The 72,089-nt window shown below is 38.7% G+C and overlaps 1 protein-coding gene and 2 pseudogenes across 2 annotated transcripts; 1 reads left to right on the plus strand and 2 right to left on the minus strand.

Moving 5' to 3' along the window:
* Positions 1–9,381: 9,381 nt before the first annotated feature.
* Positions 9,382–12,724, minus strand: LOC120363151 (prefoldin subunit 5 pseudogene; annotated as a pseudogene).
* On the plus strand, positions 12,704–47,823 carry LOC120363152 (transport and Golgi organization protein 1 homolog). Of its 2 annotated transcripts, XM_074381167.1 has the most exons (26): positions 12,704–12,875; positions 13,821–13,952; positions 17,442–17,463; positions 18,913–19,001; positions 19,257–19,334; positions 19,417–19,527; positions 21,199–21,270; positions 21,454–21,558; positions 22,227–22,349; positions 22,452–22,563; positions 23,483–23,538; positions 23,630–23,720; positions 23,894–24,032; positions 29,412–29,513; positions 30,037–30,097; positions 30,203–30,238; positions 30,314–30,381; positions 30,483–30,583; positions 32,600–32,668; positions 32,796–32,875; positions 34,515–34,665; positions 37,192–37,260; positions 37,388–37,467; positions 39,107–39,257; positions 41,803–41,871; positions 41,999–42,383. In XM_074381167.1, the coding sequence occupies exons 1-26, from the start codon at positions 12,765–12,767 to the stop codon at positions 42,118–42,120; spliced, it is 2,400 nt and encodes a 799-aa protein (XP_074237268.1). In that variant the 5' UTR covers positions 12,704–12,764; the 3' UTR covers positions 42,121–42,383. The 2 variants fall into 2 exon arrangements, with proteins under 2 accessions (XP_074237268.1, XP_074237269.1); XM_074381168.1 differs by lacking the exons at positions 32,600–32,668; positions 32,796–32,875; positions 34,515–34,665; positions 41,803–41,871; positions 41,999–42,383 and adding exons at positions 34,962–35,099; positions 37,590–37,661; positions 47,056–47,823.
* Positions 47,824–52,564: 4,741 nt separating this feature from the next.
* Positions 52,565–58,525, minus strand: LOC101047360 (axin interactor, dorsalization-associated protein-like; annotated as a pseudogene).
* Positions 58,526–72,089: the final 13,564 nt, after the last annotated feature.

A 72,089-nucleotide genomic window follows, 5' to 3' on the forward strand; every position in this document is an offset into this window, starting at 1 on the left:
CTGAGAGATGCTTTAAGCACAGTCGAAAGACAAATGGGAGCTTGACTTGGACTTGTCGAATAGAAGGGCTGGGGAGGGAGATGGGCAGGCAGCGGGCAGCATGCAGTCAGAAATAAGACATTCAGGAAGTGAAGGCATGAAGAAAAGGTTATTTGGGGAAGCCAGGGAAGCATGAGTAGTTGGTGTTTTCTTTCTTTTCTTCCTTTTTCTTGAGACAGGATTTTGTTCTGTCATCCAGGTTGGAGTGCAGTGGCGTGATCTCAGCTGACTGCAGCCTCTGCCTCCTGGGCTCAAGTGATCCTCCCGCCTCAGTCCCCTTACTGCCTGGGATCACAAGTGTGCACCACCACGCCTGGCTTTTTTTCTTTTTTTGTATTTTTAGTAGAGTTGGGGTTCCGCAATATTGCCCAGGCTGGTCTCGAAGTCTTTAGCCCATGGGAGCCGTCCACCATGGTCTCCCAAAGTGCTGGGATTACAGGCGTGAGCCACTGTTCTTGACCAGTTGGTGCTGTTAAAGTGTGGAGTTAAGATTAGCTGGGCATGGTGGTGTGCACCTGTAATCCCAGCTTACTTGGGAGGCTGAGACAGGGGAATAGCTTGAGCCCAGGAGGCAGAGGTTGCAGTCAGTGGAGATTGTGCCACCACATTCCAGCCTGGACAACAGAGCAAGACCCTGTCTCAGAAAAAATACAAATTAAAAGGTATGGAGCTAAGAGGGGGAAGGTCTATTGGAGGGACGCAGAAGTCAGAAAATTGTGTGCCATGGTGAGTGGTCAGATCATTGTTGGCAGAGATCCTTTGAAGATTTTAAGCAGGAAAGGGGTTGTTGGGTCTGTTTCTTAGAAAGAGTCACTTATGGTAGAATATTTATTTAAATCTTTCTAAGAGAGCCATGCTTGAAATGAGACGTTTAATGTCTGGAAGCTTATCTAGGCTTTTTAGGACTTAGCTCCCCCTTGTGGTACTTGCTGAAATCGGACTTTTTTTCTTGGTTAGCTAGAGGAATGAGCAAGCTCTTGAAGTTGGAGGCCAGGTTGTTCTTAGAGCTACAGAGAAAGCATGCTCCTCACCAAAGCAGTTTCCTCTAGGTCCTGTTATTTCAAGACTCAAATAGGAAAGAGGGTTTTTGTTGTTTTTCTGTCAGAATACATGGGTTTCAAGCCAGGATGATTTGCTTTCAAATCCTAAAGCCATTACTTAGAGGTTTAGGGCAAATTACTAAACTTTGAACCTCAACCTTCTCATCTGAAAAATGTAGATAATACCTACTCCAATTGTTGGTAAGAATTAAATGATTTAATAATGCTAAATGTCTGATATAGCATCTGGCATTTTATAAGATCTCATACCTCACCTAATTCTCATTTGGATGGTCAGAGGGCATGTAAAGATATTGAAAACCTGGGGATTTCAGGAGAAAGACCACCAGAATGGAAAACAAGGAGGAAACCAAACCATTTTTCAGTATTCTCCATGGTCGTGGTGGTGAAGATGTGTATTATCTATGCAATTGAGATAATGAAATTTTCAGTGATTAAGACTGCCTCGGCATTCAGAATTTGGTTTCCAGAATGAAATTATCACTTGGAAAGTTTAATAGTCCCAGTTGTGGAAGGAATTCTTTATTCATTGTATTTCTACATAGCCACAGAGCCCCCTTCTGGGCCTGGGTTGGGGGGATAGGAGTGGTGTGGGATATGATCTGTGATTAGGGGCTAACAAGGAAAGACAGACATGAATGGCAAGATAGAAGGGCACAGAGTTATAAGATGCTGACTTGAGAGGGATTGTCAAAAGAGCATTTTGATGGCTAAATGTGTACTAGAAATTGCTAGACATAAAAGATTCTAAGAGATATAAAGTGTAATTCTGACTTTTGAAAGGCTTAAAAAAAGTTTACCTAATATATGTGAAAATTGGAGAAAATGGAAGATATCTAAAGTAGTTGATGTAAAGTATCAAGTAGTTTATATATATAATTATTTGATAGGGTTGGAGAGTCCTGGGGTGCTGACTTTATTGGGAAAACTACACCAGAGATCAGACTCATAGATCAATAGTTGATTAATAGTTAGTGGAATTTTAGGGTTGGAAGAGACTTAGAAGCCTACTAGTTTAACTTCTCAGAAATTGTAGCAATTCCTTTTTTTTTTTCTGCAATGGGGTCTTACTCTGTTGCCTAGGCTGAAGTGCAGTGGTGCAGTGGTATGATCATGACTCACTGCATCCTCCACCTCCCTGAGCACAGGTTATCCTTCTACCTCAGCCTCCTGAGTAGCTGGGACTGTAGATGTGTGCTACCACTCATAGCTAATTTTAAATGTTTTTTGTTTGTTTGTTTGTTTGTTTTTGTACAGACAGGGTTTTGCCATGTTTCTCAGTCTGGTCTCAAAATCCTGGGCTCAAGTAGTTTGCCCACCTCAGCCTCCCTAAGTGTTGGGATTACAGACATGAGCCACCATGCCTGGCCAGTTATTCTTATTGATGATCAATTTCTCCCATTTTTGAATGGACGCCTGTTTGGCTTGTTTCTGGGCCCATTTGACACCCCTAGATGGTCATTGCTCCTTTCCATGCCTTCTACTGATAGTATGACAAGATGTTCCAACCACATCTTGTACATTTCCTGCCCAAATCTTAAAGGAGCTACTTCTCCAAAGAATTTTGGGTCCTTTTAATGAGAGATGCTATTTAGAGATTACATTCTAGGTACTAAGATTGCTTATTGCTTATGAGTTAGCCATGACTTCTAGGACTTTTCAGAGGACAAAGCTAGGAAGTATGTGATGGTTTTTTTATGTGAATATTCATCATAATGTCATGGTGATTACAGGTGCCCATCCTCTATAAGAAATCCCTCTATAAGAAATAGAGACATCCCTCTATAAGAAATTTTATTTCGTTATTTCTCCTACCATTAAGAAATAAGCAAATGATTTGCACACCCATTCATGATGGCTTTATAGGGTCAGCTTTACCCTCCCAACTGAAACAATTAAAAAAAACAGACAAAATAAATGAAACAATATTTTTCAAGACATTGAACATCAGGCAACAAAGGACAGTAAGTCTTGAAAGATAAGGAACATACGCCATGAGCTCTCCAGTTGTCCCAGATTACTCCCCTAAGAGAGTTCCCAGGCCATGGCACAGAAAGAGAGAACCCAAGTGGAGCCTGGTGGACACCCTGAGTTAAAGAGATGGTACTGGGAGTCCAAAGAGACCCAGGTAGCTAGAGTTCACAGGATGGAACTCTAGCAAGAAGAGAGAGCTATGCAGAGAGAGAACTCTGGGAGTCTGTGAAGGATCCCTGTGAGTATTCAGCAGAATATTGATTGGCACATGAGTGTAACAGAACTACTCACAGTCAACAGAAATCTAATTGTTCAGAGGGAATGGTTTTTGACACAGAGCTAGACATAGTGCCTGAAAAACCTAATAATTGTGGAGAGATCCAGAGTACTCAGAAGGGTCTTGCCTCTGACTAAATGCTACTAATGCCTTGCTTGACAATCTTAAGATTGAAAACCAAACTCTTTCCAAGTAATTGAATTGCATCCTACTGCAAAGCTCAACGATATGTGTTCATAAGCATGACATTCATTCAAAGGTTATCAGGCATGCAAAGAAGCAAGAAAATATAAACCAGGATGAGGAGAAAAATCAACCCATCCAAGCCAACCAAGAACTGCCAGAGATGTTAGATTTAGGCAAGGATATTAAATCAGTGACTATTTCTGTACTTTAGATGTTTAAAAATTAAGGAGAAACTGCTGGGTGCAGTGGTTCATGCCTGCAACCCCAGCACCTTGGGAGGCTGAGGAGGGCAGATCATGAGGTCATGAGTTCAAGACCAGCCTGGCCAACATGGTGAAACCCTGTCTCTATTAAAAATACAAAAATTAGCCGAGTGTGGTTGTGGGCACCTATAATCCCAGCTACATGGGAGGCTGAGACAGAAAAATAGCTTTAACCCAGGAGGCTGAGGTTGCCTTGAGCCAAGATCACACCATTGCACTCCAGCCTAAGCAACAGAGTGAGACTCTATCTCTAAATAAATAAATAAATAAATAAATAAGGAGAGACATGAAAGATTTGTTTTTTTAAAAAGACCCACATCAGATTTCTGGAGATTGAAAACTACACAGTGCCTGAGATGATAAATGCACCGGAAGGGATTCATGCCAGAGCAGCCATTGTAGATGAAGAGATGAGTGAACTCGAAGATACAGCATTAGAAACTATCCTCAATGAAACAAAATGGGAAAAGGACACCAGGAAAAATGAACACAGCATCAGTGAGCTATGGAACACTGCCAGACAGCCTAATAGATGTGTAACTGGAATCTCTGTAGCAGAGGAGAAGAAAGGTGTTTAGAAAAATATTTGAAGAAATAATGGCTGAATTTTTTCCAAAATTTATGAACTGTAAAGCCACAGATCCAAGAAACTAAGTGAAACCCACAGCACAAGAAGCATGAAGAAATCCGCTCCAAGGTCTATCATAATCAAATTGCTCAAAACAGGTGATAAAGAGCAACCTTAAAAGCAACCAGGGCCAGGCACAGTGGCTCACGCCTGTAATTCCAGCACTTTGGGAGGCTGAGGAGGGTAAATCATGAAGTCAGAAGTTCGAGGCCAGACTTCCCACCACAGTGAAACCCTATCTCTACTAAATACAAAAATTAGCCAAATGTGGTAGCTTGTGCCTGTAGTCCCAGCTACTCGGGAGGCTGAGGTGGGAGAACTGCTTGAACCTGAGAGGTGGAGGCTGCAGTGAGCCGAGACTGTGCCACTGCACTCCAGCCTGCAGAGTAAAACTCCATCTGAAAAAAAAAAAAAGACATTTTACATATATAGAGAGAAAGCATGACACAAATGACATTAGACTCCAATAATAAGGCATGAGAGCATACAATGGAGTAATAACTTTAATATACTTGAAGAGCAATATTGTTAACATGCAACATCAAACTCACCAAATATCTTTCAAAACCAAAGGTGAAATGAAGACCTTTTTCGACACCGACATACAAGAAATGAAAGAATTTACCCATATGTTTGCACCAAAAGAAATGTTAAAGGAAGTCCTGTAGGCATATGCAAAACGACAACAGATGGAAATAATGGAACTACACAAAGGAATGAAGAATGGCAGGTGATAGAACACTCCACACAAGAGCATTTACCAAAATAAACTATATTCTCAGCCACGAAACAAGTCTTAATGTATATACAGTGATTCAAGTAGTATACAGTGTGTTCTGTTCACAGTATAATTAGGTTATAAATCAATAATGAAAAGATCTGGAAAATCCCCAAATATCTGGAAACTAGATGACACACTTCTTTCTGAACATCTTATGAGTTTAAAAGGAAAAGGAGAAATTATTATTTTGAGATAAATGAAAATGAAAACAGGTGAGGTACAGTGATTCATGCCTGTCATCTTAGTATCTTGGAAGGCTGAGGCAGGAGGATCCCTTGGGCCCAGAACTTTGAGACCAGCCTGAACCACGTATTGAAAGCCTGTTTCTACAACACACACACACACACACACACACACACACACACACACACACACAGATGCACACAAAGTTGGGCATGATGGCATGTGCCTGCAGTCCCAGCTACTCAGGAGGCTGATGTGGGAGTATTGCTTGAGCCTAGAAAGTTGAGGCTGCCATGAGCAGAGATTGCACCACTGCAGTCCAGCCTGGGTGACAGAATGAGACCTTGTCTCAAGAAAATGAAAAAAAAAAAAAAGAAAGAAAGAAAATGAAAACAAATATGTCAAATATGTGCAGTATCACCAAAGCACTAGTGGGAAATGTATAGCACTACCTATATTAGAAAAAAAAAAAAAAAGGTCTCAAATAAGTGACTTTATTTTCTACCATAAGAGACTAGAAAAAGAAGAGCAAACTAATCCTCAATTAGGCAGAAGAAAAGAAATCATGAATACAAGGGCATAATTGAATGAAATAGAAAACAAAAGGAAAGGAGAGAAAATCAATGTAACCAAAACCTGGTTCTCTGGGATTAATAGCCAGAGTGAACAGGGAAAGAAGGGATACAGATACCAATGGCAGCAATCAGAAAGACATCACCACAGATTCTTCAGATGTTAGAATGATAATAAGGGAATATTATGAGTAACTTATGTCAACTAATTTGAAAGTTTAGATGAAGAAATTCTAAGACACAGACTGCAAAAGCTCTTTCAGGAAGAAACAGATAAACTTAGGACTATTAAATAAACTGCATTTGGCTAAGTGTGGTGGCTCACACCTGTAATTACAGCACTATGGGAGGCCAAGGTGGATAGATCACGAGGTCAGGAGTTTGAGACCAGCCTGACCAACATGGTGAAACCCCGTCTCTACTAAAAATACAAAAATTAGCCAGGCATGGTGGCACACACCTGTAATCCTAGCTACTCGGGAGGCTGAGGCAAGAAAATCGCTCAAACCCGGGAGGCAGAGGTTGCAGTGAGCCAAGATCATGCCACTGCACTCTATCCTGAGCGACAGAGCGAGACTCTGTCTCAAAAGGATAAATAAATACATTGGATTTATTGCTAAAAACCTTTCTACAAAGGAAGCCCCATGCCCAGATGGCTTCACTGCTGAATTGTATTAAACTTATGAGGAAAAAATAATACAAATTCTACACAAACTCTTCTATTAATCTGAAGAGCAGAAAATAACTTCCCAGATCATTTAAGAAGCCAATAATTATCAGGATATCCAAACAAGGCAAAGACAAGACAAATAAGAAGAAAACCACAGACCAGTATCTCTCATAGACATTGGTAAAAAATATTCTAAATTTTAGCCAGTCAAATCCAACAACATACAAAAAGAAAATATTCTATGACCAAATAGGGTTTAAAACAAGAATACAAAGTTTGTTTAACATTTGAAAATCAATGTAAAATTAACCGTAATGACAAACTTTAAAAAGACAATCCGTATGTTCAGTTCAATAAACACAGAAAAAACCCTTTGAAAAAAATCTAAAATTAATTACTATGTAATTTAAAAAACAATACATGTAACAACAAACTAGGAATGGAACTTAAATCACTTTTATGAAAAACTGAAAATGAGCATCATACTTTGTAGCTAATGATTGTTTTTCCCCAATATCCAGATGTAAAATGAGTGTCTACTCTCATTACATCTGTTCAACATTGTAAGGAAGCAGCAAGTGCACTAAGGCAAGAAAAAGAAATAAAATGCATCCAGATTGGGAAAGAAGTAAAACTGTCTTTTTCTTGCAGTCAACATGCATAAAATCTGGTGGGATGTAGAAAAACATCTAGATGTACTAAGTTTAGTAAGGTGGCTAGATAAAAATTTACTTCTAAAAGCAATTGTATTTATATATACTAACAATGAACAATTGGAAATTGAAGTTAAATTCCATCTACAGTAGTATCAAAAATATGAAGTACTTATGGTTAAATGTGGCAAAAAGTGTGTAAGACATATGCATTGAAAATGGTACAATATTGCTGTTAGAAATTAAAGAAGACCTAAATACATGGAGAGATATACCTTGTTTATAAGTCAGAAGACTATATTGTTAAGCTCCTCAATTTGATCACTTGCATCAACATAGCCCCAATTAAAATCTCAGAAGGATTGTTTTAAATGACAAACTAATTCTGCAATTCAAAGAACCTAGAATAACCCAAGCATCATGTAAGTTCAAGACTTATTACAAAGCTCTAGTAATTAGGACAGCAGATGAATAGCCCGTTGGAACAAAATAGAAAATCCAGAAATAGATTTATACATGTATGACAATAGACCTCTGACAAAGGTGCAAAGACAGTTAAATGGAGAAAGGAAAGTCTTTTCAACAAATGATACCAAAACTGTTAGATATTTATAAGCAAAAAATTGGGCCATACCTCACATCATATACATAAATTAACTCAAAGCAGGTTGTAGAGTTAAATTTAATACCTAAAACTATAAAACTTCTAGGAAAAATTAAGAGAAAAATTTTATCGAGATTTCTATTTTTAGGTCCTTGAGGAAAACAGAAATCCCATTTGACCCAGCAATCCCATTACTGGGTATATAACCAAAGGATTATAAATCATTCTACTATAAGGACACGTGCACACGAATGTTCATTGCAGCACTATTTACAATAGCAAAGACCTGGAACCAACCCAAATGCCCAACGATGATAGACTGGATAGGGAAAATGTGGTACATATACACCATGGAATATTACGCAGCCATCAAAAATGATGACTTCACGTCCTTTGTAGGGACATGGATGAATCTGGAAACCATCATTCTCAGCAAACTGACACAAGAGCAGAAAATCAAACACCGCATATTCTCACTCATAGGTGGGTGTTGAACAATGAGAACACATGGACACAGGGAGTGGAGCACTACACACGGGGGTCCATTGTGGGGAAAGGGGGGAGGGACAGGGGGGTGGGGAGGTGGGAAGAGATAGCATGGGGAGAAATGACAGATACAGGCGAGGGGACGGAAGGCAGCAAACCACACTGCCATGTGTGTACCTATGCAACAATCTTGCATGTTCTTCACATGTACCCCAAACCTAAAATGCAATTTTAAAAAAACTGCTATAAAACCATAATTTAAAAAGGAAAAAAAATTACTGAACTTGAATTAGGCAAAGATTTCTTACAGTTGACATCAAAAGTATGATTCACAAGGAGAAATTTGATAATTTGGACTCAATCAAAATAAAAACATATCTTCAAAATACACTTACACAAACTACACACTGGGAAAGAGTTACTGCAAAGTATGCATCTGATAAAAGATTTGTATTCAGAATACATAAAGAACTTTAAAAATTCATCTAAAAATGTAACCCAGTGAAATAATGCTTTACCAAGGAAGATATACTGATTGCAAGTAAGCACACTAAAACATGTTCAGCATAATTATCAGGGAAACGTCAATTTAAACTATAGTGAGTTACCACTACACACTTAATATAATGGCTAAAATTTTTAAAACTGATTGTACCACGTGTTGGAGAAGATATGAAGGAACGGAAAGTATCATACACTACTGGTGGTGATAGCTCTATGAAGTGGTACAGCTATCTTGGAAAACAGCTTGTCAGTTTCATAAGACAGTAAACCTATACTGGTCATATGATCTAGCCATTTGTCTCCTAAACATTTACCCAAGAGAGAGTTACCTGAGTGAAAATAAATTATACATGCATAGAAAGACTTGTAGATCAATTTTTTGACAGTTTATTTTGGTACATTTATTGGCATTAAACATAAGACCCTTCCCTTCACTGGCATCAGGAAGCCACACCCAAAGGATGTTCCTCTGCATTATTTCTGCAACAAACTCTCAGGCCTTAAGTAGCCTGAGCTGCCCCCAGGGCTGTGATCTGCTGAATCTTCTGGCTCATCATTTCCATGACAGCCTGTTTCATGACGTGCTTCTCCTGGAGAGCTGGCTGAGTTTTCTCCATCTGCGTGGTTAAGAAGTCTGTCTTCCTCTTGAAGAAGTCCTTGGCATCCTCAGCTATCTTCTCTACATGGTACACAGTTCCCACATCGATGAGCACATTTTCCACATCATGCATCTTCTCAGGAACAAACATAGAACTTGTCAGTGGGATGGGTAATTCTCTTCCCTCGTTGCTCTTATTCAGCATGTTTAGTCTTTGGCTTCTACATAGTTGGTCTGTACCACCTTGGGCTGAGCAGTGGACATGGACAAGAACTCCACTTCCTGGTCCAGCTGGTTCTTGAGCATTTCCAGCTGTGGCAGATTCATCTCCGTGATAGTCTTGGCAGTTTTATTTATAAAAGCCTAAAACTGGAAAAAAAAAAAAAAACAAGTATCCATCCATAGGTGAAAGATAAACAGATTGTGGTACACCCATGCAATGAAATACTACTCAGCAATAAAAACAAGTGAACCATTATAGATACGTGTAGCAATGAGGGTGAATCTCAAATTATATTGAATGAGAGAAGCTAGAGAAACTATAATATAATCACGCATTATTATTTACATATCCAACTTCACGAAATGCAAACTAATCTACTAGACCAGAAATTCTGCTTGGGGGGCAGGGAAGGGTGAAAAGGAGCAGGAGATTACAAAGGGAGACTTCGGGAGTTTCACTATGTTGGTCGTGTTGATGGTTTCACAGGTGTCTTCATATGCCGAAATGATCAAACTGTGCACTTTAAATACACGTAACTTACTGAATGTCATATTTTCTTCAAAGCTGTAAAGAAAAAATTCTTACTTTCTTAGATAACTGTAGGCTTATTCAACTTGAAGGTAGACCTCTACTTTACCTTTAAAAAAATGTATTCTGACACCATACCCTAGCAGTATATAAAATTATTTTCTTTTATAGCTTCACAGTATACTTCATTTTATTTAAATGTCTTTCATTGATGACCATTTTGGTTGTTTCCAGTCTTTTGTTATAAGTAATGCTCGAATAATATAGTTTTGTGCATGTATTTTTTCCAGCATTTGTTGTTAGATCCCCAGTATCTTTGAGATAGATCTTTAGAAGTGGGATTGTCGAGTCAGTAGGTAAATAAACAAATTATTTTGGAAGATGTTGCCAAATCATAGGGGTTGTATAATATTATATTAAAATCAGCAGAGAATGAGAGTGTCTGCTTCCTCCACATTCTCTCACCTACAGTGTGTGTTGTCATATATTTGGATCTTGCCAAGATAAATGAGAAATCATATTTCATTGTAAGGTTCAATTTGTATTTCTTTTATTATGAATGGGGCAGAGCACGTTTCTATATATTTTTTAAATTATTTGCATTTCTTTTTGTGGGATCTGCTTGTTTCCTCAGCCCATTTCTCTCTAGGTTTGCTGGCTGCCATCCTCTTATTTACAAAGCACTTTATATGTTAGGAATATTAATCCTTCAGTATATGTTACAAATATTTTTTCTTGGGTTATCATTGCCAACTCTGCTTATTTTGCAATTTTTGTGGATTGGGTATGGGCAAGTTTTTTTGCTTTTCTGTAATCAAATTTACAAATCTTTTCCTTTGTTGCTTCTGGATTTTGATACATAATTAGGAAGGTCTTCTCCACTCACATAATACATAGAGACATTCACACAATTTTTTCTACTACTTGTTTTCATTGTTTACATTCAGGTTTCTGATTCACTTGGAGTTTATGAATGTAAGAAAAAGATCCAATCTTATCATTTCCATGTTGTTATCTAGATATGTAATATCATTTATTAAAAACTGTTTTACCTCAGCTGACTTGCTGTATCCCAAATTTCCAGTGCAGTTGGGTCTATTTCTGGATATTTTATTCTGCCCTGTGATCTGTATACATTCTTGGACCAGTACCATTCTGTGATTATAGATCCCACTCTCCTCTCACATTGAACCCTTCATTTCTCTTCTTTCTCAGGGTTTCTTCTTGCTTGATTGTTCCTCCGAGTTGAGTTTAGGCTTTTTCTTTTCTTTTCTTTTTCTTTTTTCTTTTTTGAGATGGAGTCTTGCTGTGTTGCCAGGCTGGAGGGCAGTGGCTCGATCTCAGCTCACTGCAACCTCCGCCTCTTGGGTTCAAGTGATTCTCCTGCCTCAGACTCCCGATTAGCTGGGACTACAGGCATGTGCCACCATGCCAAGCTAATTTTTGTATTTTTAGTAGAGATGGGGTTTCACCACATTAGTCAGGATGGTCTCCATCTCTTGACCTCGTTATCTGCCCACCTCAGCCTCCCAAAATGCTGGAATTACAGGCATGAACCACTGTGCTTGGCCAAAGATAGACCTTTAAAGGTCTAAGAATGGTATCTTTATTTACAGCTATCATGTTTCCCCCACATATCAAATACCTCCAGTTTCTTCAACTTTTGGAATGTGATTTCCATACTATTCATTATCCTTGTCCTTTTCCGCAAGCCATATAACTTTAAGATGTGGCCAGGCACTTGTAGTCCCAGCTTCTCAGATGGCTTGAGCTCCAGAGTTCGAGTCCAGCCTGGGCAACATAGGGAGACTCCCTCCTCTTCCCCACAGCCATCATCTAAACTAAAAAGTGGGACCCATAACTGAACACCTGTGCATGGGGGGAGGTGACATGATGACATGACTCCTGGGCAAGGCTTTTTAATAGAGCATCATGTCAGCAAGAATGTAAGAGAGTGTGTGCAATGGAGGCCTGGAGGTGGAACAGTAAGCAGAGGACTGAGTGGGCAGGGCAGAAAGACCACTCAGGGCAATGGCACCACATCTGGGTGGTGGTCCTTACACACTGTGACAGGAAGGGCCAGCTCCCGCTGGCACAAGAGGCCTGCCTTTCTCCATTTACTCAGCTGCCACCCAGAATCCTCTGGGTAGCTCCCTGGTTCCCTCGCTCCGGGCTTTTTAAATTGCCGGTTCCTGGCGGAAGCTCCACTCACCCCCACCTCTCTTTACCTGGATTCTTTCACTCCAGCTCTATCTGCCCTTTCACCCCCGCTCCCTCGACAGTTGGTTCCGTCCACTCTAGCCCCACCCCCACGGGCTGGCTCCTTAGGTGCGGTGATGTGTGCCAGAGGGCAGTGGCTGATGACGTGTTTTATAGGAGGCCTCAAGTGAAAGTGGCCGCAGCTGTGGAAGGCGGAGTTCAATCCCAGTGGCCGCCCCCTGAACTGGGGCCTTTCCGAAGGAGGAAGCTCTGAAACACAGGGACCCAGTGCCATTCCGCAGGGAAGTGTCGCTTGTGTTCAGCTGTTCTACACAATGGACTCAGTACCTGCTACTGTATCTTCTCTCCCCGATACCCTGGGGGACTGGGAACTTCTGGGACCCCTGTCGGTGCTCTACACAGCCTTCATAGCCAAGCTGCTGGAGGTGACGGTCCCCATTCCCAGGGAGGGACCCCACCTTTGGCAGGCAGGTGGACGAATTCTAAGCAGAGTGGGTGCACTGATTGTCTATGCAAAGGAGAAATGGAGTGTCAGATTCAAGGAAGGCAAGACGTTTTATGCTGTTTAGGGAGTCAGGTGGAAGTGTGTTTGAGGTTTTGTCACTTTCTTTTTTAATTGAGTACTTAACAAAATGACAGCACTTTGTGTTCTGGGGTACAGTCATGATCTAAACACAGTCTACAGGTCTTTTCACTATAGCCCGCGGCTCTGTTGGGGGATGAGACCAGTATGATAGTGTACTTGTAGAGGACCGTGAAAACATCATAGAGCAGACAGGTGTTTAATGTACTGTCTTCAAGGAAACATTTAGAATTAAGGCACTAAATTCAAAGCAGTTTATGTAGATCAGTTATCAGAAGCTATCATAATTTACTCAGCATTTGTTTGTTTATGTAAGAGTTGATTTAAGATTGTAAATCTAAGAGGAATAGCACATTCTTTATGGTATTCATTATCATAATATTGGTTGTATTTTTAGCCATAAAAAGTTGATCACTTGTATATCTAAAGTTGTCTTATGTGTTTTCTTAAGCAACAAAAACCAACTTATTCAAGAGAAAAGTATGTTCCAGAGAGATTCTAGCCATGTTTTAGATAACATATTGTATCAGGTCCTGTTGCAAACTAGAAATACATGCTCAACCTAAAGACATTTAGACTCATAATACTTCGAAACACTACAAGCCAAACAATGAGTATAAAACTCCCAGTGTCCTATTTTTCTTGAAACAGTGAGAGCTATGTAAAATTTTTGAGGGGATAGGTATCTGACAAGAGTTGTTTTAGAATTTCTATGGATGAGTCTTTGTGACTGCTTTATGTTAAGTTTCTTTAAGGTTTCTCATTATTTCTAACATGCCCTTTTCAGCTAGTTTCTACATTGCCTGATGATGTTCAGCCTGGGCCTGATTTTTATGGACTGCCATGGAAACCTGTACTTATCACTGCCTTCTTGGGAATTGCTTCAGTTGCTGTTTTCTTCTGGAGAACTATCCTTGTTGTGAGTAAATTAATGTATACTATATCTCATAAATTCAAGTATGCTTTTATAATCATAGCCCTTTTGTTTCTATTTTAGTTACTAACATGAACAGAAATTAACACTTTTAATTCAAGCTAACCCTGTAAAATAATTTGGTGTATTTTTTGTCTTGGTAAGTTATCATTTTTTTTTTTAAGACAAGAGTCTTGCTCTGTTCTCCAGGCAGCTCTTGGCTCACTGCAACCTCCGTCTCCCGGGTTCAAGCAATTCTCTGCCTCAGCCTCCTGAGTAGGTGGGATTATTGGCACCCACCACCATTCCTAGCTAATTTTTTTTTTCATATTTTTAGTAGAGATGGGATTTCACCATCTTGGCCAAGCTGGCCTTGAACTCCTGACCTTGTGATCCACCCGCCTTGGCCTCCCAAAGTGCTGAGATGACAGACATGAGCCACTATGCTCAGCCCTTGTGTTGATAAATTCTTAAGTAAACAAGATGACATGTATAATCTCAACAGGAAAATTTCAATTTATATGTCCCTTATATCAAAATTTAAATAATAAGAATTAGTTGGATCTTTATCTCAACTCAAAAAGGAAAGAAAAAACAAGAATTAGATAAGTCATATGTACACTGTTGGTAAAATTGGGAATTTTTAGAACCATCCTGAAAAGTAGTTTCATGATGTGTGTCAGAAGTCTTAAAAATGGTTATCTCCCTTTATATTGTATTAATATCATGCCTAGTAATCTATCCAAAAGAAATAACTAGTCAGCTGGGCATGGTGGCTCACACCTGTAATCTTAGCACTTTGGGAGTCCAAGGCAGGCAGATCACTGAGGCCATGATTTTGAGACCAGCCTGGCCAACATGATGAAACATCATCTCTACTAAAAATTAAAGAATTAGCTGGGTGTCATGGTGCACGCCTGTAATTCCAGCTACTTGAGAGGCTGAGGCAGAGACTCCCTTGAACCTGGGAGGCAGAGGCTGCAGTGAGGCCAGATGCACTACTGCACTCCAGCCCAGGCCACAGAGTGAGATTCTATCTCAAAAAAAAAAAAAAAAGAAAGAAAGAAAAGAAATAACCAGTTATACATTAAATATTTTTCGTGGCTGGGCCTGGTAGCTCACACCTGTAATCCTAGCATTTTGGGAGGCCGAGGTGGGTGGATCACAAGAGGCTAAGGGTTTGAGACCAGCCTGGGCAACAAGATGAAACCCCATCTCTATTAAAAATACAAAAGTTAGCTGGGTGTGGTGGCAGAATCTTGTAATCCCAGCTACTCTGGAGGCTGAGGCAGGAGAATCACTTTAACTGGGGAGGCAGATCATGCCACTGCACTCCAGCCTGGACAACAGAGTGAGAATCTATATCAAAAAAAAAAAAGTTTTAAATATCTTACATAAGAGCATTCAATGGAACAGAATTTATTAGAGTGAAACTTTGCACAACCTACCGTGATTCACAGTAGGAAAATTGTTAAATTATTTTATGTTCATATAATGGGATATTAGTCTGCTTTATATAATTCAAAAACAGGAGCACAACAAATACTCACAATTTAACATGAAGTAGAAAAAAAGTAGAAACTAAGCCTTTAACGTGTAGATAAACTGTATATCGTAAATATACACACAGAAAATAAATGCTGCAAGGAAATACAACAAAATGATAAAAATTCTTTAGATGAGGTAAGTTTTCAGTTTTTAAAAGATGTGTGTTTTCGATTTGATTATGTACCATTTTACTCTAAGTATTTTTTTATTTGGAAATACAGATTATATCATGTGCAAAGACACACCATTAATTTTTAAAAATCTTTTAGTCTTCTGTGCAGAATTTGTCATTCAGACTTAAACATATGTACTTATAAGTGTATATACTCATACTTGTACATACTTATGATTATACTGTATTGCATTTAGCTTAAGATATTTGGGAGAATATGTTATTTAACATAATTGGGAGAAGATTATTTTGTATAAATGAGCTTTGTAGATATGAAAAACTTTTGATTGAAATTTAACAGTTAAAATGGCCAAAATTATTGAATGCAAATCTTTCTAAAACTAAGTATTCTTTTTCTGATTTTATAATTATATCATATATATCATCGTTAATAATTTTTCTCTGCTTTCAGAGTTGATTGTAAAATCGCTTATAAAGAAGAGTCTTTTTTCCTGTGAGGCTTTCTCGAACCTCATGGGTGTTTTTCTCAGATAAAAAGGCAGAATTAAAGGGTAAATGGAAAGGGAAAAGGTGAAAACATTTTACATTTCCCATTCTTGTTTCTCCTATTTGTTAATAAATAAACTAACACCTTTTTTTGTTTTTCAGAAAGTTATATAGGCTCTCTGTCCTAACTGCTGTTCCTCAGCCTCAGCATTTGAGTTTTGGAAACTTGGTCTCTGCTTGCCTGTTAGTTTGGGTGAAATGGAGCACAGGAAGTTTACTCTCATTAGCAAGGCCATTAGAGAGATAGTAATTTCTTTCCATGTTGGAAATTTCTGAATGCATATTCCTATAATAATAGTATTTTAAGTGAGATTTAGATACTGTAATTATTATGTATACAGTATATTAATTACTATATATAACAGTATATTATACAGTGTATTATGTAAACAGTATATTAATTTAGTGAGATGATTATGAGTGATTTGTGAACTGGTGTTAGTATCTCATCACTATTTATAACATTTGAAGGGATAAATATGTTCTGGGCTGCAAAGAAATTTAGTAATATTCTCTTTTAAAAATTAGTTACTGCTTGGCTTTTATTGACCTATAATTTAGTGCTGTCTTTGGGGGATGATTTGAGTTTTGTCCTTTCAGGAAGATGATAGTTGTCATTTCTCTTGTTGCTTGTGCATTTTCCTCAAGCAATCTTCCCTTTCCTGTCAGGTTCATGAGCACTGTTTTTAGTGGTCTAAGAAAGTCAACCTTAGTGTTAATAGAATTGTTTCTATGTTCAGCCAGTAGTCAACTTTGAATAGGATTTCTGAGATATTTTCTGGAAAGCAAAGGAGATTTATCTTAGTACAAAGATTATACCTTTAATTTTGTTTCCTCAGAGTCTTTTTGAGTGGTCGATGTTTTTAGATTTCATTCTGGCTCTTTGAAGTTGCCAAATAAGTGACTTTGAGTAAATAAAATATTAATATATTTTTTATAAAAAATATTAGCCATTTCTGTTATTCAAGTTAAGTGCTCATTTCATAAGACTGGTGTTCATTTAGATATGTAAACATATATATATCTTAGTGCTTTATCTGTCAGACTGCAACATATAACTACTGGTTAAATTTGAAATGCTTTTTAACCTTTTTAGTATTTTTAATCTTGTGGATTTATTATGCTAAAGCAAACTGTTATTAAATTACCATTTGGTTATAATTCCAACTGTTGTTGGAATTATATACACCTATTATATAGTTAGGAACTATATATACCTATTAATGAAATGTTTGACATACAATTTAACTTTTATTTCTCTTTTCTAGGTAAAGAGTAGAGTATATCAAGGTAAATCTTTAGGCTTGTTTTTTATTTGTGCTATTCCCTCTCTACTGGTGTTTGATATGGCTTTTATATGTAAGTAGTTTTAGTGGCTTTTGATGTCTGACTGACTTACAGCTTCTGAAAACTTTCCTATTCCCAGGTTGCTAGCTTGGATGATAGAATAAATGGTGATGCTACCAACTGATACAGGAGATGACGAGGAACAAATTGTGGGAGTAGGGAGAAGATTAGTTTCATTGGGGGCTGATTTACCTTAAACATTGATGTGCTAGTTTATTACATGTGACCAGTTTTTCTGTGCTAATGATTTAGTACATTAAATATTTATTTAAGTAGATAATTTCAGGACTAGAAATACAAATCAGCATGCTTGCATTTTCTGTTTCTCTTTGCAAATGACATATTTGAAGTGATACCATTTTCTGAGAATAAAAAGTGCTTCATGCAGGGAGTAATATTGACCTATAACGTTTTACTGGGTTTTCCATCTTGGAAATAAATTTAAATTAGACTCTCATTGAAATAAAGGTTCTTATTATATTTTTCTTAAGTTGTAACAATATTTTTACATTCTTATTCTTATTAGCAGATCGCTTTTTGTATTAATCTGTTCTAACACTGCTGTAAAGAAATACTCAAGGCCATGTATGATGGCTCATGCCTGTAATCCCAACACTTTGGGAGGCCAAGGCAGGAGGATTGCTTGAGCTCAGGATTTTGAGACCAGCCTGGGCAATATGGAGAAACCCCATCTCTATTAAAAAAAATAGAAAAATTGGCTGGGTGTGGTGGAACACACCTGTGGTCTCAGGTGCTTGGGAGGCTGAGACAGGCGAATTGCTTGAGCTCGGGAGGTGGAGTTTGCAGTGAGCTGAGATTGTGCCACTGAACTCCAGCCTGGGCAACAGACTGAGACCCTATCTCAAAAAAAGAAATATCTAAGACTAGGTAATTTATGAGAAAGAGGTTTAATTAGCTCATAATTCTGCAGGCTATACAGGAAGCATAGTGGCATCTGCTTCTGGGGAGGCCTCAGGGAGCTTTTACCCATAGTAGGAGGCAAAGCAAGAGCAGGTCAACTTACATGGCAGAAGCAGGAGCAAGAGAGAGTGAGTGGGGAGATGCTGCACACTTTTAAACAACCAGACTCCACAAGAACTCAGTCACTGTCACAAGAACAGAACCACAGGGATGGTGATAAACCACTCATGAGAAATCACCCCTATGATCCAATCACCTCCCACCAGGCCCCACCTCCAACATTGGGGACTATAATTTGACTTGAGATTGGTGGAGACAGAATCCAAACCATATCACATTTCAAAACCATAATAGTTATGTTAAGAAGTTCTTTTTTCTCATAATGCCAGATAACATTTCTTTCTGCTGATACATTGGGTAATTCAGTTTCATTTAGTGATCATAATAACCTTATATATTTTCTTTTTTCAGTTACTGAACAGCAGATTTCTGAGAAGTTGAAGATTATTATGAAAGAAAATACAGAACTTGTACAGAAATTGTCAAATTATGAACAGAAGGTATAATTATTCTTTGTTTGTTTTTTTTTTCCCCATGGTCCCAGCTTGAATTATTTTCACCTGTCTTATAGTTCAGTTACTATGGTATTTTAAAATCGTATTTATTATTCCATTATTTTCTACAAACAATCCAGAGCTTAAGCAATCATGTGTGTAAAGTACTGGTTTCTTCTGTAAGAGGTCAGTCACTTCAAAGTAAGTTCCAATAGCACAATACTTGGTATTTCTGGATTCTGAATGCTTTATATTTTGTAGATTGAGGAATCAAAGAAACATATTCAAGAAACCAGGAAACAAAATATGATTCTCTCTGATAAAGCCATTAAATTTAAGGTAAAAACTTCTTTTGGGGATTACATTTGAAAACAAAAGTAAAAATTAATGAATATAACTAATCTTAATATCTTTTTTGTAGGATAAAATCAAGACACTTGAAAAAAATAATGAAATTCTGGGCGACATAGCTAAAAATCTTCGTGTTACATTAGAATCTGAGAGAGAACAGAATGTCAAGAATCAGGATTTGGTAAGAGTTTTGCTGCTAAGAGTTACTAATAATTTGGTTTTTGAACTCTGTAGATGGATTTGAACTTTTTATTTTCCATAGTGTTCTGTGAAGTAAGAGTGCGAGTCAGGGTAGTTGAACCTACTTTTGTCCTTTTTTTGTGGGATTTTAAGTACTTACACAAGAAGTTACTCTTACAGGCCTAGGAAGTATTTTGGTTCTCAACCTTAGGTACTTGTTGTATTGCTTGGCTCTGCCCTCCAAAACATGTGGAGCAACTAAGAAACCACAACCTAGTTGAACAGTCCTTGTGTTTTGTTTTGTTTTGTTTTGCAAAGTTTTTTTTTTCACTATAAGCATTTTACTTTATTAATAGAATAGTTTCAGAAGGACATAAATATTGCAAAGATAGTAAAGAGGGTTCCCATAAATCCCACATTCTATTAATCTTGATGACCTGACTGAGCTTAGTATTGCCAGGTTTCTTCACTGTAAAATTCCTTTTTTCTTTTTTTAACCTTTTGCATTATTACTCTTTGGAAGGAAGTTAGCAACACAGCCCACAGTTAAAAAGTGAAGGATTATGCTCCATCCACTTGAGGAGCCAGGATATCCATAAATTATTTGGAATTTTTGTATATGCATGATCTGTCTATTCTCACTCTAATTCTACCATTTTTAATTCGGGCAAGAGAATTTTTAAAGTACCTTAGGGATTTTTTTGAAAAAAAGACCACATTGATTTGAACTGGTTAACTTGAAAGTTTTTTCAGTTTCTTTTCTTTCATCTTTTAGTCTCACCATGTACCACATTTTATTCTAACAAGGAAAGTTGTGTATGCCATGAAATATTTATGCCTTTGTTTATTTTCTTTTTTTATTTTTTATTTTTATTTATTTATTTATTTATTTTTTATTGCATTTTAGGTTTTGGGGTACATGTGAAGAACATGCAAGATTGTTGCATAGGTACACACATGGCAGTATGATTTTCTGACTTCCTCCCCTTCACCTATATCTGGCATTGCTCCTCATGCTATCTCTCCCCACCTCCTCACCCCCATCCCTTCCCCTCAACAGGCCCCAATGTGTAGTGCTCCCCTCCCTGTGTCCATGTGTTCTCATTGTTCAACACCCGCCTATGAGTGAGAACATGCGGTATTTGATTTTCTGCTCTTGTGTCAGTTTGCTGAGAATGATGGTTTCCAGGTTCATCCATGTCCCTACAAACGACATGAACTCATCGTTTTTGATGGCTGCATAATATTCCATGTTGTATATGTACCATATTTTCCCTGTCCAGTCTATCATTGATGGGCATTTGGGTTGGTTCCAGGTATTTGCTATTGTAAACAGTGCTGCAATGAACGTTCGTGTGCATGTGTCCTTATTGTAGAACGATTTATAATTCTTTGGATATATACCCAGTAATGGGATTGCTGGGTCAAATGGAATTTCTATTTTTAGGTCCTTAAGGAATCACCACACTGTCTTCCACAATGGTTAAACTAATTTACTTTACCTCTTTAAGTTCTTGATTTTTCCCTAGGGCAAAACTGAAAAACCTGCTTTTGCCTGAAACACAGGATGGCTCTGGGATTTACTTCGTTGATGTTTCCTCTTTTTAGTGTATATCCCGGTGTTTATACTGAAATCCTAATATGCATTTTGTGTTCTGTTTTTACATGGAAGATATCAGAAAACAAGAAATCTATAGAGAAGTTAAAAGATGTTATTTCCATGAATGCTTCAGAATTTTCAGAGGTAAAGCTGACTATAATTCCTGCAGGATATTAAAACTATATCATCGTTTTATTGAGGAGCAAAAAATGTGACATGTGCTAAATTGTGCAAAAAATGAAAACTATATGATGTTGGGTTGGGAAAATAACTTTTTTTTTTGGTTTTATTTGGAATTAATTCACTAATAGAAGTGTTTTGCATTAGGTTCAAATTGCACTTAACGAAGCTAAGCTTAGTGAAGAGAAAGTGAAGTGTGAATGCCATCGGGTTCAAGAAGAAAATGCTAGGCTTCAGAAGAAAAAAGAGCAGGTAAAGAAAAGTACATGTCCTGGGTCATGTAAAATAGAGAATCCAGTATCATATCACATGAATACCTTTTTTCAGATCTATGTTTAAGGTAATGTACATGCAGGATTCTGTTCTTAGATATGCAAAGTTTATAATTCCAAAATTGAGTATAGGTATGCACTTTCTGTCTGTTGTGGATTTTCTGTTCTGTACAATTTATTTTGCCCATCATAGTGTTTAGTCTTGTTTTGTCAAACACCAATTACTATTAACTTGAGTAGCCTTAAGTGGGTAATAGATTGAATTTTTAGACCTAATAATTAGATATTTTATCACCCTCCTTTTTAGTAGTTACTGCTTCACTAGCCAAGGGAAGGTTACATGATCAGGAGTCTAGACTTGAGAGATAGTAGGATGAGCCCTTCAGTTCCTTCTGGAAGTGAATTATTTGAATTGGCTATAATTTTCTGGAGGATGCAATAAACGAGATCAATTTCCTTGTCAGCTCTGAAGTTCTCACTACAGCTCTGAGGATTGGGGTCACTCTCTCCTCCCACTTAACCAAGGCCTTAGCCCATAGTGACAGGCTAAGGAGAGGCATGGCTCCTTACCTCCCTGTCTCATTCACTTGGTCTTGTACCCAGTGCAAAAGCCCTAACCTGTGGGAATTATATGTTTTAACTTTTCAGTTGCAGCAGGAAATTGAAGACTGGAGTAAATTACATGCCGAGCTCAGTGAGCAACTCAAATCATTTGAAAAGTCTCAGAAAGATTTGGAAGTAGCTCTTACTCACAAGGATAACAATATTATTGTAAGTACATTCTCACAAGTACAAGCTTAATTCTTGTGAATTATCATGAAATCTGTTGAACTAAAATGGAAAGACTTTAATGCCCTTTTACATCTTTTTTAGGCTTTGACTAATTGCATTATGCAGTTGAATCGATTAGAGTGTGAATCTGAATCTGAGGGTCAAAATAAAGGAGGAAATGATTCAGATGAATTAACAAATGGAGAAGTGGCAGGTAAGATCAGTCTCAAGGAGGACGGATCCCTTTTCCCTTCCTATCTTTAAGTACACTAATGCTACTTTTCAGCTGGTTGGATTTCCTCTTAAGCTTTAGAGTTGCTAACACCTATCACTGGATTTGTGTATATGTCTGTTTGCATTGGGCAGAGGTGGATTGCTAGGGTGTGGCATAGCAATGAGCATGCAAGGAACACTGACTTTGTGGTTACATCTCCTTGAGACTAGAAGGGTGCACGGGAGCTGCACTGGTCATGTCTTACACCTCTAAATATTGAACATATACAGTAGTAGAAACTGTATTTCTCAACTGAATGGAGATAACATTTTAAAACTCGTCATCTCAGGAGCTGTTTGCTTTTAAGACCCACCACTGGTTTTAAGAGTACTAAGGTGATTGGAGGCATAAACTAAGGCCATGAGAGAAAACCACAACTGGTTTTAAGAGTACTGAAGTGGTTGGATCCAGAAACTAAGGTCATGAGAGTGGAAGCTATAGGGTAGCAGTGTTTACTGATGAGGTAAGTGTTTCTAGATGTTGTCTCTCTAGTTGGATATTGCTTACGTAGTGTTTTAAACCACACCTGACAGCAGATTCTGGAGGAGAATAGGAGGGAATATTTCTAAATGAGACACTTACTAAGCCCAGGTGGAGACAGATCTGAGATAGAAGACAGAGCTTTATCTCACGTTTCTTCTTGCTCAAGAATGGCATGTATAGCATGTTTATTGTGCAAATGGGAATTCACTTTTTGGATCTAGGTTTGCAGTTCTCTTAAAAGTCAGTTTAATCCTGTTCTATTTTTGTTTGTTCTTTAAATGTTTGAACATGATAATTGTTTAGTTTTGCATAAATCAAGAAAATACAGATTTAAAATGCAAGGAAAGAAAAAACAATGAGAGTTTTTGTTTTTTAGGTGACCGAAATGAGAAGATGAAAAATCAAATTAAGCAGATGATGGATGTCTCTCAGGTATAATCATTTTTTAGAGTCCCATAAGCGCCTGTGAATGCCTTTACTGTGTCTCACTTATATGAATACTTCTCTCTTCTGTAATTTTTAGACACAGACTGCAATATCGGTAGTTGAAGAGGATCTAAAACATTTACAACTTAAGCTAAGAGCCTCCATGTCCACTAAATGTAACCTGGAAGGTAGGTTGCATGAGAAGAAATTGCTGTGTACTGGAAAGATGCAAAATTGCATTAGATAGATAAAGAGTGGTTTCCTGCTTTCATGCTTCTCATTCCTCTCAGCACCAATCCCCCAACCAAGTTCTCAAGTTCTTGTGCACACACATAGAGCTCAAGTGTTTTGCCCTTTACAGACAGGTCAAAGAAATTGGAAGATGACCGCAACTCACTGCTATCTGCCAAAGATGGGCTGGAAGATGGGTGCAGAACCCTGAGGCAGAAAGGGGAGATTCTGAATGAACTGTATCAGCAGAAGGAGATGGCTTTGCAAAAGTAAGATTTTCATCATTTACTGTTCACTGTCATGTGACTAAATAAAGGAGTACTAATATAGACAATGTTATCTTTTTTTAGGATTTCTTATACTTTTTTCCATCTCTAATTATTTATTACACATTTGTCTTTCTTCCTATCTGCTTTGTTTCTCATAACCTGCGTTTTTCTTTCCTTTCTAACCAGTTGCCAGAAACTGTTGCCTGTAACTCATGTAAGAGGGAGCAGTTGACTGGTCCTGACAGTTACTGCTGTGGAAGTGCTTCTCTTTTGAAGATCTGTCCATGCCTTTTCTGTGGCTCCACCACTTATTTCACTTTCCTTTCTTTGTGGTCAGTTATGTAATTTCCTTTAAAAAGTCTGAGTGATTTGTATGACAAATATAAAGTTTTTATTTTAGTAGAATAAAAACTTCAAAAAAGGAAATTTTACTTATTAAAGATACATAAAGTTTTGGACTTCACAGAGTCAAATATTCAGACTAAATGTAATTGTGGCAAAGATGAGGAGTTTTGAATATAGAACTATTTGTTGTATATATTTAGATACTAACCTTCTGAAATACACATCTCAAATTTTGAGCTAGGTATCTTTTGAAAACTATATTTTTATAATTCATTTCAAGTTTTTTTCTCCACAAAAACATCTGAATTCCCTAAAAATAGATTGTCTGTGGCAGTTACTATTTGTGTTTGCTCTTATATTTTACTCTATGGTGTATATGGCAGTATGTGAGAAGACCTCGTTTGCTAAGCAAATTTAACCTTCTAAAATGCTTAGGCTGCTACTGCCGTATGCCATTAAACATTAAAACTATACCATTAACTTTTTCTCTAATTCTTTGCTCACCAAGTAGCTAGTTTAGATTTTCCAGATTTTGCTCAGACCAGGTCTAAATGCCTGTCTTGCTTCAGAGAGACATTCCTCATTTCATTACTTTTTAAAAAAGAGTACGAATCTGCCTCCAGTAGTAATGTGAATTACTTAAATGGCAACTGTTTTTCTTCATGATCCAGTTAATCCATTTATGTGCCACAACATTCATTCAGTCTCCATGTGTGTTTTGTACTCTGCCGTCCACCCCTAAAGTCACTGTGTGTGTTCAGGCCCTTGTCATCTTTTATGCCAGTCCCCTAGCTAATCACCTATCTATCTTCAGTCTTTCTTATACATCTGCTTCCAAATTCTGATTGTCTCTATAGGTGCTAGAGTGAACTTTCGAAAATACAAGTCATTATGTGCTTGAAATCTATCAAGTATGCTCCATTCCCTTGAGGGTCAATTCCATACTCCTTAACAGGTACAGAGGCCACTTTCCCCTCAGCTAGCCCTGAGCTGCCTCTCCAGGTACACTTCCTGTGGTTTCTTCTGATGCTTTTTGAACTGTAGATACTCAGCAATTCCTCCATGCCACTCTAAACTTCTTTGTCTTTATGTATGCTGTTTTATCTGCAGTAAAAATGTCCTTTATTGTTTCTGCCTGGCAGACACTTACCTACTCACATGTTCCTGCTCCTAAAAATCTTTTCTGGAGTGAGTAGCATAAATAAATAGGTAGCTACACAGGCTGAGCACTCATTTGCTTCTTAAATGTAATTCCTAAAATATATTTGAGTTTAAATCTACATATTGGTATCTGCTCTTTATTTGATGGCTTGTTCTATGTTCCTTTTTCCTTTTTTTGAATTGTTAGAGTATTTTAAATTCTTCTGCTCTTCTCTATTTAAGCTTGATAGTTACAAGTTGTTCTACTTGTCTTGTTGTAATTACCTTAAAGGCCACAGTATGTATCCTGGACTTATTACAAAGTCTGACATAAAGGAGTTACCTCTTTCTTCATAGAGGAGTTACCTTTCTTTTCTTTCTTTTTCTCTTTTTTGAAACAGAATCTCTCTCTGTCTGCAGGCTGGAGTGCAGTGGCACAATCTCGGCTTACTGCAACTTCTGCCTCCTGGGTTCAAGCGATTCTCCTGCCACAAGTAGCTGGGACTACAGGTGCCCACCACCATGTCTGGCTAATTTTTGTATTTTTAGTAGAGATGTGTTTTGTTTCAGAGGCAGGGTTTCACCATGTTGGCCTGGATGGCCTGAATCTCTTGACATCATGATCCACCCACCTCAGCTTCCCAAAGTGCTGGGACTACAGGCGTAAACCACCACACCAGGCACCAGGCCGAGGAGTTACCTCTTTCTGGGCTTTAACTTCCTCCTGACTTAAATGTCATGTGGTAATGTACTGTAATGCTCTCTATAGCTCAAACTCCACAAAATGTTGTGTGTTTTACAGTGCTATCCTGCTGATACTGAATTTACATACATATTTATAGTTACTGTCATACTTTATTCTCCTACGTCTTCAGTCTTCCATTTGTGATCGCTGTCATTCTATTTGAAGAATATACCTTAATTCAGGTTCAGTGAGTTTATTTTTGTATGAAAATGTCTTTATTTTGACTCTATTTTAAAGGGATCTTTTTTTTTATTATTATTATTTTACTTTTTTATTTATTTTTTGAGACAGAGTTTCGCTCTTGTTGCCCAGGCTGGAGTGCAACAGTGCAATCTCTGCTCATTGCAACCTCCGCCTCCCAATTTCAAGTGATTTTCCTGCCTCAGCCTCCTGAGTAGCTGTGATTACAGACATGCACCACCATGCCCAGCCAATTTTTTTGTTTTTTTGTTTGTTTTTTGTTTTGTTTTGTTTTGTTTTGTTTTGTTTTGTTTTGTTTTGTTTTGTTTTTAGTGGAGATGGGGTTTCTCCATGTTCGTCAGACTGGTCTTGAACTCCTGACCTCAGGTGATCCACCTGCCTCAGGCTCCCAAAGTGCTGGCATTACAGGTGTGAGCCACCACTCCCACCCTTAAAAGGATATTTCTACTGGTTATGGAATTTTGATAGTTGTTTAATACCAGCACTTTAAAGATAACCAATTATCTTCTGGTTTTAAAGTTTCTTTGATGAATCTATTATCATTCTTATTTTCTCTTTTTCAAATACATCATGCCCTCCCTAGCTGCCTTTAGTCATTTTTCTTTTTGGTTTTTCAGCTATTGGGAGATGCCTCATGTAGGGTTTTGTCGTCACCCCTACAACCCTACCCTCCTGCTTTTTCTTTTGCATTTATGCTGCTTGAGGTTATAAACATTTCTTGAATTTGAGGCCTCTTTTTTCATGTATTAATTCCATTTCATTCTCTCTTGTCCTGAGAATCCAATTAAACATACTAAGATCCCTCATCCTTGCCCAGTGCTCTTACCCTTTCCCAGTGCTCCTACATCCTGAATTTGCTTCATTCTGGATGTTTTCTTCTGACGTATCTTCCAGTGTGCTAAAATCCAACCTCAGTTATCTAATCTGCTGTAATCATTAATTGAGTTCTTTTTGGTTTCACTTACTATTTTTTACTTTTACACTTTCTGATCCTCTGCTGAAATTCATAATCATGACTTTTACTTCCTTCAATATGTAAGGCACAATTGTTTTAAAATCTATGTGGTAATCCTATCATGCGGATCCCTTATGAGTCTGTTTCTCTTGTCTTTTAGATTGCAATCACATTGTCTTGTCTTATGAAATGCCTGGTTGGTTCTGATAAAGTGCTGAACATTGTTTATGAAAATTTGTAGGGGGAATTTGAGGTCCCGGATAATGTTATCATCCTACAGAAAAGATTTGAGATTACCTCTAGAAGGTGGTCATCAATTTATTCCAATTAGCTATTAAGTTCATTGAAAAATGGCTTAGTCTGTTTAAAGGACTTTATATTGCCTGTTCAGTACTCCAAGTGTGCAGCTCTTCTCTGGGCTCAACCCAAAGCCTAGGGCTTTTTCTCAGGGGTCTTCTCATTGTCAGCTCTGAACTCACCTCTTGTTTCTCTGAACCCAGGGATCTGTTGAAAGTTTTTCTCAACCTTCGTATATGTCTGGTTTATCTTTAATGTGTGGATGAACCTGGGGGACAATGGCTTAAAATGCAGATTACTTATAATGCTGTGGTTTTTCTTACTGGATTTTCTGCACTGCCTTATTAGCTTTCTGAGGCCTTCAAGCACCTTCTTTATATTTTTGTCCATATGTTCTTATTTTCAGTGTTGGGAATCTTTCTTTAAGACTTGCTTTTTACACATCCCCTCCTAAGCCGGAGTCAGAGAGGGCTTGTTCTATTCTTATACGTACCTTTTATACATTCAACTGTGAGCTCTTTCAGTGCAGAGGTAGTACTTACCATACCCAAACCTTTATCTTAGCCTCTTATAAGGTAACTAGTATGTTATAACCACTCACAAAATATTTGCTGAAATAGTAAATGAGCAGTTATAAAAGAATACGTACACTTTTTTCTCTTTGGTGTTAATAACCTTTTTTACTATAGTTCCTCTATTTTTGTTTCCAATTTATAGAAAAGTTTCAAGTATCTTTTGTATCAGAACTATTAGTAAAGAAGTACAAGGGTAACTACAAGCAACACTTTTAATCCATTAAATGTTGCTGCCTTTACAATCTGTGTTACACTATGTTGACATCTTGAGCTTGAAATTTATCAGATTAAAACCAATTTTCAGGACATAGCACCCTGATTACAGGACAGTTTGGATTCTTTTTCTGTTCAACAGACATTGGCAATACTCAGATTTGTCTCTCTGCTTAATCATGATTCCTTTGAAATATGTAAGGGAGCTCCATATCTGAAGTGTGAAAATGTTCTGTGGTTAACCGTACAGTTAGAAGGCATTTTCTAAAAAGCCCTTTCATTGGCTGTCTTTATCATGGTACCAGTCTTGGATTGAGAAACAGCCCATAAGAAAATTAATTAGTGGTTTTTCCATGGTTAAAAATAAGATATTCCATGGTGGGGAGGTGGGAAGAGATAGCATGGGGGGAAATGACAGATACAGGTGAGGGGAAGGAAGGCAGCAAACCATGCTGCCATGTGTGTACCTATGCAACAAACTTGCATGTTCTTCACATGTACCCCAAAACCTAAAATGCAATAAAAAAATAAGATAAGTAATTATCCCCTGCTTTATCCTAATAAGCTTAACTGTGTTCGGTTGATCAGTCCTGGCTTTCCACACTAAAGAAAAGTGAGCATTCATCATTTCAACATAACAGTCTTTCCCATGGGACACATAGTGTTATTTTAATTACATTTACTTACTAGTGAGGAAAGAATTATGAGACATTAGAAAATACAGGTGATGTATCAACAGGCCACAGTTGGATTTTTATCCTAAAGGACAATTTGAATTCCATCCTATGAATTTGTATAGTCTGTGCATTTTTAAGAATAGGATAGGAAGTGACATTTTAATAGAGCATTCAGACAGAATGCCAGGGGGAAAAGAGAAATACTTTCACTGACAACCAGTTTTATCTTAGGAAATTAAGTCAAGAAGAGTATGAGCGACAGGAAAGAGAGCAGAAGCTATCAGCTGCCAATGAAAAGGCAGTTTCGGCTGCAGAGGAAGTAAAAACTTACAAGTAAGTTCACCCTCTAAAGACGATGTCACTGGCTAATAAAATTGTTTTTTATTTTATTTTTTTTTTTTAGCACAAAAGCATAAATAAATGGTTAGAGGACATGAATACATAAATTCATACAAAAGAAAAACTAAATATTAAGTTAACAAATGGAAAAATATTAACAACTACTCAGTGCTGGCAAAACTATAAGGGAACTTGGTTCATGCAAACAGTTCTTGGGGTAGGGGCAGCGAGGGGTCAGTTTGTTGCATGATGTATCAAAAGCCATTAAAGTGAGTTTGCCATTTGATAGACCCAGTAGTCCTAACTTTGGGAAATTTTTTAATGATATAGTTAAAGGATGAAAAAAGGAAAAAAGGGTTTATAGTGGAAGATAACAGGGATATTTGAGAAACATATTTAGGAACAGTTAAAGTAGCTCTATTAGGGTACAGTTGTTAGGGTAAGAGTTAACAAAGTCATATTGTTTGGGTTTTTATTTCGTTGTGCTTTAACTCATAAAGTCAAGTGTAATTCTTAGGTGGAGAATAGAAGAAATGGAGGATCAATTACAGAAAACAGACTGGTTATTTAAAAACCAGGTAATGATTCTAGTCTTCTATTTAGTGCCCCAAATTCTTTGATAATTAATGCAGGCCATTATAATGAATCTGTAAGCATATTTTGTGATGTATTATCTTTTTCAGATCATTACCCATGAGAAGAAAGCTCATGAAAACTGGGTAAGATTTCTTTTTTCTTTCCTTTATTTGGTGCATAGTCTCCTAGAACTTAATTTTAATATATTTCTTCAATAGCTCAAAGCTCGTGCTGCAGAAAGAGCTATAGCTGAAGAGAAAATGGAAGCTACCAGCTTGAGACACAAGTACGTGATTTTGATGTCTATGTTTTCAGTGTTACCTCTTAAAAATTTTGTTTCTGTTCCATATTTAAGCCTTTCTTAAATACTCTTTCTCTACATTGAAGATTATTGGAATTATCGCAAAAGATGACATTGCTTCAAAAAGAACCTGTGATTGTAAAACAAATGCCGAGAAGACGAAATACAAAAAACCATCCCCAGAGAGGTAAGGGAGCACCTTGTAAAGGGGAACAATCTATTTTTGGTGTAAAATATACATAAACGACTTTTGTTTCTGTGTCTCATGGCTATGATACCCCAAAAATAATCGCAAGAAATTAAGAAAAAAAGGCTGTCTTAAAATGATAATAAGACACTGTCATCTTTAGGTCCTGTGAGCCAAAATGGCTCCTTTGGCCCATCCCCTGTGAGTGCTGGAGAATGCTCATCTCCACTGACAGTAGAGCCACCTGTGAGACTGCTCTCACACAGGTTTGATTTGCGCAGGTCCGTTTATATGCAGAGGTTTTCCAAAAAATACCTTGGGAAAATTTTTGGAACTTTGCAAGAATTTGAAAGAACTTGCAGATGAAACACACAGCCTAGAAATATTTTTTAAAAAATTTAGGTCTGTAATGAATGCATACAATATATGTAGATACTAGTCTATTTTATCGTATACTATTGTAAAATATTCAAAAATCTATTTTTAAAAGTTTATCAAAACTTGCACACACAAACACAGATATACATGACACCATTCACAATTGGAAGAAAGTAAACACAGGTAAAGACACAGTGTTAAATCATGAATGCAAAAAGGTGGCTCTAGTACACTCTGGACTACTACAGTAATTTCATAGCCACCTCCTGCTGCTGTGGCAGTGAGCTCAGGTGTGGCAAGTATCCGCCTTAAACACCACGTGAGGTTAATCTCCAGGTAAACATAATCTCTCACAGTTCTTGTGTATTTCTTATGTTTAGTGCAAGAACATAAACCTTGAATAACACCATGTGACCCATATAAAATGCCACTTGTGATTCTGGAAGTATTCTCAAGAAGCAATGTCATGATATTACTAGAAAAGTTGAACTGCTTTGATATATGCCATAGATTGGAGTGTGCAGCAGCAGTTATCTGTCATTTCTGTCAGACGATTCATCTTGTAAACAGATCCTGCACACTTATAGTATACACAAATACCATACAGTATTGTACATACATTTCCTCTTAGGATTTCAGTAACATTTCCTTTAGCTTACTCTATAAAGGTAAGTATATAGCTTACAACATATATACAAATAGATAGATAGATAGATAGATAGATAGATAGATAGATAGATACACACACATAATATGTGTTAATCAACTACTTATGTTATTGGTAAGGCTTCTGGTCAATAGTAGGCTGTTTATTAGTAGGTTGGCTTTGGTGAGTGAAAAGTTACTCGTGGGTTTTTGACTGAACAGGGGATCAGCATACCTAATCCCTGCATTGTTCAAGAATCAACTGTATTTGCCTTAGTAACTTTATAGTTTATGAGGCATACATGGTTCCCCTTCTCATTACTATGGTATGAAATGCTGTTGAGTCTATTTCGAATCCTAAATATGTCTGTAATAGTAAGATATGGAAGTCAGCTTACATATACAGCAAACAAAAATCACAATGTAGAACACTGTATATAGAAGTCTGTAGCTTGAAGTGTAGATTAGAGTCACTAATGTGCAGAGATTATTGTTCTTTCAGTGCAAGGCACTTCTTTTTGTTTGTTTGTTTGAGATGGACTTTCGCTCTTGTTACCCAGGCTGGAGTGCAATGGTGCAATCCCAGCTCACCACAACCTCTGCCTTCTGGGATCAGGCAATTCTCCGGCCTCAGTCTCCTGAGTAGCTGGGATTACAGGCACGTGCCGTCATGCCCAGCTAATTTTTTATATTGTTAGTAGAGTTGGGGTTTCTCCATGTTGACCAGGATGGTCTCGATCTCTTGACCTCGTGATCCACCCGCCTCGGCCTCCCAAAGTGCTGGGATTACAGGCATGAGCCACCGTGCCCGGCCCGGCATTTCTCATTTTAATTCTCTAAGTCTGTGAATAAATTATAAATGATTTGCCTTCATGAGTATCAGGAGACCCGTTTTTAATGTTGCTTTCCAGATAGACTTGAACCCTAACCCGTCTACAATTTGTTATTTCTTCTGCAAAATACATACACGGGCTCTGTTCTTTCTTTCCCAAGGATCTGTGGACGGGCCTCTGTCTCATCCTCAATGGTCAGCTGAGGAATCTGGGAAACCCTCTCCTTCTGGTAAGGGAGCAAGAGTGTTTAAAGAGTCTAAAGCCATGCAGGAAGCGGGGAGAGGATTTTTGTTTTAGCCTCCTCATAGAGTACACAAGTCAGAATAAGCCTATGTCAGTTATCTGGCCTTTAACAGATGCAGGATCTGGTCCAGCTGCCATGATGAACAACGGCTCAAGAGGCTCTTCCCCTACCAGGGCGATGGATGAAGGCAAGGTAAATGTACCCATTTTGAATAGTCATTTCAAGAACCTGTAGCTTTTCCTGCAACTCTCTCTTTGCTTCATCTCCTATTTGTGTGTTCTATCTGTACTGTCCCATATATTTTTCTAAAAAAGCAAACTGTTCTCCAAGAGCCTGAAGTCCCCTCAGTTCTCAGCATTGCATCTTCAGCTGAGCATCCGGTAGCAGTAAGTCCTTAGAAGTGTGGACTGAACTGGGCTATAAATTGCCTGGCGATATTGATCTTACTTTTGTCCTTGACTTGGGAGTGCTGCTGAAATCTGACTGATTTGTTGGCCTTTTCTCCTCTCTCCTGATTGCTTCGACATTCATCCTGTGTAGAGCATTTGCTGTAACTGTAATTAACTTAAACAAAGTGAATCGTCCCCACTCTTCGGTATTTCAGTGTTTAATGCTCTTTTGCAGAGTAAATTCATTGTAAGTTGTATAATTCATTATTATGCCTCCGTTTGGAAATGTACTATTTAAGAATGTCTCCAATTGTATAGTAGGCAAAACGTACTTTGAATGATCTGAAATTACAGATTGATAACAGAAGAATGTTTGTTGGAAGTACTGAACAGTGGAAGACTGTAATTACCCGTTGAGCCATTTCTCAGCGGTGTCGTTAAACAGTGTTCACACAAGTGTATTCTCTTGTAACTTGTTTAGCTGTCAAGGCTGGCAAGTCCTGTGATGATACCGCACCATGCTTCTCTGTATTGAAATCAGAGTACATTTATTTTTACGACTGAGAGTTTCCAAACCACTTTCCCATAGGAAATGATTAGTCCGTGTCTCACAGTAGACAGTATTACTAGTGAATGAAGGTAAATAGAGTGTGCCTGCGTAATTTGTGTATATAACATTGTTTCTCTTGGAACATACTTTGGAGTTCCAGCACATGACTCGAGGAATACACATGTCTTGAGAAATGTTTTTATCCAGGGGCAACTTGGATAAGACCCAAGACCCATTTGAAGTAGAAGACCTCAAAGAGAGTAGTGACTCCTTTGTTAGAGAGTAGAAGTAGAGGTGGAAAGAACATGACCTTGGAGTCCAACCCGGCCTTGAATTCCAGCCCAGCTTCTTACATGCTGTGTGACTGTCAGCAAATTATCTAATACTCTCTGTGCCTGTGTTCCTGCATATTTGGAACAAGATGGTCCTATTAGAGATTTAGAGATAGGAAAATTCGAGTTGCCATATGTAAGGCCTGTTGAAGGTACTCTGAATAATTGCTATTACATGGCAGAGAATGGATTTTTCATTCCCTTTCATTCTCTGCATTCTAAATATGGAAATTATCCTGATGGGAGGGATGTGCAGAGGGAGTGACTGCCTTAGAAATAGTGTTAGTCAGGAAGGACTTCCCTTTATAACCTCTGCTTTCCCTTCCATGTGCAGATATAAGCAATAAGACGATTATAGCAAAAATGTTCACTCCTGTGACATACTCTTAACCTCTCTAAGCTGTGAGTGGGAACAAATGAGGGCAGTAGTTGCTGCACTAATTCTGCTCTTTGGACAAGTGCCTGACATCTGCTTCATTGGGTTTTAGTTTTGACTGGTGTTGGTACTTTTGTCTGTCATACCAGAGTATTTCAAAGCTTCAATTGCTTCTACTCTGCAGGGTCATACGACTCCAAGAGGGCCCCCTCCTTTCCCAGGAGTCCCTCTGATGAGCACCCCCATGGGAGGCCCTGTACCACCACCCATTCCATATGGACCACCACCTCAGCTCTGTGGACCTTTCGGGCCTCGGCCAATTCCTCCGCCCTTTGGTAAGATGATCTGAACACCGGTGATTAACTTGTAAAGCGTAGTCATCTTCTCTCTCTGTCCCTTGCTAAAACAACTGCAGTTGCAGGGCTTTGCCATGCAGCGAGGAAGCTGACTGAGTACCTTGTAACTTCTTCCCAAGTTTCTTAAAACACAAAGGGTGCTGCATAATGTCCTGTGATTAGATGGGCAATAATCGTCTCTAATAGAAGAAGGAAAGGAGCTAATTCTAGAAAGCCGGGAATATTCAGCACATGTTTTTTTGAACATCTCTGGCCGTGTACTAGGTCATCTTTAGGTCCCCTGAGCCAGAATGGCTCTTTTGGCCCATCCCCTGTGAGTGGTGGAGAATGCTCCCGTCCATTGACCGTGGAGCCACCTGTGAGACCACTCTCTGCTACTCTCAGTCAAAGAGATATGCCTAGAAGTGAATTGGGTGAGCATTCACATGTTTCCTTGCAATACTGTTTGTTGTGGCTTTTTCCCTTTTATTTGAGGATTCTGATGCAGACAACAATTTAGAATTTGGGTCTGTCCAGTATAGAAAAGGAAATGTCTTAATTTGTCTTGGTGGATAAGTATTCAACTGCAAGGTTTGTTTTAGAACAGAAAGAATTTATTATTTCCCTTGAGGTCCTTTTATTGTTTCTTTTCATTGATTTTACTAGGAATTGTAAGCCTTTATCTTTTAATTAAAGTTCTGTGGGATTCCTCTTCCAAATGCAGCTGACCATTGAACAACACAGGTTTGATTTGCGCAGGCCCGTTTATACGCAGAGGTTGTTCAAAAAATACCTTGGGAAAATTTTTGGAACTGCGAGAATTTGAAAGAACTTACAGATGAAACACGCAGCTTAGAAATATATAAAAAAAAAAATTACGTCTGTCATGAATGAATACAATATTTGTAGATACTAGTCTATTTTATCATATACTATTGTAAAATATTCAAAAATCTATTTTTAAAAGTTTTTCAAAACTTGCACACACAAACACAGATATACATGACACCATTCACCATTAGGGAGAAAGGAAACACAGGTAAAGACACAGTGTTAAATCATGAATGCAAAAAGGTGGCTGTAGTACACTCTGGACTACTACAGTAATTTCATAGCCACCTCCTGTTGCTATGGCAGTGAGCTCAGGCGTGGCGAGTATCCGCTTTAAACACCGCGTGAGGTTAATCTCCATGTAAACATAATCTCTCACAGTTCTTGTGTATTTCTTATGTTTAGTGCAAGAACATAAACCTTGAATAACACCATGTGACCCATATAAAATGCCACTTGTGATGCTGGAAGTATTCTCAAGAAGCAATGTCATGATATTACTAGAAAAGTTGAACTGCTTTGATATATGCCATAGATTGGAGTGTGCAGCAGCAGTTATCTGTCATTTCTGTCAGACGATTCATCTTGTAAACAGATCCTGCACACTTACAGTATACACAAATACCATACAGTTTTGTACATACATTTCCTCTTAGGATTTCAGTAACATTTCCTTTAGCTTACTCTATTAAGGTAAGTATTCAGCTTACAACATATATACAAATAGATAGATAGATAGATAGGTAGATAGATAGATAGATAGATAGGTAGATAGATAGATAGATAGATAGATAGATACACACACATAATATGTGTTAATCAACTACTTATGTTATTGGTAAGGCTTCTGGTCAATAGTAGGCTGTTTATTAGTAGGTTGGCTTTGGTGAGTGAAAAGTTACACGTGGGTTTTTGACTGCACAGTGGATCAGCACACCTAATCCCTGCATTGTTCAAGAATCAACTGTATTTGCCTTAGTAACTTTATAGTTTATGAGGCATACATGGTTCCCCTTCTCATTACTATAGTATGAAATGCTGTTGAGTCTATTTCGAATCCTAAATATGTCTATAATAGTAAGATATGGAAGTCAGCTTACATATACAGCAAACAAAAATCACAATGTAGAACACTGTATATAGAAGTCTGTAGCTTGAGGTGTAGATTAGAGTCATTAATGTGCAGAGATTATTGTTCTTTCAGTGCAAGGCACTTCTTTTTGTTTGTTTGTTTGAGGTGGACTTTCACTCTTGTTACCCAGGCTGGAGTGCAATGGTGCAATCTCAGCTCACCACAACCTCTGCCTTCTGGGATCAGGCAATTCTCCGGCCTCAGTCTCCTGAGTAGCCGGGATTACAGGCACGTGCCGTCATGCCCAGCTGATTTTTTGTACTGTTAGTAGAGTCGGGGTTTCACCATGTTGACCAGGATGGTCTCGATCTCTTGACCTCGTGATCCACCCGCCTCGGCCTCCCAAAGTGCTGGGATTACAGGCATGAGCCACCGTGCCCGGCCCGGCATTTCTCATTTTAATTCTCTAAGTCTGTGAATAAATTATGAATGATTTGCCTTCATGAGTATCAGGAGACCCGTTTTTAATGTTGCTTTCCAGATAGACTTGAACCCTAACCCATCTACAATTTGTTATTTCTTCTGCAAAATACATACACGGGCTCTGTTCTTTCTTTCCCAAGGATCTGTGGACGGGCCTCTGTCTCATCCTCAATGGTCAGCTGAGGAATCTGGGAAACCCTCTCCTTCTGGTAAGGGAGCAAGAGTGTTTAAAGAGTCTAAAGCCATGCAGGAAGCGGGGAGAGGATTTTTGTTTTAGCCTCCTCATAGAGTACACAAGTCAGAATAAGCCTATGTCAGTTATCTGGCCTTTAACAGATGCAGGATCTGGTCCAGCTGCCATGATGAACAATGGCTCAAGAGGCTCTTCCCCTACCAGGGCGATGGATGAAGGCAAGGTAAATGTACCCATTTTGAATAGTCATTTCAAGAACCTGTAGCTTTTCCTGCAACTCTCTCTTTGCTTCATCTCCTATTTGTGTGTTCTATCTGTACTGTCCCATATATTTTTCTAAAAAAGCAAACTGTTCTCCAAGAGCCTGAAGTCCCCTCAGTTCTCAGCATTGCATCTTCAGCTGAGCATCCGGTAGCAGTAAGTCCTTAGAAGTGTGGACTGAACTGGGCTATAAATTGCCTGGCGATATTGATCTTACTTTTGTCCTTGACTTGGGAGTGCTGCTGAAATCTGACTGATTTGTTGGCCTTTTCTCCTCTCTCCTGATTGCTTCGACATTCATCCTGTGTAGAGCATTTGCTGTAACTGTAATTAACTTAAACAAAGTGAATCGTCCCCACTCTTCGGTATTTCAGTGTTTAATGCTCTTTTGCAGAGTAAATTCATTGTAAGTTGTATAATTCATTATTATGCCTCCGTTTGGAAATGTACTATTTAAGAATGTCTCCAATTGTATAGTAGGCAAAACGTACTTTGAATGATCTGAAATTACAGATTGATAACAGAAGAATGTTTGTTGGAAGTACTGAACAGTGGAAGACTGTAATTACCCGTTGAGCCATTTCTCAGCGGTGTCGTTAAACAGTGTTCACACAAGTGTATTCTCTTGTAACTTGTTTAGCTGTCAAGGCTGGCAAGTCCTGTGATGATACCGCACCATGCTTCTCTGTATTGAAATCAGAGTACATTTATTTTTACGACTGAGAGTTTCCAAACCACTTTCCCATAGGAAATGATTAGTCCGTGTCTCACAGTAGACAGTATTACTAGTGAATGAAGGTAAATAGAGTGTGCCTGCGTAATTTGTGTATATAACATTGTTTCTCTTGGAACATACTTTGGAGTTCCAGCACATGACTCGAGGAATACACATGTCTTGAGAAATGTTTTTATCCAGGGGCAACTTGGATAAGACCCAAGACCCATTTGAAGTAGAAGACCTCAAAGAGAGTAGTGACTCCTTTGTTAGAGAGTAGAAGTAGAGGTGGAAAGAACATGACCTTGGAGTCCAACCCGGCCTTGAATTCCAGCCCAGCTTCTTACATGCTGTGTGACTGTCAGCAAATTATCTAATACTCTCTGTGCCTGTGTTCCTGCATATTTGGAACAAGATGGTCCTATTAGAGATTTAGAGATAGGAAAATTCGAGTTGCAATATGTAAGGCCTGTTGAAGGTACTCTGAATAATTGCTATTACATGGCAGAGAATGGATTTTTCATTCCCTTTCATTCTCTGCATTCTAAATATGGAAATTATCCTGATGGGAGGGATGTGCAGAGGGAGTGACTGCCTTAGAAATAGTGTTAGTCAGGAAGGACTTCCCTTTATAACCTCTGCTTTCCCTTCCATGTGCAGATATAAGCAATAAGACGATTATAGCAAAAATGTTCACTCCTGTGACATACTCTTAACCTCTCTAAGCTGTGAGTGGGAACAAATGAGGGCAGTAGTTGCTGCACTAATTCTGCTCTTTGGACAAGTGCCTGACATCTGCTTCATTGGGTTTTAGTTTTGACTGGTGTTGGTACTTTTGTCTGTCATACCAGAGTATTTCAAAGCTTCAATTGCTTCTACTCTGCAGGGTCATACGACTCCAAGAGGGCCCCCTCCTTTCCCAGGAGTCCCTCTGATGAGCACCCCCATGGGAGGCCCTGTACCACCACCCATTCCATATGGACCACCACCTCAGCTCTGTGGACCTTTCGGGCCTCGGCCAATTCCTCCGCCCTTTGGTAAGATGATCTGAACACCGGTGATTAACTTGTAAAGCGTAGTCATCTTCTCTCTCTGTCCCTTGCTAAAACAACTGCAGTTGCAGGGCTTTGCCATGCAGCGAGGAAGCTGACTGAGTACCTTGTAACTTCTCCCCAAGTTTCTTAAAACACAAAGGGTGCTGCATAATGTCCTGTGATTAGATGGGCAATAATCGTCTCTAATAGAAGAAGGAAAGGAGCTAATTCTAGAAAGCCGGGAATATTCAGCACATGTTTTTTTGAACATCTCTGGCCGTGTACTAGGTCATCTTTAGGTCCCCTGAGCCAGAATGGCTCTTTTGGCCCATCCCCTGTGAGTGGTGGAGAATGCTCCCATCCATTGACCGTGGAGCCACCTGTGAGACCACTCTCTGCTACTCTCAGTCAAAGAGATATGCCTAGAAGTGAATTGGGTGAGCATTCACATGTTTCCTTGCAATACTGTTTGTTGTGGCTTTTTCCCTTTTATTTGAGGATTCTGATGCAGACAACAATTTAGAATTTGGGTCTGTCCAGTATAGAAAAGGAAATGTCTTAATTTGTCTTGGTGGATAAGTATTCAACTGCAAGGTTTGTTTTAGAACAGAAAGAATTTATTATTTCCCTTGAGGTCCTTTTATTGTTTCTTTTCATTGATTTTACTAGGAATTGTAAGCCTTTATCTTTTAATTAAAGTTCTGTGGGATTCCTCTTCCAAATGCAGCTGACCATTGAACAACACAGGTTTGATTTGCGCAGGCCCGTTTATACGCAGAGGTTGTTCAAAAAATACCTTGGGAAAATTTTTGGAACTGCGAGAATTTGAAAGAACTTACAGATGAAACACGCAGCTTAGAAATATATAAAAAAAAAATTACGTCCGTCATGAATGAATACAATATATGTAGATACTAGTCTATTTTATCATATACTATTGTAAAATATTCAAAAATCTATTTTTAAAAGTTTATCAAAACTTGCACACACAAACACAGATATACATGACACCATTCACCATTAGGGAGAAAGGAAACACAGGTAAAGACACAGTGTTAAATCATGAATGCAAAAAGGTGGCTGTAGTACACTCTGGACTACTACAGTAATTTCATAGCCACCTCCTGTTGCTATGGCAGTGAGCTCAGGCGTGGCGAGTATCCGCTTTAAACACCGCGTGAGGTTAATCTCCATGTAAACATAATCTCTCACAGTTCTTGTGTATTTCTTATGTTTAGTGCAAGAACATAAACCTTGAATAACACCATGTGACCCATATAAAATGCCACTTGTGATGCTGGAAGTATTCTCAAGAAGCAATGTCATGATATTACTAGAAAAGTTGAACTGCTTTGATATATGCCATAGATTGGAGTGTGCAGCAGCAGTTATCTGTCATTTCTGTCAGACGATTCATCTTGTAAACAGATCCTGCACACTTACAGTATACACAAATACCATACAGTTTTGTACATACATTTCCTCTTAGGATTTCAGTAACATTTCCTTTAGCTTACTCTATTAAGGTAAGTATTCAGCTTACAACATATATACAAATAGATAGATAGATAGATAGGTAGATAGATAGATAGATAGATAGGTAGATAGATAGATAGATAGATAGATAGATAGATAGATAGATAGATAGATACACACACATAATATGTGTTAATCAACTACTTATGTTATTGGTAAGGCTTCTGGTCAATAGTAGGCTGTTTATTAGTAGGTTGGCTTTGGTGAGTGAAAAGTTACACGTGGGTTTTTGACTGCACAGTGGATCAGCACACCTAATCCCTGCATTGTTCAAGAATCAACTGTATTTGCCTTAGTAACTTTATAGTTTATGAGGCATACATGGTTCCCCTTCTCATTACTATAGTATGAAATGCTGTTGAGTCTATTTCGAATCCTAAATATGTCTGTAATAGTAAGATATGGAAGTCAGCTTACATATACAGCAAACAAAAATCACAATGTAGAACACTGTATATAGAAGTCTGTAGCTTGAGGTGTAGATTAGAGTCATTAATGTGCAGAGATTATTGTTCTTTCAGTGCAAGGCACTTCTTTTTGTTTGTTTGTTTGAGGTGGACTTTCACTCTTGTTACCCAGGCTGGAGTGCAATGGTGCAATCTCAGCTCACCACAACCTCTGCCTTCTGGGATCAGGCAATTCTCCGGCCTCAGTCTCCTGAGTAGCCGGGATTACAGGCACGTGCCGTCATGCCCAGCTGATTTTTTGTACTGTTAGTAGAGTCGGGGTTTCACCATGTTGACCAGGATGGTCTCGATCTCTTGACCTCGTGATCCACCCGCCTCGGCCTCCCAAAGTGCTGGGATTACAGGCATGAGCCACCGTGCCCGGCCCGGCATTTCTCATTTTAATTCTCTAAGTCTGTGAATAAATTATGAATGATTTGCCTTCATGAGTATCAGGAGACCCGTTTTTAATGTTGCTTTCCAGATAGACTTGAACCCTAACCCGTCTGCAATTTGTTATTTCTTCTGCAAAATACATACACGGGCTCTGTTCTTTCTTTCCCAAGGATCTGTGGACGGGCCTCTGTCTCATCCTCAATGGTCAGCTGAGGAATCTGGGAAACCCTCTCCTTCTGGTAAGGGAGCAAGAGTGTTTAAAGAGTCTAAAGCCATGCAGGAAGCGGGGAGAGGATTTTTGTTTTAGCCTCCTCATAGAGTACACAAGTCAGAATAAGCCTATGTCAGTTATCTGGCCTTTAACAGATGCAGGATCTGGTCCAGCTGCCATGATGAACAACGGCTCAAGAGGCTCTTCCCCTACCAGGGCGATGGATGAAGGCAAGGTAAATGTACCCATTTTGAATAGTCATTTCAAGAACCTGTAGCTTTTCCTGCAACTCTCTCTTTGCTTCATCTCCTATTTGTGTGTTCTATCTGTACTGTCCCATATATTTTTCTAAAAAAGCAAACTGTTCTCCAAGAGCCTGAAGTCCCCTCAGTTCTCAGCATTGCATCTTCAGCTGAGCATCCGGTAGCAGTAAGTCCTTAGAAGTGTGGACTGAACTGGGCTATAAATTGCCTGGCGATATTGATCTTACTTTTGTCCTTGACTTGGGAGTGCTGCTGAAATCTGACTGATTTGTTGGCCTTTTCTCCTCTCTCCTGATTGCTTCGACATTCATCCTGTGTAGAGCATTTGCTGTAAATGTAATTAACTTAAACAAAGTGAATCGTCCCCACTCTTCGGTATTTCAGTGTTTAATGCTCTTTTGCAGAGTAAATTCATTGTAAATTGTATAATTCATTATTATGCCTCCGTTTGGAAATGTACTATTTAAGAATGTCTCCAATTGTATAGTAGGCCAAACGTATTTTGAATGATCTGAAATTACAGATTGATAACAGAAGAATGTTTGTTGGAAGTACTGAACAGTGGAAGACTGTAATTACCCGTTGAGCCATTTCTCAGCGGTGTCGTTAAACAGTGTTCACACAAGTGTATTCTCTTGTAACTTGTTTAGCTGTCAAGGCTGGCAAGTCCTGTGATGATACCGCACCATGCTTCTCTGTATTGAAATCAGAGTACATTTATTTTTACGACTGAGAGTTTCCAAACCACTTTCCCATAGGAAATGATTAGTCCGTGTCTCACAGTAGACAGTATTACTAGTGAATGAAGGTAAATAGAGTGTGCCTGCGTAATTTGTGTATATAACATTGTTTCTCTTGGAACATACTTTGGAGTTCCAGCACATGACTCGAGGAATACACATGTCTTGAGAAATGTTTTTATCCAGGGGCAACTTGGATAAGACCCAAGACCCATTTGAAGTAGAAGACCTCAAAGAGAGTAGTGACTCCTATGTTAGAGAGTAGAAGTAGAGGTGGAAAGAACATGACCTTGGAGTCCAACCCGGCCTTGAATTCCAGCCCAGCTTCTTACATGCTGTGTGACTGTCAGCAAATTATCTAATACTCTCTGTGCCTGTGTTCGTGCATATTTCGAACAAGATTGTCCTATTAGAGATTTAGAGATAGGAGAATTCGAGTTGCCATATGAAAGGCCTGTTGAAGGTACTCTGAATAATTGCTATTACATGGCAGAGAATGGATTTTTCATTCCCTTTCATTCTCTGCATTCTAAATATGGAAATTATCCTGATGGGAGGGATGTGCAGAGGGAGTGACTGCCTTAGAAATAGTGTTAGTCAGGAAGGACTTCCCTTTATAACCTCTGCTTTCCCTTCCATGTGCAGATATAAGCAATAAGACGATTATAGCAAAAATGTTCACTCCTGTGACATACTCTTAACCTCTCTAAGCTGTGAGTGGGAACAAATGAGGGCAGTAGTTGCTGCACTAATTCTGCTCTTTGGACAAGTGCCTGACATCTGCTTCATTGGGTTTTAGTTTTGACTGGTGTTGGTACTTTTGTCTGTCATACCAGAGTATTTCAAAACTTCAATTGCTTTTACTCTGCAGGGTCATTCGACTCCAAGAGGGCCCCCTCCTTTCCCAGGAGTCCCTCTGATGAGCACCCCCATGGGAGGCCCTGTACCACCACCCATTCCATATGGACCACCACCTCAGCTCTGTGGACCTTTCGCGCCTCGGCCAATTCCTCCACCCTTTGGTAAGATGATCTGACCACCGGTGATTGACTTGTAAAGCGTAGTCATCTTCTCTCTCTGTCCCTTGCTAAAACAACTGCAATTGCAGGGCTTTGCCATGCAGCGAGGAAGCTGACTGAGTACCTTGTAACTTCTTCCCAAGTTTCTTAAAACACAAAGGGTGCTGCATAATGTCCTGTGATTAGATGGGCAATAATCGTCTCTAATAGAAGAAAGAAAGGAGCTATTTCTAGAAAGCCAGGAATATTCAGCACATGTTTTTTTGAACATCTCTGGCTGTGTACTAGGTCATCTTTAGGTCCTCTGAGCCAGAATGGCTCTTTTGGCCCATCCATTGTGAGTGGTGGAGAATGCTCCCATCCATTGACCGTGGAGCCACCTGTGAGACCACTCTCTGCTACTCTCAGTCAAAGAGATATGCCTAGAAGTGAATTGGGTGAGCATTCACATGTTTCCTTGCAATACTGTTTATTGTGGCTTTTTCCCTTTTATTTGAGGATTCTGACGCAGACAACAATTTAGAATTTGGGTCTGTCCAGTATAGAAAAGAAAATGTCTTAATTTGTCTTGGTGGATAAGTATTCAACTGCAAGGTTTGTTTTAGAACAGAGAGAATTTATTATTTCCCTTGAGGTCCTTTTATTGTTTCTTTTCATTGATTTTACTATGAATTGTAAGCCTTTATCTTTTAATTAAAGTTCTGTGGGATTCCTCTTCCAAATACAGCTGACCATTGAACAACACAGGTTTGATTTGTGCAGGCCAGTTTATACGCAGAGGTTGTTCAAAAAATACCTTGGGAAAATTTTTGGAACTTTGCAAGAATTTGAAAGAACTTACAGATGAAACACGCAGCTTAGAAATATTAAATAAAATAAATTACGTCTGTCATGAATACAATATATGTAGATACTAGTCTATTTTATCGTATACTATTGTAAAATATTCAAAAATCTATTTTTAATAGTTTATCAAAACTTGCACACACAAACACAGATATACATGACACCATTCACCATTGGGAGAAAGGAAACACAGGTAAAGACACAGTGTTAAATCATGAATGCAAAAAGGTGGCTGTAGTACACTCTGGACTACTACAGTAATTTCATAGCCACCTCCTGTTGCTATGGCAGTGAGCTCAGGCGTGGCGAGTATCCGCTTTAAACACCGCGTGAGGTTAATCTCCATGTAAACATAATCTCTCACAGTTCTTGTGTATTTCTTATGTTTAGTGCAAGAACATAAACCTTGAATAACACCATGTGATCCATATAAAATGCCACTTGTGATGCTGGAAGTATTCTCAAGAAGCAATGTCATGATATTACTGGAAAAGTTGAACTGCTTTGATATATGCCATAGATTGGAGTGTGCAGCAGCAGTTATCTGTCATTTCTGTCAGACGATTCATCTTGTAAACAGATCCTGCACACTTACAGTATACACAAATACCATACAGTTTTGTACATACATTTCCTCTTAGGATTTCAGTAACATTTCCTTTAGCTTACTCTATTAAGGTAAGTATTCAGCTTACAACATATATTCAAATAGATAGATAGATAGATAGATAGATAGATAGATAGATAGACACACATAATATGTGTTAATCAACTGCTTATGTTATTGGTAAGGCTTCTGGTCAATAGTAGGCTGTTTATTAGTAGGTTGGCTTTGGTGAGTCAAAAGTTACACATGGTTTTTGACTGCACGGGCGATCAGCACACCTAATCCCTGCATTGTTCAAGAATCAACTGTATTTGCCTTAGCAACTTTATAGTTTATGAGGCGTACATGGTTCCCCTTCTCATTACTATAGTATGAAATGCTGTTGAGTCTATTTTGAATCCTAAATACGTCTGTAATAGTAAGATATGAAAGTCAGCTTACATATACACCAAACAAAAATCACAATGTAGAACACTGTATATAGACGTCTGTAGCTTGAAGTGTAGATTAAAGTCATTAATGTGCAGAGATTATTGTTCTTTCAGTGCAAGGTATTTCTTTTTGTTTGTTTGTTTGAGAGGGACTTTCACTCTTGTTACCCAGGTTGGAGTGCAATGGCATGATCTCAGCTAATCCCAACATCTGCCTTCTAGGTTCAGTCAATTCTCTGGCCTCAGTCTCCTGAGTAGCTGGGATTACAGGCACATGCCATCATGCCCAGCTATGTTTTTGTATTGTTAGTAGTGTTGGGGTTTCACCATGTTTTCCAGGATGGTCTTGATCTCTTGACCTCGTGATCCACCCGCCTTGGCCTCCCAATGTGCTGGGTTTCCAGGTATCAGCCAGGAGTATCCAGCACATTTTGTTTTTGAAGATATCTTGCTTTGTACTAGGTTTTGCAACGGATAGAAAGGTAGATAAAACACATCCCCTATTTAAGATGTTCTGTATTGCACAGATATACACAATCCGCAACATAAAGCTTCTAATCACTCATAACAGAAGCATAAGCAGTGGGTCACAGAATATTAGACAGGGAAGTATCAAACCCTCAACCCTCATCTTCGGGAGTACAAAGGAAGGATATATCAAAGAGAAGGTAGAATTTAACTGCTATCTAATGAATGCTGCTGATTTAATTAGATGAAGGTGTAACACCTTTTCCAGCTGGGCTAGCACCTTGATTTTTATGGCATATATTAATCACATGTTGGGGTACTACGTAACTTTTTAATATACAGTAGTAAACAATGGAATTTATCAAAATATTTGTTGTAATGAAGCCAGATTTAATCTGTCTTCTTGTTATGGTATATAGTACTTCCAAGTAGAAATCTATCTCAAGATAAAGATGACAGGCCAGGCTCAGTGGCTCATGCCTGTAATTCCAGCACTTTGGAAGGCTGAGGCAGGTGGACCCCTTGAGCCTAGGAGTTTGAGACTAGCCTGGGCAACATGGTGAAACTCTGTCTTTTCAAAAAATACAAAAATTAGCTGGGTGTGGTTGTTTGCACCTGCCGTCCCAGCTACTCGAAGTCTGAGCGGGGAGGATCGATTGAGCCCAGGAGATTGAGGCTGCAGTGAGCCATGATCACTTCACTCCACTCCAGCCTGGCTGACAGGGAAGACCCTGCCTCTGAAAAAAGAAAAGGATGACAGGTTATATTAACATACCTGGCATCATCTTAATTTAGCTCTGTTCCTAGGAATTTACTCGACATAATTTTTGTTTTCCAGGCCCTGGTTCTCGTCCACCACTACGCTTAAGAGAATTTGCACCAGGAAAATGGGAGCTGCCACTCCACCCTCGGGAATTTTTACCAGGACATGCACCATTTGGACCTTTAGGTCCTCTTGGTCCAAGAGAGTACTTTATTCCTGGTACCCAGTTGCCACCCCCAATCCATGTTCCCCAGGATTACCCACCACCACCTGCCACAAGAGGCTTACTGTTGCCATGCTCTAGAGATGAGCCTCCTCTGGCTTCTCAGAGCACTAGTCAGGACTGTTCAGTGGCTTTAAAGTAGAGCCTATAACTATGACCTCTGATGTTTGATTGGAGAAAAAATGGACTGTACATTATTCATTACAGTAAAGGATTTCATTGGCTTCCAAATCCAAGTTTATTTTGAAAGATCTGTTGTTAGAACTAAGCTGCCTTGGCAGTATGCATTTTTGAGCCAAACAATTCAGAAATGTCATTTCTTCCCTAAGTAAAAATCACCTTTTAAGCTATAGCGTTTTTACTACTTTGAAATGTGCAATAAAGAATACTTGTGTTTTAGCTAACGTAGCATTGTAATTGCTAAATGATTTAGAATGTCATGAAAAATATGAACATTTCCTGTGTAAATGCTTTAAAAACATGTATTTCCATCATCCTGTTTTTAGTGTACACCAGCTGAATACAGAGCAATGGTGTTTATAAGCATTTTTGTTTTTCTTAAAAAACTATCTGGTCCCAAAGACTGTTAAGCTAAAAATGTTTACTAAAAGGTCACTAAAATTTCTCTCCCCTCTTGCTGAAGTTCTTTGTAGTAATAGTTCATAAAAAGTTGTTTATTAATATTTCCCAAGTGTCTGTTGATTCATTGGACTGTTAGGAAGCTTGTGCCATTTGGAGAACATGTAAACTCAATCTCCCGGAATTTAAGATGGTGGCTGCCTGCACACTTCTGGCTGCTCCCCTCAGTCACCTGTGAACCCTACAAGTGATGTCTTTTTATTTCAAAAAAGTTAGTGGGTTCCCAGTTGTGTAGCATTCACATGCTTGCTTTATGACACTCATTGTCTATTTGAGAATGGTTTTCAGAGAGTGAGTTTACATTAGTAGCAAGAGTTGTTTGACCTGATGTTCTATTGCTTTTCCATTCCTGTAGAAAGGGTGCACAACAGAAAAGTGAAAACGATGTGTCATAAAAGTACTGAAATCTCTTTTAAATGTTCAAATGTATGGTCTCTTATCTTTCCCATACCTTGCCACTGATTTTCAAGGAATATGATAAAAAATTGGAAAAGTATAACGCCATGAGAAAGAATGATGTAGGGCTGTGAGGTTTACAACATGCCCTAGGTCTGCACCAAGGGTTGAAATTAATTCTTTTTTTGGGGGGAAAGGGGGATGACAGATTCCAAAATTAGTATTTAAACATTGGTGCTTTCATTTAAAAATCATTACCTATCTGGAATTGCACCATACTTAAAAGTCTTATCCATTACTACACAGTGTCTTTAAAACAATGTTTCTTTAAAAACTATGTTTCTAAGAACTCTTCAGACATTTTAATTACAATAATAATGGCACTCCTTTTGAGGAGTTTAAGATTTAGATTAAAATTCTAAAAGGCTGATACTTTCCTTAATTGCTACTCTATGTTCTTCCATTTTTTAAAGCCCTATGATGTAATAATTTTGAAACTCGGTATATGACTTATCACTGTTTTGATATTTAATCTATTAATACCTTGTATAAAGGAGCAAAAGCTTTGACATGAAACAAAATTTTCTCTTTATACTAAACGACTGAAGATACTTTAGAAATATAAGGACCTGTGAAAGAAGGCAACCCTTTCACAGTTCATAAGGAATATATGAATTCTTTGGGAAAAGAGAATTCAGTCTGTATTTCTTCTCATTTAATATCAAGAATAGAAATTAAGAGGAAAACTCCATAGAGGGCATAGGCTACTTTTAACCATGTAAAATAAGATTAAGTCACAAATACAGCTTTTGAGTTTACCTGTCAATCTCTTTAGAACACAAAACAATGCTGAAGTTAATAGTTTCTAATTATTATTATTTTTTTTTTTTTTTTTTTTTTTTTTTTTTCTCTTCTTTTTTTTTTATTGCATTTTAGGTTTTGGGGTACATGTGATGAACATGCAAGATTGTTGCATAGGTACACACATGGCAGTGTGCTTTGCTGCCTTCCGTCCCCTCACCTGTATCTGTCATTTCTCCCCATGCTATCTCTTCCCACCTCCCCACCCCCCCGCCCCTCCCCCATTTCCCCCCAACAGACCCCAGTGTGTAGTGCTCCCCTCCCTGTGTCCATGTGTTCTCATTGTTCAACACCCGCCTATGAGCGAGAATATACGGTGTTTGATTTTCTGCTCTTGTGTCAGTTTGCTGAGAATGATGGTTTCCAGGTTCATCCATGTCCCTATAAAGGACGTGAACTCATCGTTTTTGATGGCTGCATAATATTCCATGGTGTATATGTACCACATTTTCCCTATCCAGTCTATCATCGTTGGGCATTTGGGTTGGTTCCAGGTCTTTGCTATTGTAAACAGTGCTGCAATGAACATTCGTGTGCACGTGTCCTTGTAGTAGAATGATTTATAATCCTTTGGATATATACCCAGTAATGGGATTGCTGGGTCAAATGGGATTTCTATTTTTAGGTCCTTGAGGAATCGCCACACTGTCTTCCACAATGGTTGAATTAATTTACATTCCCACCAACAGTGTAAAAGTGTTCCTATTTCTCCACATCCTCTCCAGCATCTGTTGTTTCCCGATTTTCTAATTATTATTATTACTTTTTTTGTAGACAAAGTTTCGCTCTTGTTGCTCAGGCTGGAGTGCAATGGCACGATCTCGCTCAGCTCGACCTCCGCATCCCAGGTTTAAGTGATTCCCCTGCCTCAGCCCCATGAGTTGCTGGGATTACAGGCATACACCACCATGCCTGGCTAATGATTTTTGTATTTTTAGTAGAAATGGGGTTTCTCCATGTTGGTCAGGCTGGTCTCAAACTCCCAACCTCAGGTGATCTGCCCACCTTGGCCTCCCAAAGTGCTGGGATTACAGGCGTGAGCCATCGAGCCTGGCCAGTTTCTAATTTTAAATGTCATTTAAATGTAGATTATGCCATCTAGGAAGGTAAGTAGGGAAGGTAAATTAAATCCATTTTTAAAATTCAAAATTAGAGCATTTTTCCCCTCTCAAGCCTTTTTTGGTGATTTCTCTATATCTGATATCATTGAGGAATTGGTAAACTGTAAAGATTCCAGTGTAGCTTATCTGAGAAGCTGTGAACTGGTCCATAATTGCTTCCTCTCACATCCATCTGATTGCAGCATTTCTACAGCAAAGCCCTAGCAGGGTGCCAATATGCAGATAGTACAGGGAGTATCATCCCTCAGTCAAATAACTTCTCCATCTCTAAAGTTTCATCTCTTTCAGAAGTCATCGCCAACTAATTGTGTCTGGATTTAGTTGCTAAAATTGACTTATTTATGAAGCAGCAATACTCAGCCTAAAAACATTTCTACTATAGTTGTAGTTATATCATCAGTGGCTGATTTTTTTCTTTGGAAAGTAAATTTAAATAATTTGTGGGATATGTTATATTCTGTGTCAACTTCAAGACAATCCCTCATTTTTTTTTTTGTTACATTCAGGGCTGAATTAAAGTTAAGCTAATCACACAGTGTTAAATTTAAGCTTCTTTAATGTTGATGAAAGGTATTGGTAGTTCATATAAACCATACTTACGTGAAGGATAGCAGATGCTTCATAGAAATTATCACTTTGATATACATATCTTATGGTTTATGAGAAAAGAGACAAAATAATACATCGTTTTTGCTACATTTTAATGAGTTTCTTTAAGGGATTGTTTTGTAGGTCTTGTCAGCAACATCAGACTAAAGGTACTGAGTACTCCACAGGGTACAGAGTGCTTCCAAGCACCTCAGAAACATTGCCTAACACGGAGAAAATGTGCTTCTTGCTCCTTGAAGAGCTTACAGTCTAGGGATTTGACAACTCACAGTCTTAAGATCTGAGTGAACAAAGTAAGGCAAATTCTTCATCCCCTAGATCTGTTGTGGACTGAATCATTTTAGGATTTGGAATTAATCCAATCAAGATGAGAGACAAGATGAAATTTGGCCGAGAATTTTTTCAGGCTCACATAGTTTTTATTAACATCCATCTAGTAAACGGAATGGACCTAACAGACAACTGAAAGTACAGACTAGATCTCTTGAAGTGCAAGGGCTAAAGCAACTTAATTGTGGTTACTTATTTTAAAAAGCAAACATACTGAATGGTATGACTAGGGTGATTACACTAGTTTAAAAATAGGCCAGGTACTGACACTCATTCCCCTCATGCATTGCTCATTTACAATAGTGAATATTAAAATATGTGGGCTTTACATCTAACCCACAGAAAGCCCACCACAAATCTTAATGTTCTATGTATCAAATATCCACCTCATGTGTACTACAAAAGTTTTCTTTATGCCCCATTAAGTCAAAAGTAAATAGTCAAATTATAGTAAGCTAATGACCTGCATATTTTCATATGAATGAATGTCAGTATATCTAAATAGGAAATAAATGACGATCCTATCTACCTATATATAAAAAATAGAATATCTTTCCAGATTTTGCATACTCCTCACTATAAGAGGGTTTTAAGGTTTAACAATCAGTTGTCAGAAAAACAGCAGTTACGCCTGCAGTATCTCGTTAGCATCTGACTCAATTATATTTAGATTACATTATTTAGAAGATGTTGTAAGCCCATCTAAAAATTTGTAATTCTTTTGAGATGGTTCCAATGTTAACCCTAGAATCATCGTCAGAAAGAGTAATAATGTGATGTAGAAGAGCGGCTAATCAACATGACTAAAAATATGCTCACTTTCAGAAAAACAATCTGGTCATCTGGTAAAAATCACAGGTACAACCTAGGGAACACTCCCTTATGGGATACTGATCTGGCCAAGGGACACTTTCTAAGCAGGAAAAACTATCAGATCAGGGTGAATTTAGGCCACTTCAGAGGAGAAGCCTATAAATATCCAGACAGACCTTCTTAGGCAGCAGAACTGGTCCAATACCTCTCAAAGCAGTATGACACTATCTTACCCACATCAACCCAAAGCTTGAAGTTAAGTCAAAAGAGCATATTGGAGCAAAAGTGAACAGATGCGTAAACTCTAGCACATTCTTATTGCTGTATTAAGTCTGAAGGTGAGCACATCCCACAACAGTATTGTTCCAGGAAGCAGGGTAGGAGTAGTGGTGAATTAGAAAATAGACTATTAATTGCACAATTAATAGAAAAGTAAAAACATGTTTCAAAATTTACAATAGACCTGTATACAAAGGAATCTTATACATCAGTGATGTGCTGAACTTTGATTCTGTGGTATAGGTTTGCAAAGGACTCCCTCCGGCCTACCAGTCTAGGTGCGGCTTGCTTCCTGCCTGTTGAAGGGTGAATATGCTACACAGAGGTATGATGGTTTCTACTGAGTGGTAAAATTCACAGAAGTTCCAGGTTCATCATGTCAGGATCATTTCCTTGTGCAAAGTTTGATGTAGATGAAGATAAAGTGGTTTCTTGGTCAATAATTGCAATTTCTTTCTTTTAAAGTCAGTGGGTTTCTTGATCTATAATTACAACAGAAAGACCATTGTTTAAAATACTAAATTATTCCAGGGTTAAATACTGGATATGGGATATTAAGAAGAAAGATAAACGAGTCACCATCAAATTAGTACTAAGTCTATATGCACATCACTTACAGTTCTATTACAATTGGCCCAGGTTTAATTTCATCCATCTCCATGAAAGCAAAACACTTGGTGCTGGTAAACCATTTTTTAGGATTGCAGTGTTTGAATTCAAGGAAGATAGCTGCACCTAAGGAATTAAAACAAGCCACATAAACCACTGGTGTGTCAATTCATTTCCTTTGGTCACCAGAAGCATATGAACAGCTACGGCTGGCATAATTTAAGAAAGCAACTTGTGCAAGTCTCAATGATTTGACAATAACAATATGGTTGTTACCCCAAACTCTTCTGTATCTGAGTAGAGTGACATGTCTCCTTATCATCCAATTCTACAAACTATAGCAAAACTTCTTTAGCTAGACTGCTTCAAGTGTGTATAACAGTTATGTACGCAGGTAGAATCACAAGCTGCTATAAAACATGAAATACCAAAGAAGAACAAAGATACTTCAACACTCATAGAAACTCCTCAGGTAGAAAATGCATTTAAAAGAGTTCCTAAAAAAATTAAGCTTGAATCATTTCCCTTAACCCAAAGCAAAAACTCAAAACTTCAAACTTGGGGGTATTTTGGAATTCAAACAACATAAATCACATGCTGATTCAGCTGTAAAATGTTACCTCTTAATAACTTTTTCAGTACTCAAAGCACTGTTCTGATGTTTCTCCTGGAATTGCATGTTTGTGTTAAGACAGTGCCGTGGAAGACAAAGGTTCAAAGAGCTAATCTATTTATTCTGTCCCTCTTCTCCAATGAACAAGTGATAATGAGAATTCAGACAGTTCTGGCCAGCTGTGGTGGCTCATGCCTGTAACCCCAGCACTTTGGGATGCCAAGGTGGGCAGATCACTTGAGCCCAGGAGTTTGAAACTAGCCTGGGCAACATGGTAAGACCCCAACCTCTACAATTTTTTTTTTTTAATAGCCGGGCTTGGTGGTGTGTGTCTGTAGTCCCAGCTACTTGGGAGGATAACCTGAGCCTGCAGAGATTAAGGCTGCAATAAGCCATGATTGTGCCACTGTGCCCCAGCCTGTGTGACAGAGTGAGACACTGTCTCAAAAAAAAAAAGAAAAGAAAAAAAAAGAAATTTAGACAGTTCTATGTCCCCAAAATCCAACACATAAACTCTTCCCCCAATTCTGCAGAAAAAAGCTAAAAAGAGAGAAATAAGTTGCTCATCAATGTGGCCAAGAAAAATGAATTTCTAAAGAAGGCATGGAAAGTCAAGGAAGGAAATCAGTCTCACTCTTTACTGACTACTTCTAATTACTGCCTTAACCAGAGGAGGGCAGGAGCTTGGCTTTCAAAGACAGCACACGTTCAATACTTTCACTGATGACAAAACTCACAAGTCACTAGAAGTTTAGCAATGTTCAGAAATGTATGTGCAGCACTGACACTTGAGTCCAAACGGAGCATGTCACATGACAAGGAGGGAAAGCAAAACCAATCGCTCAGGAGACACTGGGATGTGGGTGAGGGAGAGATGGACATATTCAGCCATCCACTCCCAACATGCTCGAAAGGATTACAATAGTTAGGTTACTGGTAAACTCTCTTCCCTAGGTGTGTGACCTTGTCATTTCTACAAATGGTAGCTTCTCTTCTCCCTTCCACAAGAATCACAGAGGCATTTTGTCATTAGAAAACCTCAGAGATTTTTAAGATAGCAGAGTCTTTTCAGCTCGGAAACCCATCTCCTCATCATGGTTGTGTCTTGAGTTCTGAATAAATGTGAAGATAGAGTCACGTTTGAAAACAATGCTAAAGTTCAAATATGTTACCATCGTTTTGAGGAAGTTAAATGATTAATCTGCATCACCTGTAGATAGTATATTTACTGTGTCCTTCATCATGCTATTTATAAGAAAGAACAAAATATGAAATAAGAATGTCCTGGGAAGATTATGTTAAAATGTTTATAAGCATGAAAGTATGCTCATTAACAATAATATCAGTTAAAACTACAGCAACTGTAAACAGTAAGTTTGAAGCTAGAGAAAATTGAATGGAGTCAAATTCTGAATCTAGTTCTACTTTTATTATCTGGTGAGTCAAGCCATTAAGAAAGAATGCAGTGTAATAAAACAGAAAAGTTGGCCCATGAAATATTTCACCTTCTCCCCTCCACATCACAAACATTTCTTAAGGCAATGGAGTTAAAGAAATGAAACAAATCAATAGTTTTGTTCAGAAGACATACTCATAACTGAAATTTCTTCAGCAATATTTAATAAGCACTCCTACATTCACAGTCTGCTAACACAGCCACTCTGGAACTTTGGTGTATGTCAGAATCACTTAGAGGGTATCCTAAAACAGAGTGCTAGGCTGGTCCTCACGGTTTTGGATTCAGGCAGTCTGGGGTTGGCACCTAACAAGGTTCCAGGTGCTGCTGCTGCTCTCCCAGGGGTCATATTCTGAGGACCACCATTGTAACAGAAGCACTGAAAGGTCTTTTAGTGGAGAAAGAGAGGAGGCAGCAGAACCAGACTTGAGAAGTGAAATATCAAATATTTCAGAAGCTGAGGCAGTCACTTCAAAAGGCACTTACATGTCCTACAGAGCCTGAAAATTTCAGAAACTGCAGCTGAATCCTCAGGTGATAAAGGGATTCTGAAGCCACCTCTTCAGAGAACACTGAAATTCTCATTGGGCAAAAAGCATGGGGAAGTATTTAATCCTAAGAACTGCACTTGGAAATGTAATCTCACTATTTCAGAAATTTGTGTCCTTTCCTCTTTCCTAACAATTAACTGCAAGTCAAGTTATCATTCTACCAAATACTCGAAATACTCAACACTTAATCATCAGAGAGCCTTAGGGAGCTGCTGCTTCTCCGAGATCTTTAGTGTCTGAAAAACTTTGTTTTCTTGGTAAAGACAATAAAATTCTATTATTAAAGATTGTTTTACTACATAACAGTGTTACTAGACACGTAGATAACCCAATTCCTAATTCCCACATTTAAAAAATATGTATATTTTATTGAAATCAGTAAATACTATGTGACATTTGCTTTTGCCAGATACTAACTATGCTAGGTCCAACATACGTACAAACACAAATAAGATGAGAATTCCGTCCATAAAGAAGCCAATTGTTAGTTAAGATTACAAACCTTTGGATAATTTTTCAACATGATTCTGGAGCTCAATGTCCACATTAAAGTGAACATATGTATCTTCTTTTCTTGAAGCCACAGGAGTATCTTGCACAGGAGTTAAGTCTATGCCATTCAGATCTAAAGAGAAAATAAGTTTCTCTTTAGGAACATTCAAATATGCAGACTTAAAAACTGCAAACTAGGTAGGGTGCGGTGGCTCATGCCTGTAATCACAGCACTTTGGGAGGCCAAGGTGGGTGAATCACTTGAGGTCAGGAGTTCAAGACCAGCCTGACCAACGTAGTGAAACCCTGTCTCTGTAAAAATGCAAAAAAATTAGCCAGGCATAGTGGCATGCATGCCTGTAATCCCAGCTACTTGGGAGGCTGAGGCAGGAGAATAGCTTGAATTCTGGGGGGCAGAGGTTGCAGTGAGCCAAGATCTTGCCATTGCACTCCAGCCTGGGCAACAAGAGCAAAACTTCGTCTCAAAAAAAAAAACCAAAAAACAAAAAACCCTGCAAACTACAGAGGGTATATTTTATAAGGATGCCGGGAGAAAGCGGAGAGGAAATTCTTAGGCTAACAGAAATACCCATTTGGCATGAGCAGGTACCTGAAGAGTTGCTGGTGACCACAGAGGCACTGGAGGGACTGAGTGAGGGATGGGTCACTTTGCAGTGGGAAGGAGGAAGCCTGTCTCAATCAGGTACAAAAGAAAGCTTGTAGAACATAAAATTTGACCGTTATAGGGAAGACATTTATAGGGATGATAACTTTTTGTTTTACTTAGGAAATAGGCCACTATAGTTTTGTCTGCAATCAAAACTGAAAATGTAAAATATATGCTTCAATGGAACCACTACCCCTAATTTCCAAACGATCAAGTGCATGGTTTGGAAAGGTTTATATCTAACATTATCAGAATCCCCCTGCTGTATTCAAGTCAAAGGACCAAAAACGGACATGAGAATTGCCAATGAAACCCTTTCATTAATGAATACATTTTTACATATTATCTAAATTCTCATTATGTTTGTTATGACATAACCCGTTTTATACCAACTAGACAAAACACTAAGTTATCGTGTATGGCTTTAATTTCCTGGATCCAGGAATCTTCCAGTTTAATCAAATTCAACATGGACTCATTTAATGACCACTCAAGTGTTTATGTGTTATTCAACAGATGTGTCTTAGAGACCTTAAAACAATATAGTACATTTGATTGTTTCAGTTCTTAAAAGGTATTTACAAAAATATATTTTAGCTCAACATATATGCAAAGGTAACTTAACAGCTACTACACTATCATTAAATATCTTTGTTTTACAGTGTACATTCCCGAATGAGATAAGCAGTTCTGTAAAACTATAATGTAGAATATATATACTTTTCCATAGACCATATATTTGATAACTGATAACATCAGAAGTAAAAGTTTCACAGCATTAGTGAATAATAATCCCTCTCTGTGGCTCAGTTCCTTTTGATTTTAATTGGTACTAATGAATTTTTGAATCTGGATTTGTTTCTATAACTGACAAAAGTTCTCATTTGATTTCAGCCCCTATCTGTTTCTTTACTGGTCTCAAATTACAGATTAAAGTAAACCACTTGGATTACCAGTGCAGATATTTCTGGATAGAAGTATGACAACTTCATTCTTAATTTTCCATTAATTATTTTTAAAAGACTGTTAAGTACCTTATAAATAAAGCATGAATGGCAACAATGAAAGAATTTAACCAATGTGGTTTCTCTCTGAAAGAGTGAAAAGGTTGTTTTTAAGACACAATGAACTGCCACACTGGATAGGAAAAAAAAAATCCTAAGAATAATCATGCTTCCTAACCATAGTGACATAGTGAATGATAAGAAGCACTTCACTTGTTGAATGCTCCACAGGATTACACTCAGAGAATGAATGCTATGGATCTGTTCTAGCTCCCTGTCTTCACTGATGAGTTATTTAAGGCCTGATTCTCATCCACCTCTGTAGGACTCTCCGATGTAGAACTCTCTCTTGAACAGGAAGGAGAGGGCCTAATGCAGGAGGAAAGGGATAACAGAACACTGGGCTTTGCAAACAAACCTACACACCTTTGGAAGGTGAGAAACATTCTGTTAACCCGTGCCCTAAAGGATGAGTCTGCTTTTGAAGATGATGTGTGTGTCTCATCAAAACCCTAGACAGAATCTTAAGAATAAAAAGATACACACAAAGAAAAACTCAAAAGCAAAACTGAATGTAAATTATAAATAAGAAAATAAGTAAATCTCTCAGAAGTATTCAGTGAAAATGTGATGATCTCTTCCAGGGACTTTGCTTCATCACAGAATGAACTAAAATGAGTTGTCACACACATAAGACTCCCTGCCCCACCACCAAAACAACAGTCCCAAATGAGCGTTATAAAATTCACCAGAGAAAAAAAAAATAAAGAGTTACTTACCTTTTACACTAACCGTAATATAGGGATCGATGCACTGCCCAGCATCTTTCAAACCAATTTTCTCAATTCTGTTAGTGAGTAATGTCATTCCTGGTTCCGATGGCAACCTTGGTAATAAAGTACTTGGCAACAGAGAAAAAGCAATAAAAGCTCCATGTCATTTCAGAGTAAACATTTTAATAAGCAAAGAGAAGATACAGTGTTGCTCATAACTGACTTAGCAACTAGCCAGGCATTATCTTGGTTCCCACACTCCCAAACACTTGGCATTACTCTTTTTAAATATTTACTAACACACAAGTGAAATCTACACTTCCATGTCTCACAGTCACCATTAAACCAGAAATTATTCAAGCTTGTCAGAAATTCAAGTCACTCTAGGAAGCCCAATTATAAATTGCCACATAATTAATAACTCATATACATATGCATATACTTTTTATATACTCATTTATATAATATACTTTGCATCTCAATATGAAGTGGTGAACAAAGAAAGAAACTTTTAAAATATTTGCTATATTATCATAACGTTTGAGAAATATAACACCAGAGTTGATCAACAAATCCTTTAGTTACTTTGTTTTTTGACATAGGGTCTCACTCTGTTACCAAAGCTGGGTTGCAGTGGCATAATCACAGCTCACTGCAGCCTCAACCTCCCAGGTTCAAGCAGTCCTCCCACCTCAGCTTCCAGAGTAGCTGACATTACAGGCATTTGCCACTAGTTACTATTGATGGAGAAAATAATTCACTACTCAATAATTGTGTATTTAATTGAATAATTGTCCAGTCTAATTTCCCATTCTTTTCCTTATCAACATTGAGGCAAAAAAAAGAAAAAAAAATTTCACCTGTTGGAATTGTAGTGAAATTCAGATCAATTTTAGAAAGAATCACATCTTTAGAAATTGCTTCTTCCGATTCACCAACATTTTAAAGATTTCTTAATTTTCTCAATAGATTTTATTGTTTTCTTCACAAAAGTCTTATACTTATTTGTTGGGTTTATTATAAGGTACTTGATATTTTCTGATACTATCATAGACGTTATAATATTTCATTGACAGGTTTGTCGAAGATCAGATGGTTGTGGGTATGTTGTATTTCCTCTGAGGCCTCTGTTCTGTTCCATTGGTCTATATCTCTGTTTTGGTACCAGTACCATGCTGTTTTGATTACCAACAAAAACGATGAGTTCACGTCCTTTGTAGGGACATGGATGAACCTGGAAACCATCATTCTCAGCAAACTGACACAAGAGCAGAAAATCAAATACCGTATATTCTCGCTCATAGGCGGGTGTTGAACAATGAGAACACATGGACACAGGGAGGGGAGCACTACACACTGGGGTCCGTTGGGGGGAAATGGGGGAGGGTGGGCGTGGGGAGGTAGGAAGAGATAGCATGGGGAGAAATGACAGATACAGGTGAGGGGACGGAAGGCAGCAAAGCACACTGCCATGTGTGTACCTATGCAACAATCTTGCATATTCATCACATGTACCCCAAAACCTAAAATGCAATAAAAAAATAAAAATAAAAATAATAATAATAATAATAATAATATTTCATTGAGCACTTATTGCTTTGAGAGATAGGATTAATTTTTTAATAATATCTCTGCTGGGGAAAAAGTGATTTTTATGTACAGATTTTGTACTCAGGAACCCTACTCTCTTGTTAATACTAATGTCTTATCTGCAAGTTTTTCTGCATGTTCTGAATACATATCCATAACATCTGCAAATAAAGAGACACATCCCCCCCCCACTAATTTTTAGATTTTATTTCTCCTTCTTATACTACAACACTGGCTAGAATTTCGAAAGCACTGTTGAGGAAAGGAGATAATAGTAGGCACCCTTGTTTTGTCCCTGATCTGAAAAGGTAAGTTTTCCACTCTGGGTGACAATGATGTGTCAATGTAGGTTCATCAATTTGTGTCAAATGGACCATTCTGGTGTGGATGTTGCCAGTAAGGGAGGCTGTGCTTGTGTGGAGCAGAGGGTACATGGAAAAATATCTGTACATTCCTCTCAGTTTTGCTGTGAACACAAAACTGCTATAAGAAATAAAGTTTTTATTTAAGAAAAAAAAAAAAAAGCAAATTACACTGAAAACAAGGCCAGGATGTCTGCTCTTGCCATTCATTCAAGCTAGTGCTGAAAGTTCTACCCAGTCCAAGTAGACAAGGAAAGGAAATAGAAAGAAGGTGGAAAAGGAAGAAACAAAAGGAAGAAATAGCGGCACCACTATCAAAAACCAACTGGCCATAAATATGAGGATTCATTTCTGTACTCTAAATTACATTCCGTTGATCAACAAGTCTAGTCTTCTGCCACTACCATTCTCTTTGTTAGCCTAGCTCTGTTGTAAGTTTTAAAACTGGAAAAGGGGATGCTGGGAAAATGGCCACCTAAGAACAGCTCAGGACTTCAGCTCCCAGTGAAAGTGCAGAGGGTGAGTGAACGCCGCATCTCCAGACGAATTTTTATTGCCCACAGCCCAGGAGATACCCAGGCAGAGGGGTCGCCAGCGTCGCAGTCCCAGCCAATGCGGCTGTTCTGGCCCCTGCGGGGCTGATTCCGCCCGCGCGGCTGCTGTGACCACGCCCTGTCGCGGCAGTTCTTTGTACAAAAGCCACTGGTCTGGGAGCCCTCTTAGCTGGCTATCGGAGCCCTGAGATGGCAGAGTTGCCCATTCATCTGAAATAGCGAGCCAGGCCAGGAGATTCCTAGGCAAAAAATCCGCCAGGAGCCGGCTCCGCAGTTCGAGCCGACTCAGTGAGTCACAGCACTGGAGATCCCAGCGCCTTTTCAACAAGCGACTGGAACGTGGTGTCCTTCAACTTAAAAGAAAAGACTCTGAGTCAGGGAGCCAGGTGATCAGGCTCAGTTGGTCCCACCCCTCCACCCCCAACAACAACGAAAACAAAAACACTAATTGGAAACCCTCTGGGTTGAGCCCTTCAAACCAAGCACAGCTGAACCCGGGACAGTCCAGCTCGGTGGGGGAGGGGTTTCCGCCATTACTGAGACTCTCCACCGCTAGGGAGGCAGGCCGCCCTCACGGAGGCAACCCACCATTGCCGAGGCAACCTGCCACAACAGAGAGAGACCGCCATAACAGAGGCGGGGCCACCGTTGCCAAGACAGTTCTAACTATGCCCATATAAACAGGACTGCAGGGAAGAGCACAGGGCAGCTGGGCGGAGCCCACAGCAGCTCAGCAAAGCCTCTGCGGGCAAGCAGTGGCTAGGTGTGCTGCTAGCTGGGCAGGTCAGACCTGAAAGAAAAATCAGAAAAGGCAGTAGCTCAATGGAAACTCATAAAGCCCCAACTCCCTGGGACAGAGCACCTGGGAACAAAAAGTGCTTTATGAGTTCAGCTGCAGCAGACCTAAACATACCTGCCCAGCATCTCTGAATGAACAACGGAGCTCACAGCTCAGGACTTAAGCCCCAATAAAAGATAGACTGTCTCCACAAGTAGCTCCCTGACCCCCATAGTTCCAAAGACTTGCCTCATAAAGGAGAGAACGGACTGACAGTAGGCGAGCATCCTTCTGGGACAAAGATAGGGGAAAACGAAACTGGCAGCAACCCTTACTGTTCTGCAGCTGCTGCAGGTGATCCCCAGGCAAGCAGAGCCTGGAGAGGACCTCAGCAGTCCTACAGCAGAGGGGCCAGACTGTTAGAAGGAAAGCTTAAAAAAAAAAAAAAAGAGTAACTTCAGCATCCACGAACTAGAAGCTCACTCAGAGACCCAATCTGAAAGACAGTAACTACAAAGACAACAGGTGGATAAACCCACAAAAATGGGAAGAAACCAGCGCAAAAAGGATGAAAACTCCCGAAGCCAGAACACCTCTCCTCCTAAAAGGGATCACAACTCCTCACCAGCAAGGGAACCAGACCAGATGGAGAAGGAGTGTGATGAAATGACAGAATCAGACTTCAGAAGGTGGGTAGTAAGAAACTACAGTGAGCTAAAAGAACTTGTTCTAACCCAACGCAAAGAAACTAGGAACATTGAAAAAAGATTGGATGAAATGCTAACGAGAATGGATAGCATAGAGAGGAATATAAGTGAATTGATGGAGCTGAAAAACGCAACACGAGAACTTTGTGAAGCATGCACAAGCTTCAACAGCCGAATTGATCAAGCAGAAGAAAGGATATCAGAGGTCAAAGATAAACTCAATGAAATAAAAAGAGAAGGCAAGAATAGAAAAAAAGCACAAAAAGGAATGAACAAAATCTTCAAGAAATGTGGGACTATGTGAAAAGACCTAATCTACGTTTGATAGGGGTACCTGAATGTGATGAAAAGAATGAATCCAAGCTGGAAAATACTCTTCAGGATATTATCCAGGAAAACTTCCCCAACCTAGCAAGGCAGACCAATATTCAAATACAGGAAATACAGAGAACACCACAAAGATATTCCTCAAGAAGAGCAACCCCAAGGCACATAATCGTCAGATTCACCAGCGTTGAAATGATAGAGAAAATGCTAAGGGCAGCCAGAGAGAAAGGTCGGGTTACCCACAAAGAGAAGCCCATTAGACTCACAGCAGATCTCTCAGCAGAAACCCTACAACCCAGAATAGATTGGGGGCCAATATTCAACATCCTTAAAGAAAAGAACTTTCAACCCAGAATCTCCTATCCAGCCAAACTAAGCTTCATAAGTGAAGGAAAAATAAAATCCTTTGTGAACAAGCAAGCACTCAGAGATTTCATCACCACCAAACCTGCTCTACAAGAACTCCTGAAAGAGGCTCTACACATATAAAGGAACAACCAGTACCAGCCAGTCCAAAAACACACCAAATGGTAAAAGAGCATCAATGCAATCAAGGAGCTCCATCAACTAAACAACAAAACAGCCAGGTAGCATCAAAATGACAGTATCAAATTCACACATAACAATGCTATCCCTAAATGTCAATGGACTAAATGCCCCAATCAAAAGACACAGACTGGCAAATTGGATAAGAAGCCAAAACCCATCAGTGTGCTGTATCCAGGAAACCCATCTTACATGCAAGGATACACAAAGGCTCAAAATAAAGGGATGGAGGAAGATCTACCAAGCAAATGGAGAGCAAAAAAAAAGCAGGAGTTGCAATTTTCATCTCTGATAAAATAGACTTTAAAGCAACAAAGATCAAAAGAGACAAAGAAGGACATTACATAATGGTAAAAGGATCACTGCAACAAGAAGAGCTAATGATCCTAAATTTATACGCACCCAATACAGGAGCACCCAGATACATAAGGCAAGTTCTTAATGACTTACAAAGAGACTTAGACTCCCACACAATAATAGTGGGAGACTTTAACACTCCATTGTCAATATTAGACAGATCAACCAGACAGAAAATCAACAAGGATATCCAGGACCTGAAATCAGACCTGGAACAAGCAAACCTAATAGACATTTACAGAACTCTCCACCCCACATCCACAGAATATACATTCTTCTCAGCACCGCTCTAAAATTGGAACCTGGAACAAGCAAACCTAATAGACATTTACAGAACTCTCCACCCCACATCCACAGAATATACATTCTTCTCAGCACCTACTCTAAAATTGACCACATAATTGGCAATAAATCACTCCTCAGCAAATGCAAAAGAACGGAAATCATAACAGTCTCTCAGACCACAGTGCAATCGAGTTAGAACTCAGAATGCAGAAACTAACTCAGAACCGCACAGCTTCATGGAAACTGAACAACTTGCTCTTGAATGTTGACTGGATAAACAATGAAATGAAGGCAGAAATAAAGATGTTCTTCGAAACCAATGAGAACGAAGACACAACATACCAGAATCTCTGGGACACATTGAAAGCAGTCTCTAGAGGAAAATATATAGCAATGAGTGCACACATGAGAAGAAAAGAGAGGTCTAAAATTGACACCCTATCATCAAAATTGAAAGAGCTAGAGGAGCAAGATCAAAAAAACTCAAAACCTCACAGAAGACAGGAAATAACTAAGATCAGAGCAGAACTGAAGGAAATAGAGACACAAAAAACTTCAAAAAATCAATAAATCCAGGAGCTGGTTTTTCGAAAAGATCAACAAAATAGGCAGACCACTAGCCAGATTAATAAAAAAGAAAAGAGAGAATAACCAAACTGATGCAATAAAAAACGATAAAGGGGATATCACCACAGATTCCACAGAAATCCAAACCATCATCAGAGATTATTACAAACAACTCTATGCACATAAACAAGTAAACCTGGAAGAAATAGATAAATTCCTGGACACCTGCATCCTCCAAAGCCTAAACCTGGAAGAAGCCGAAACTCTGAATAGACCAATAACAAGGTCTGAAGTCGAGGCAGCAATTAAGAGCCTACCACCCAAAAAAAGCCCAGGTCCAGATGGGTTCACAGCTGAATTCTACCAGACATACAAAGAGGAGCTGATACCATTCCTTCTGAAACTATTCCAGACAATCCAAAAAGAGGGAATCTTTCCCAAATCATTTTATGAGACAAACATCATCCTGATGCCAAAACCCGGCAGAGACTCAACAAAAAAAGAAAATTTCAGGCCAATATCCATGATGAACATAGATGCAAAAATCTTCAATAAAATACTGGCAAACCAATTGCAGCAGCATATCAAACAGCTCAACCGCCATGATCAAGTAGGATTCATCCCGGGGATGCAAGGCTGGTTCAACATACGCAAGTCCATAAACGTAATTCACCACATAAACAGAACCAAAGACAAAAACCACATGATTATCTCAATTGATGCAGAGAAGGCCTTTGACAAAATTCAACAGCCCTTTATGCTAAAAACCCTCAATAAACTAGGTATTGATGGAACGTCTCTCAAAACAATAAAAGCTATTTACGACAAACCAACAGCCAATATCATACTGAATGGGCAAACACTGGAAGCATTCCCTTTGAAATCTGGCACTAGACAAGGATGCCCTCTCTCACCACTCCTATTCAATATAGTACTGGAAGTTCTAGCCAGAGCAATCAGGCAAGAAAAAGAAATAAAGGGTATTCAAATTGGAAAGGAGGAAATCAAATTGTCTCTATTTGCAGATGACATGATTGTTTATCTAAAAAACCCCATCATCTCAGCCCAAAATCTCCTGAAACTGATAAACAACTTCAGCAAAGTCTCAGGATACAAAATCAACGTGCAAAAATCACAAGCATTCCTATACACCAGTAACAGACTTAAAGAGAGCCAAATCAAGAATGAAATGCCATTCGCAATTGCTACAAAGAGAATAAAATACCTAGGAATACAACTAACAAGGAACGTAAAGGACATCTTCAAGGAGAACTACAAGCCATTGCTCAACGAAATAAGAGAGGACACAAACAGATGGAGAAACATTCCATGTTCATGATTAGGAAGAATCAACATCGTGAAAATGGCCATACTGCCCAAAGTAATTTACTGATTCAACGCTATTCCCATCAAACTACCAATGACCTTCTTCACAGAACTGGAAAAAAACACCTAAACTTCATATGGAACCAAAAGAGAGCCCGCATAGCCAAGTCAATTCTAAGGAAAAAGAACAAAGCAGGAGGCATCACACTACCGGACTTCAAACTATACTACAAGGCTACAGTAATCAAAACAGCATGGTACTGGTACCAAAACAGAGATATAGACCAATGGAACATAACAGAGGCCTCAGAGGAAAGACAACATACCCACAACCATCTGAACTTTGACAAGCCTGACAAAAACTATTAATGGGGAAAGGACTCCCTGTTTAATAAATGGTGTTGGGAAAACTGGCTAGCCATGTGCAGAAAGCAGAAACAGGACCCCTTCCTGACACCTTACACCAAAATTAACTCCAGATGGATTAAAGACTTAAACATCAGACCTAACACCATAAAAACCCTAGAAGAAAATCTAGGCAAAACCATTCAGGACATAGGTGTAGGCAAGGACTTCATGGCCAAAACGCCAAAAGCAATGGCAACAAAAGCCAAAATAGACAACTGGGACCTAATCAAACTCCACAGCTTCTGCACGGCAAAAGAAACAGTCAGTAGAGTGAATCGGCAACCAACAGAATGGGAAAAAATTTTTGCAGTCTACCCATCTGACAAGGGGCTGATATCCAGAATTTACAAAGAACTAAAGTAGATCTACAAGAAAAAAACAAACAAGCCCATTCAAAAATGGGCGAAGGATATGAACAGATACTTTACAAAAGAAGACATACAGGAGGCCAACAAACTTATGAAAAAATGCTCATCATCACTGGTCATTAGAGAAATGCAAATCAAAACCACATTGAGATACCATCTCACACCAGTTAGAATGGTGATCATTAAAAAATCTGGAGACAACAGATGCTGGAGAGGATGTGGAGAAATAGGAGCACTTTTACATGTTGGTGGGAATGTAAACTAATTCAACCATTGTGGAAGACAGTGTGGCGATTCCTCAAGGACCTAAAAATAGAAATCCCATTTGACCCAGCAATCCCATTACTGGGTATATATCCAAAGGATTATAAATCATTCTACTATAAGGACACGTGCACACGAATGTTCATTGCAGCATTGTTTACAATAGCAAAGACCTGGAACCAACCCAAATGCCCAACGATGATAGACTGGATAGGGAAAATGTGGTACATAGACACCATGGAATATTATGCAGCCATCAAAAACGAGGAGTTCACGTCCTTTGTAGGGACATGGATGAACCTGGAAACCATCATTCTCAGCAAACTGACACAAGAGCAGAAAATCAAACACCACATATTCTCACTCATAGGCGGGCATTGAACAATGAGAACACATGGACACAGGGAGAGGAGCACTACACACCGGGGTCCGTTGGGGGGAAATTGGGGAGGGATGGGGTTGGGGAGGTGGGAAGAGATAGCATGGGGAGAAATAACAGATACAGGTGAGGGGACGGAAGGCAGCAAAGCACACTGCCATGTGTGTACCTATGCAACAATCTTGCATGTTCTTCACATGTACCCCAAAACCTAAAATGCAATTAAATAAATAAATACATACATAAAATAAAACTGGAAAATATGAGTCTTCAAACTGTATTCTTCTTTTTCAAGACCTTTTTTGCTAATATGGGACTCTTGCCTTTCCATATGAATGTTAGGATCGTTAGTTAATTTTTGCAAATAAGGCAGCTAACATTTTGAGAGAGACTTTGTTGAATTTACATATCAATTTGGTGAGTATTGTCAAGTTAACAATATTAAGTATTTTAATCTATGACATGACTGTCTGCTTAGAAAATCACAAGGATTTTTTAAAAAGACTCCTAGAACAATAAGTGAGTTTGCAAGGTCACAGGACATACAAAAATCAGTTGTATTTCTAGATACTAGCAATGAACACATGAGCATCTAAATTCAAAATACAGTACCATTTACAAACACTCCAAAGAAAATGAATACTTAGATGTAAATTGAAAGAAAAAGAAACAAGCACAGGAATTGTGTGAAAGGAAAATAAATCTCAGAACCCAAAAACCACAAAGCCAAAGGGAAGGTCAACCTGGGAACAGTGTCAGGCAAACCTGCCTTTCATTTTCATCCTAAATAAGACAGCTACAAAGATTTTAAAAAGTGACATACCTCCTCACCATTTTCCCACAAGGAAATTCCTTGTGGACCAAGGACAGAGGACTCAAAGTCCTCCCTCTGTTCATGGAGACAAATGCATGTCTGATGGCTTCCTCTGGCCTATTGTTTTTCTAAGCCAAACTAAGGAACAAGTGGCTGCTCCTCAACTCCACCACACATGTGTTTTTGGTGAAAGGCTGGCTGATCAGAGACTCAAAAGAATGCAAACATTTGTCTCTTGCCTACCTCTGACCTAGAAGCCCCTTTCCCAGCTTTGAGCGGTCCTGCCTTTCCAGACCGAATCCATGTACACTCTATACATATAGATTAATATCTCATGTCTCCCCAAAATGTACAAAACCAAGCTGTACCCAGACCACCTTGGGAACATGTCATGAGGATCTCCTGAAGCTGTGTCATGGGTGTGTCCTTATCTTGGCAAAATAATCTTTCTTAATTGATTGCAATCTGTCTCAGATACTTTTAGGCTCACACCTGTATCCTGAAAACTACACAGCACTGCTTTAAAGGGTAAGAAGAACTAGAAGAAGAAGAAGAAGAAGAAGAAGAAGAAGAAGAAGAAGAAGAAGAAGAAGAAGAAGGAGGAGGAGGAGGAGGAGGAGGAGGAGGAGGAGGAGGAGGAGGAGGAGGAGGAGGAGGAGGAGGAGGAGGAGGAGGAGGAGGAGAAGAAGAAGGAGAAGAAGAAGAGGAAGGGATAAGTAAATAAAATATTTTTTAAAAAGAGAAACAAAACACTGCTTAAAGAAATCAAAGGAATTCTTAATAAATGAAGAGATGTGACCAACTCATAGACTGAAATACTCAAAAAGGATGTCAATTCTCTCCAAATCCTGCCAAAATCCCAGGAAAATTTTTCTGAAGACAGACAAAATTATTCTAAAATTTATACAGAAAAGCAAAGGGCAAGAATAGCTTAAGATAATTTTGAAAAAGAATAAAGTGGGAGAAGCAGGAGTAATTACCCAATTTTACTGCTTGTAAAGCTGTAGCAATCAAGACTATATGGTTTTCTTAGAACAAACACACAGATTAATAGAACAGAGTAGAGAACTTAGACACACACATATTTGCCAAACTGGTTTTTGACAAAGGTGCAAAAGCAGTTTAATAAGGGAAAGATAGGCTCTTCAAAAATGGTGCTGGAGCAATTGGACATTCATAGTAAAAAGAAAATAGACTAGACCCTGGATGTAAGTACCTAAGTCTTATACATGAAGAAGAAACAATATTAAAGCGGAATGTAATTTTAAATGCTAAATGTAAAGCAACTATAAAAATGTGAGAAAATATTTCTTAAAATAAAAATTGATTAATTTGACTTAACCACAATTAAAACTTTTTGCTCTGTGAGAAACCCTGTTAAAAAAAAGGAACACACAAGTTTTAGAAGGTAAAAAAAATTCAGCTAGACACAAAAAATTCTCAAAACTATAAAGTAAAAGACAATAACAATCAAATTAGACACAAAGAGACATTTTACCAAAGAGGATATATATCTGATATTAGAAAAATAGAAATTTAAAAAGATATATAGAAATTTAATCAATCAAATCCACAACCAAAAAGAAAACCCCAGGGACATGGATGAATTAGGAAGCCATCATTCTCAACAGAATAACACAGGAACAGAAAACAAAACACCGCATGTCCTCACTCATAACTGGTACTTAAACAATGAGAACACATGGACCCAGGGAGGGGAACATCACACACCAGGGCCTGTCAGGGGTGGGGACAAGGGGAGAGAGATCATTAGGACAAATATCTAATGTGTACAGGGCTTAAAACCTAGATAATGGGTGATAGGTTCAGCAAACCACCATGGCACCTGTATACCTATGTAACAAACCTGCATGTCCCATACATGTATCCCAAAATGTAGACTAAAATAAAAGGAAAAAGGAAAAAAGAAAACACCAGGCCCTGTAAATTCAACCAAACATTTAAGGAAGAAATCATGGCAATCGTATGTTTGTCTAGAAATCATGCCAATGATATACAAGCTCTTCTAAAGAAAACAAATATAAAATGATTATTAAGGAGCATAAAATGGCCTCAATTCATTTTTGAGACTAGAATTACCCTGAAACTAAAACCTGACAAAGTAACTCTCAGTCATCAGCATAGACACAAAAATTCTAATTAAAAGATCATAAACAGAATTCAGCATGACCTAATCAGGTATATGAACAGAAATGTCAGTGTATTAGTCCATTCTGACACTTCTATAAGACATATCTAGACTGGGTAACTTATAAAGAAAAGAGGTTTAATGACTCACAGTTCTGCACAGCCGGGGAGGCCTCAGGAAGCTTACAATGGCAGAAGGCAAGTCTTCATAGGGCAGCAAGATAAAGAAATGAGAGCAGAGTGAAGGGGTGTGACCCTTGTAAGCCATCAGATCTCCCAAGATTTCACTCATCATTATAAGAACAGCATGGGAGAAACCATGCCCATGAGTCAATATCTTCACGTGGTCCCACCCTTGACACATGGGGATTATTACAATTCAAGGTGGGTGGGTCACAGAGCCAAACCATATCAATCAGGTTGCTTTGACTTCAGAAAACAATAAATATAATTAGGATAATTAGCATTTTTTTCTTTAATAGAAAAATGTATGAGCATTTCAAGAGATACCAAAAAACCATAAAGTTCAAAAGCCATTCAAGTTAAAGATAGCTAGGCAAGCTAGTAGTGCAAGGGAAGCCTTTTTTTTTTTTTTTTTTTTTTTTTTTTTTTTTTTTTTTTTTTTTTTTTTAGAAAAAGTCTTGCTCCATGGCCAGGCCAGAGTGCGGTGGCACAATCCTGGCTCACTGCAACCTCTCACTCCCTGGTTCCAGGGTTCCAGTGATTTTCCTGCCTTAGCCTCTTGTGTAGTTGGGATTACAGGCATGTGCCACCAGTTTCAGCTAATTTTTGTATTTTTAGTAGAGACAGGATTTCACCATGTGGGCCACAATGGTCTCAATCTCCTGACCTCGTGAACCACCCACTACAGCCTCCCAAAGTGCTGAGATTACAGGCATGAGCCACCACACCTGGCAGGGAACTTTCTTTTAACAGACACCAGATAGCCACAAAAAATGACAGAAAATATCTTACATGTCTCAATGCTTGAAATACTGAAAGCTTTCCTTTTCTATAAGAAGCAAGCCCATGGTCCCACTGTCACCACTGCTGCCCTACATTGACTATGAAGTCCCAGGCAGGTTAGCAAGACACAGACAAGCAACAAAAGGTATAAGCATCAAAAAGGGAGAAATTTTCACATATCACCTTTCACAGATGATAAAATGGCATAGGCAGAAAACCTGAAATAATCAAACGTAAATTATTCCCAGCAGCTAAACATTAAGAAACATATAATTCCAGCACTTTGGGAGGCCGAGGCAGGCAGATCACCTGAGGTCAGGAGTTTGAGACCTGCCTGAAAACCTGGAGAAACCCCATCTCTACTAAAAATACAAAATTAGCTGGGCACTCAGGAGGCTAAAGCAGGAAAATCATTTGAACGCAGGAGGCAGAGTTTGTGGTAAGCTGCATTGCACTCCAGCCTGGGCAACAAAAGTGAAACTCCTTCTTAAGAAAAAAGAAAGATGTTATCTCATTCATACAAAATCTAATGTGAGTTGGTGAAAACCCCTTCAGTTCTAGACATCCTTCAAGCTGTTGACCATCGCCTCACTGGTGGCCTCCGAGATCACCACAATGAAAGACAGATTGTTAGAGAAACACATCAACTTTTAAACATTTGGCCCAGAAGTGATCCATGACACTTCCACTCACATTTCATTTGCTAAAACTAGTCACATGGCCCCACCTAACTACCAGGAATTAGGAAGTGTTAACTTTCTCTGTGTCCCACTGGTCATTCTTTTACCCATATGCAGAACATACTTTCACTTTCTCAAGAGAGAAAATCTGACTTCTGTAAGTCAGCAAATCCAGCTTGAAATTGAGGGTATTCTTAGGCTGGGTTCAGTGGCTCACATCTGTAATTCCAACACTTTGGGAGACCAG

Source organism: Saimiri boliviensis, chromosome 11 (genome assembly GCF_048565385.1).
Source record: "Saimiri boliviensis isolate mSaiBol1 chromosome 11, mSaiBol1.pri, whole genome shotgun sequence".
NCBI lineage: Eukaryota > Metazoa > Chordata > Mammalia > Primates > Cebidae > Saimiri > Saimiri boliviensis.

Coding starts and splice junctions, on each gene's coding strand:
- LOC120363152 (XM_074381168.1), top strand. CDS start 12,765: ATGGACTCAGTACCTGCTACTGTATCTTCTCTCCCCGATACCCTGGGG. Junction 12,876..13,820: donor TCATAGCCAAGCTGCTGGAG/GTGACGGTCCCC, acceptor TGCCCTTTTCAG/CTAGTTTCTACATTGCCTGA. Junction 23,721..23,893: donor CACTAAATGTAACCTGGAAG/GTAGGTTGCATG, acceptor TGCCCTTTACAG/ACAGGTCAAAGAAATTGGAA.